General features: G+C 41.7%; 6 protein-coding genes across 10 annotated transcripts; 4 read left to right on the top strand and 2 right to left on the bottom strand.

Annotated features, from left to right (window-relative positions):
- Positions 1-483: 483 nt before the first annotated feature.
- On the bottom strand, positions 484-22,639 carry setd2 (SET domain containing 2, histone lysine methyltransferase). 2 transcript variants are annotated; one of them, XM_034127434.1, is made up of 22 exons: positions 22,240-22,639; positions 20,687-20,808; positions 18,500-18,521; positions 14,413-18,404; positions 14,162-14,293; positions 13,788-13,916; positions 13,581-13,704; positions 13,398-13,475; positions 12,851-12,948; positions 12,540-12,672; positions 11,942-12,076; positions 11,721-11,849; positions 10,399-11,598; positions 10,226-10,274; positions 9,818-10,148; positions 8,792-9,695; positions 7,092-7,220; positions 4,517-4,653; positions 4,308-4,419; positions 3,022-3,096; positions 2,761-2,862; positions 484-2,194 (listed from the first exon to the last, which is right to left on the bottom strand). In XM_034127434.1, exons 2-22 carry the CDS (start codon positions 20,713-20,715, stop codon positions 2,033-2,035), a joined length of 8,202 nt encoding a protein of 2,733 aa, XP_033983325.1. In that variant the 5' UTR covers positions 20,716-20,808; positions 22,240-22,639; the 3' UTR covers positions 484-2,032. The 2 variants fall into 2 exon arrangements, with proteins under 2 accessions (XP_033983325.1, XP_033983324.1); XM_034127433.1 differs by lacking the exon at positions 20,687-20,808.
- Positions 22,640-23,560: 921 nt separating this feature from the next.
- rbm12bb (RNA binding motif protein 12Bb) lies at positions 23,561-30,123 on the top strand. The gene is made up of 2 exons (XM_034127893.1): positions 23,561-23,694; positions 27,686-30,123. Exon 2 carries the CDS (start codon positions 27,708-27,710, stop codon positions 29,628-29,630), a length of 1,923 nt encoding a protein of 640 aa, XP_033983784.1. The 5' UTR covers positions 23,561-23,694; positions 27,686-27,707; the 3' UTR covers positions 29,631-30,123.
- Positions 30,124-31,618: 1,495 nt separating this feature from the next.
- Positions 31,619-34,627, top strand: gra (granulito). 4 transcript variants are annotated; one of them, XM_034127873.1, is made up of 7 exons: positions 31,619-31,725; positions 32,702-32,784; positions 32,900-32,958; positions 33,324-33,381; positions 33,939-34,048; positions 34,142-34,200; positions 34,300-34,627. In XM_034127873.1, exons 2-6 carry the CDS (start codon positions 32,703-32,705, stop codon positions 34,193-34,195), a joined length of 363 nt encoding a protein of 120 aa, XP_033983764.1. In that variant the 5' UTR covers positions 31,619-31,725; position 32,702; the 3' UTR covers positions 34,196-34,200; positions 34,300-34,627. The 4 variants fall into 4 exon arrangements, with proteins under 4 accessions (XP_033983764.1, XP_033983766.1, XP_033983763.1 ...); XM_034127875.1 differs by having other exon boundaries at positions 32,591-32,784; positions 33,942-34,048; XM_034127872.1 differs by having other exon boundaries at positions 32,591-32,784.
- A 901-nt stretch (positions 34,628-35,528) lies between these two features.
- Positions 35,529-41,073, top strand: upp1 (uridine phosphorylase 1). Its single transcript, XM_034128184.1, has 8 exons — positions 35,529-35,685; positions 36,004-36,048; positions 37,622-37,733; positions 37,831-37,989; positions 38,136-38,250; positions 39,488-39,697; positions 40,211-40,357; positions 40,475-41,073. Exons 2-8 carry the CDS (start codon positions 36,008-36,010, stop codon positions 40,642-40,644), a joined length of 954 nt encoding a protein of 317 aa, XP_033984075.1. The 5' UTR covers positions 35,529-35,685; positions 36,004-36,007; the 3' UTR covers positions 40,645-41,073.
- An 809-nt stretch (positions 41,074-41,882) lies between these two features.
- stmn2a (stathmin 2a) lies at positions 41,883-45,911 on the top strand. Its single transcript, XM_034128093.1, has 5 exons — positions 41,883-42,010; positions 43,693-43,788; positions 43,932-44,104; positions 44,219-44,410; positions 44,513-45,911. Exons 1-5 carry the CDS (start codon positions 41,992-41,994, stop codon positions 44,570-44,572), a joined length of 540 nt encoding a protein of 179 aa, XP_033983984.1. The 5' UTR covers positions 41,883-41,991; the 3' UTR covers positions 44,573-45,911.
- A 1,332-nt stretch (positions 45,912-47,243) lies between these two features.
- On the bottom strand, positions 47,244-49,244 carry LOC117480681 (hairy/enhancer-of-split related with YRPW motif protein 1-like). Its single transcript, XM_034128092.1, has 5 exons — positions 49,093-49,244; positions 48,854-48,926; positions 48,666-48,749; positions 48,457-48,538; positions 47,244-48,350 (listed from the first exon to the last, which is right to left on the bottom strand). The coding sequence occupies exons 1-5, from the start codon at positions 49,176-49,178 to the stop codon at positions 47,746-47,748; spliced, it is 930 nt and encodes a 309-aa protein (XP_033983983.1). The 5' UTR covers positions 49,179-49,244; the 3' UTR covers positions 47,244-47,745.
- Between the last annotated feature and the right edge of the window lie 7,811 nt (positions 49,245-57,055).

Below are 57,055 nucleotides of genomic sequence, written 5' to 3'. Positions count from 1 at the left end.
TCTCTCACTGAGGCACAATCTGCTTATCCTGCCCCCCCGCCTCTGCTCAAATCTGTTAATGATCTCTCTGCATTCAGCTCTAAGTGGGAGCAGGCATCTTGCATGGCCTGGGGCAGTGTTACATGCCGTCACACTCTCCAGACGGGACTGCTTAACTGCGGTCTGAAGCACACAGGCATGGGGCTGCGGAATGTGCATACACTGGGAGGGGGGTTGGGACCAGAAGAGACGGGAAGCACAGCAGCGCCTCTCTCCACTCATCAAGGGTTGCCATATTTAGAGCACACTGAAAGTCTCTAATGAAGGCAGTCGATTACTCAAGTTCCTTTCACTGGGTCCAAACATCTGGCTCAGCTGTGTGTACGCGCTGTAGTGGCATTCATGAGGGAACCAGTCTCAAATGGGATTGGTGCACGGAGCGGTTGAACATGCAACAGAGGTCACTCACATTCGCAGATACTAAAGTGAACTGTCCAGCAGGGATATCATTTTACAAAAAGTTTATTATCTCTTAAAATGTTTGTACACTCGTTATGACAATGTGCTTACACAATACTTACAGTAGAGTAGGGTGGAACTTACTTTGTACATAGAAAAATAATAAAAACTAAAAAAAGAAAAAAGGTGAAATCTCCCCCACCACTGGAATAAAACTCGTCAGCAGGGTTCCTTAGTTTGACAGAGCGGTGCGGAGCTGCATCAGGAGGCTGAGCTGCTGAGGAGGGGTGGGCTGACCCTACTCTCCTGCGTACAGCTTTGGTAAGTTTACACATTATTTACACTTTCAATCACGAAATGATAGTCATTTTACAAAGTGTCTGCTTATTTAAACATTCCCAAAACTATTATTCAATATATTCACATATAAAGCAATGTACATATGTTGGAACTTCGTTTAATGCAATGAGTTAGGCTGCGAACAGTCGGTGACCTAATGCTGATGAAACCACCTCGACAACCGTAAAAATCTTGGAAATTAATGAGTGACAGTTTGTGAAGCAGAGCCGGTCTAGGTGTCGTTAACAAGGACTAACGGTGATAAAAAAAAAGAAACAGAACACACAAGATGATAAGAAACTGTTAAAACTGCACTGTCAGTATTATTCCTGTAAGAAAGGGAAACAGAGGAAAACCTCTTTACGAAGAGGAGTGGACATGAAATGGCTAAACTGCACATCAAACAGCATTCAAACCCTGCTCCCGTTATTATACATAAAATCATAAAAGACTAATTGATCACCTTGCCAACCTGCTGGCTATTTGCTGAAGTGTATTGTGAGTAAAAGCTCAACCCAGTAAGGGCATGTTTCTTGAAACTAAAGGAATTTTCATAAGGATACCACTCTGACCTCAGCCTACATCATGCATTCATAAAACAACACAGGCTCCAAAGTCTTGTGGTTAAGAAGGCGGGGCTTGAGGAGTGGAAGCTTGGCCCTCCACAGCCCAGTTAAAAGCAGCACCAGTTAGTCAGTTAGTCAGTGGCAGGGGGATGAAGCGTGCACAGGAGCAAGGAAGTGGGAGGGGAAAAAGCACTGAACTGTTCTGTCATTGATCCATTTTTAACAGTGGAAAGTAACAGAAAATACCTTTGATATGACACCAAAGCTGATTCCGCTGAGAATTCATCATTCAGGGCTAGAAGAGTTTAGAAAGTGGAATCGAGGTGATCATCTCGGGAACATTTAAGAGCCACATATGAAAAAGAAAAAAATGCTTAAAATCAAACAGTCAGTGAAAACATTAGTCTCTGTAGCACCCCGCAGTATCGTCCTGGGAGAACACTGCACCTGGAGTCTTCGGGTCGTTCAGCGACACTCGAGTCTCCGTCAGTCTGTAGAGCGGGGATCCTCCATGATCCACGGGGCCTGGAGAGCTTCTTGGGCAGCAGTGCAATTCTTAGTTATAAATACGCATAAGAAACTACTTCAGGGCTCAGGCTGGCCAGTACGTACATGAAGGAGTGAATGGAAAGGCAAATCTGTGCTTCTCCTGTGTTGGCGCAGGAAAAGGGTAACAGTGGGCGCTGAGGCTAGTCCTCCTCTGTGTCCTCCTTGGGCCTGTACACAGTGCCAAATCTCTGCATGTACTTCTTGATGTACTCCTTGGTCTTGTGCTTCACATTCTCGTTACACTCAAGGTCCTCAGGATTATTGCAAGCTTTCAACTCCTTGTTCATAACTCCATGAGTAAGCTAGAAGAATGGGCAGAGAGGAGGAAAGAGTTGTCAACAGGGTACAGTTAATTATTTAATCATCATGAATGCAAGTTGTGGTAGAGGGGTGGGCTGGATATTCTTATTTAGTGACATTGCCCTTTATAATTTGAGACAATCAAATGCAATCTCTACACAAGCGAAGCCCAACTTGGCTAATTTTATTGTACCCATGCCCTCAGAGTCGTGGTATGTCTGAGTGCAAACCACTCCCTACATTCACAATCCAGGGAGACAACGAAAACCATGGAGGAGAAAAACAATGCTGTCCTTTGAAGAAATGTTTGGTGGAAAGAGCTTTTAAAAAAGGCACAAAGTAAAACAAAGAGAGGGGGCTAATGGTTTACATGTTCAATGTGTCTTTGGTCTCTTCAAGAGGAGTCGTGGGAGCTCAACTATTTAGTTTTGGTTTGGAGGAAAACTTTGACAACATTGCCTTTTAAGAGAAAGGCTGACCAATGCCGTCATTGTGGTCTGACCACACAGGGGTCAAGGAAAGGTTTACAGATTCTTCTGAGTTTTGAAAGCTGATTGTTTATTCTTACCTTTCTAGCCAGGTGTTTGAAATCTTCCGTGTTGATGATGCGTCCGAGTTTGCAGTCTGGCTTCCGATAAGGATTTAGACACTGGACTATGAACTGGGACATCTGAGTAATGTAGACAAACAGAAAGACTTGTTAAAAGAGAGATGAATATTTAAACAAGACTAAAACCTTGCATGGCTGGCTAGAAGAGGTTTGAATCATGGAAACATCTGGAGTTAAATAACATTACTGCAAACATTGTTTACAGATACTCTGGCTCACCTCTTTGCGAAATGTCTCTTTACTCTTTTTAGCCAGCTCACTGGAAGTGTCTGCTTCAGCTGTCTTTGTAGAGAACTGTAAAGACAGAAAAGAGGGATAAAACGATTAAAACACTTTGTGTGCAACACATCTGTTCCACATTAAACCCTTGGGTTTGCATGTTTAACTTGTCATAAACTAATCCCCACCTAATTCTACTTCTTTCATCACATTGTCAAACGTTTGCTTAGCTATAATGGCAGACAGTAATAGCATGGCATACTGACTAAACCAGGGAGAGTAATTTCCAACGATTAAAATCACAAGTGTGTGCCCACCTGTGCATGATATCAATCAAACATGGCAACTGGCTACTAAATTGTGGCTATCAAGGTCAGTGGCGCATCAAACAGCACCTGCTCGACACAAAGCAGGGATATCCTGCCAGGACGCCGTCTCTGTGGCCAGCCTTCAACAACAAAGACAGACAGGCAACAGCTGACTGCCTACACCGACAACTAAGTGGTGAGGATCAAAGCCAGCACCAAGGATTCACACAACCGTCATGCCAGGGCCATGAATCCAGAAACAGTGAAATCGGACGCTTTACAAGTGCAGAGACATGTGTCATAGCTTCAAGTGCTGGACGTGGACACATGCAGGGAAATCGTCCGTGACCTTCGAACTGTTCTTGGTGGGAAGTGAAAAACATGAGTCTTTCCATCTTAGTTTTCAATGCTTTTTTTCAACTGTAATATTTTTTTATGAAGAGAGAAAAATGGGACACTTTTGTAGTTAAACTATAACACAAGAAACCGCAACTAAATGAAGGCTAGGTCTTACAGATGGTCTCTATTATCCTCAAAGTCAGGAGAGAAATGAGGAGGAAAAACAAACGAGACAAAGGAAGAAAAGATGAGCCGCAACCCCTCCCCTAACGGCCTTGAGGCGAAGGGACAGCTGAGCAGGGGGTGGAGTGAGTCAAATCTCTCTCCAAATCTGTGTCACCATGCAGATTCTGATGACGCCATTTTGCGAGGAAGAGCCATCGGGAGGACACAGCGCTCGCTGAACGTAATGTCGTGCTGAGGGTTGTTCTGTCTTCCCCCTTGAGACACAGCTGAAAGTAATCACTCGTGCTGCATCTTCAATTACCTCAAGGAACAAACACTATAATCATGTTCAAGCACACTTTCTGCAAACCAGATCAAAATGTGAACAGAGAGATTCTGTGTTTCCCTATGTGACAAAAACAAGTTATTTTCTCTGTGCTTCATGTAGCTCTATACAAAAACACTCCAGCATACCTTGGAAGGATTCTCATCGTAGGTGGGTGTCCCCAGGTCCATCTCAGATTCATGGTCCACACTTGCATTGTCGCTAAATCCATCGCATGTTGGAGGGTCCCACTGTGTTTGCCTGGTGCACAGAGGAAAGTAATGTCAGATAGAAACACAATGCAGGGGAGTTCCAGAGGCACAAACACACACACCAACAGAAACACAGCAGTACCAACCTTGTGCCGATGTGGTAGTAGTAGATCTTGCCTTCAGGGTCCCGGGCCACTTTCCAGAGCGGAGGTAGGACTATTGTTTTGGGTTTGGGAGGAGAGGGAGGAGGCAGGTCTATCACGTTGTTGGGTACAATCATTTCCTGAACAAAAGGAAATGGAAAATATGTATTAGCAACAAATCTTCATAGCTTCCCTTTGAAGAACCTCTTTTGAAATGATGCTAGGAGAAAGAATCTGATTCATTAAAGCTGAATCTTTGATGACAACAGTTGTTTAAAGTTACATATGACTGCAGTTAGATTTTTTTATTTAGAAATTAAGCCCATTGAGCTACTTCCTTAATTTGTTCCATCTTACACACATCTTAAAAAAGCACTATTATTTGTGACATGATCCACATGCTGAAGCTCTCAAGAGATGCACACATCTTAGATATATACTTCCCCCTTGTGGCCACACTGAGAAACAAGCTCCTCAAAAGGCCTGAAATGCCTAATAAACTGTCACATTGTTCAAATCAAATCAAGTTTTATTTATAAAGCACATTTAAAAGCGATTTTTGGTCGAGCCAAAGTGCTGTACATGTAATAAAAACACATTACTACAATCACAATAAAAGACAATAAATTACAACAAATATATATAAAAAATAAAAATAAAACACAGGGAAATGTCAGGAGTCGTGCTCCGCTCTGACTAGAAGGCCAGAGAGAAGAAGTGTGTTTTTAGTGTAGATTTAAAAACCCCTAGGGTCTGGGCCGACCTCACATGGAGGGGCAGAGTGTTCCAGAGCCTAGGGCCAGCTGCTGCGAAGGCCCTCTGGTTTTGAGGCTGGTCTTGGGCACTACCAGCAGCAGCTGGTCAGCCGACCTTAAAGCTCTGGCTGGGGTGTAGCGCTGGAGGAGTTCAGCTATATAGGCCGGAGCCAGCCCATTTAGTGCTTTAAAAACAAATAAAAGGACTTTAAAATCAATTCTGAACCGAACTGGAAGCCAGTGTAGTGAGGCCAGAATTGGGGTGATGTGGTCACGCTTTTTGTGGCCAGTCAGCAAACGTGCAGCTGCGTTTTGGACTAGCTGCAGGCGTTTAATTGAGGCCTGGTCCATACCCACATACAGAGCGTTGCAATAGTCCAGTCTTGAGGTAACAAAGGCGTTAATAACCCTTTCTAAGTCATTAAAAGATAAATACGACTTGGTTTTGGCCAATAGTCTTATTTAAAAAAAGCAGGATTTGACTACAGTGCTGACCTGCTTGTCGAATTTAAAAGTGCTAGTGAAGGTCACTCCAAGGTTCATGACCGAGGGGAGGATGTTTTTTTTGAGAGAGCCCAGAATATCAACCGGAGAGGCTGGAGGTTGGGGTCCAAAAAAGATGACCTCAGTCTTGCTCTCGTTGAGGTTGAGAACGTTTTTGCTCAGCCAGGATTTTATCTCTGTTAAGCAGTCCATCAGCTGCTGTAGTGAGTGTTTGACATTTGCTTTGAGAGGCAGATATATCTGTACATCGTCGGCGTAGCAGTGGAAGGGAATATTATGTTTTGTGAGAATTGAACCTAGGGGCAGTATGTACAATAGAAAAAGGATGGGGCCCAGAATCGAGCCTTGGGGAACCCCACAGGTAAGAGGGGCTTTGGCAGAGGAGAAGGCACCTAGCTGTACCGAGAAGCTACGGTCTGTCAGGTAGGACCTGAACCATGCAAGGGCAGAGCCTGTGATGCCAGCGGACTGTTCAAGCCGTGACAGCAGGATGCTATGGTCCACAGTGTCAAAGGCAGCCGTCAGGTCTAACAGCACCAAGACAGCGGAGCTACCTGAGTCGGCGGCTAGGAGCAGATCATTAAAAACTCTTAAAAGGGCTGTTTCAGTGCTGTGCATGGGTTTGAAGCCAGACTGAAACTTTTCATGGATTCAATGCATGGTTAAAAAAGACTGCAGCTGGGCGTAGACTACTCGCTCCAGGGCTTTTGATAAAAAAGGTAGCTGGGAGATGGGCCTAAAATTTGCGAGAATGGAGGGGTCGAGATTTTTCTTTTTAAGTAGTGGCTTAACCACGGCGTGTTTGAAGGCAGCTGGGACACATCCTGAGGTAAGAGAGGTGTTTAAAAGTAATAAAATACTTGCTCCAACTGAATCAAAAACATCTCTGAGAAGGCGAGAGGGAATGCTGTCTGAGGTGCAGTTTGTCGGCCGCAGGTGCTTGACTACATCCGAGAGAGAAGAGAGGGATACAGGCTCAAAGTGGTCGAGGACAGCAGGGCACAGAAAAGGAGCAGGATCTGGGGTAGCACTAGTGTGGGCTAGCCTAAGAGCAGATACTTTTTCAATAAAAATCAGTATCTCCATCATGTGGCTTATGCTGCCAAACAATATAGATGTATCCTGTGTCCCCTCTGCGTTAAGAGATTCTGAAAGTTTCAGGAAAAAAGATTCGCTCACTTTTTGTATGAAAAACAGTATAATAGGGGACCTTTAACCAATATTCATTGGCTTTACAGATGTGCATTATCAGTCAATGTGTTACACTATGCCCTGTTTCAAGTATAATCAGCATTTAAGACAGAGTGAGTATGAGTTACCTGTTGGACAGTTTGGGATGTGACAATGGTGGTGACGGTGCCCCCCTGCTGCTGCACCACCACTCCCTGCTGATGGCCGGGATACACAGGCTGACCGTGCAGGTAGCTGGCTGTGGGTTCAGTGTACGCCTTCAGAAACACAAACATTTCAATCAGAGTTAGACAGTCACTACGGGCATTCTGACGTCTTGGGCATGTTGAGCATGTGCTGCTGTGTTCTATAATAGTTTATCACACGTGATGGATTTGCAACAATCCCCAAGCAAAGGACATCTCCGATTGTTGAGCTTTGATAAGTACTTTTTTTCCCAACGTATTTTATTATTTTTGCTAAAGATTGCTTAAAAAACACTAGATGGGTAAGTCAAATTACGACTACTGGAACATCAATGTACAAATAGTGAAAATTGGAATTATAGAACAGAAATACAATTTAGAAATACATATTTTAAAAAGGGGACCTATCATGCAAAATGCACTTTTGTACATCTTTTATACATGAATATGTGTCCCCGGTGTTTCAGGGAACTCACCAAGTGTCAGAAAACACAACCCTCTCTATTTTCCTCCATACCCAATTCTCTAAAAACGGGGCTGCAACGGATCTGATAAAAACTGATCCAGATTTGAACACGTTACTGACGTCAGGACGGTGGCGCTACGGCTATTGGGCCAACTCTCCACCTATCAGGGGAATGTGGGGTTGGGCCACGGCCGGCCATTGCCGCTCGAAAGCACTGGAGACGCTGTAGTACATATGCCAGGCCTGTAAGTGGCGCTGTAGTCTGCCACAAAAGCAGCGAAGAAGACTTCCCGCGCATGGTTGCCATGGTTTCCCTTCTGATTATTCTCCGCTGTGGCTTTTTTTCTCCCTCCCCGAGGCAAGCGTTTGCTCCTGCTGCTGTAATTCAATGCAATCCCTCCCCGTCGAGGCAAGCACTGTAATTCTCTCCGGTTAGTCCACCAGCAGATGACAAACACCCACCTCTCCGCCTCTTCCAAGGAACGAGGGGACCGTGCGGCAGTGTTTCAGTTAGGTTTTCTTTCGCCGGTCAAGATGTCCGTTAAAGTTTAAATCTTCCGGACAAAATTAGAAAAGTGCCGGTCAAAGGTCTTCTTTGTTATTTATTGAGCTTTAAAACAAATGAATAACGACTATATAATAATATAATAAAACACGGAGGACGGAGATCTCTTTTTCTCCCCCTCTTCTGACTTGATCAGTGCGCGCTCCCCTCTCCTGCAGGGGGGCGTGGTCAACTGCAGCTCACAGAATCAGCCCCCTGCAAAAACAGGGCTGGAGAACAGCAAATAGAGCGAAATGAGGCATAGCTAAAATGCATGATCTGTTTGGTATTTTGAAAACAGAAACGTATAAATATACCTTATATAGGTATGGCCCTACAATATATCATTTAAATATAGCATGATGGGTGTCCTTTAATATAAAGAACAATATACTTGCAATTGCATTAGTTGGACACAGTGGATTCTAACGCAATTGAAACAATTATTTCATTGGTTTGATATTTTGCCATTATTTTGTATGTAAAGTAGAAATAATAAGAAATAAGCACATTATTTACGAATTCATATAAATTATTTGAATTTCATTGGATACAGCTAAGTTAAAATACAGCATTTCTGATGTGCCAAATGATATTAGTCCTTGATTATGATGACTGCAGAGAGCCCCCTACCTGTATGACGGGGGTGTTGGCCTGTGGGTAGGCGGTGGGGATGCTGTAGATGGTTTGGCACGGCTGCCCCTGGTAATAGATGGCTGTCTGTGTCTGAGGCGGTGGTGGGGCTGTGGTGTACTGCTGCGCCGGCTGGGTCTGCACCGTCACTGCCTGCTGAGTAGTGGGGTCCCACAGAGTAGTGTAGCTCTGCTGGCCCTGTATGGGAGGGGGCGCGGGTACTGAGAGGACCGCCACACCTGGGTCCTGAGCTGCTACAGTTGGCTGGGCATACTGTGGAGGGTTGCCAGGGGCGAGGTCAGTGGTGTGCTGAGGAAGATTAGAGACCGGAGCGGCCTGGGAAGTGGAGGATGGAGAGGACAATCCCAGAGGCGTCTCTTCATAGTTCAGGGCGGGATCAACCGGGGGGGTGGGTAGCAGTATTTTGCCTACATTGGGGTTTGTGGGATCAACATAGGCCTGGAGTGGATATCCAGGAGGGTAGGTGATGAAGCCAGGGTCGGAGATATAGGCCAGAGAAGGGTCATAACCCATTGTTTGAAGCTGCTGCTGCTGCTGCTGCTGCTGCTGCTGCTGCTGCTGTTGTTGTTGTTGTTGTTGCTGCTGTTGCTGCTGTTGCTGCTGTTGTTGCTGCTGTTGTTGTTGTTGCTGTTGTTGTTGCTGCTGTTGTTGCTGTTGTTGCTGTTGTTGCTGTTGTTGCTGTTGTTGCTGTTGCTGTTGTTGCTGTTGTTGCTGTTGTTGCTGTTGTTCTTGCTGCTGCTGTTGTTGTTGAAGCTGCTGTTGTTTCTGGGCTTCCCGCTGAGCAACTTCCTGCTCAAACAGCTTTCTGCGCTCATCTGTAGACAGCTTGGTGCGCTCCTTGCCAGCAACTCCCCGAGCCTTGCTGCTGTTAGGCGTGTCAAACCTTAACAATTCAGAGAACAAGACCAGAGTTTGTCAAAACGCCACCATGGTGCACAGCTGTTCCAATTACAATCTGCTTGGAAGACACACTGCACAATGTTACCCTATCACAAGAAATCTTACCGTTCCTCAGTGCGCCGGCTGCTCCTTTCGTAGGAGGACGGTGGTGAAGCGGAGCGTCTCCTCCGTCTCTCTGTGCTGCGTTGAGGAGTTTTGTCAGAGCCTCGATCCCGATCTCTCTCTCTGTCCCGATCCCTCTCCCTCTCTCTGTCCCTCTCTCTGTCCCGATCTCTGTCTCTGTCCCTGTCCCTGTCCCTCTCTCGATCCCTGTCTCTTTCAAAATCTCGGTCTCTCTCCCTGTCGCGTTCCCTCTCCTTTTCTCGCTCCCTCTCACGTTCTCGGCTACCAGAAGTGGTGCGTGGCGTCAAAGTTGTGTCTCTATCCCGGCTACGATCTGTGAGAAAGCTCAAGTTAGCAAAAATGACACAGAGAAAAATTCATAGCCAATTAAACGCATTGTTCTAAACTTACCATTTGCCTCCTTTTCCACCTGAATCTTCTTTGGTATTCTGTACACCTCCTGAAAGAGAAACACCATTTTGACTTTAAACTTCAGAATACTGTAGTATCCAAGCAGATTACAAAATTATTTGTAACTGTGTTTCACAATGTATGTCTTTTAAATTAAATCTGTTTGCGCCCACCTTCAGATCTTTCCAGCTGTCCAGAAGCCTGGCAGCCATGCCACAAATGTCCAAAGAACTGAGTTGGGGCTCCTGACTCCTTTCGCTCTCCACATCTGAGACACCTTCCTCTTCATCTTGAGAAGGAGTTCCTATCGCTGATGGCTCCACGGGGGTTGCTATGACTTCAGAGGGCAGACTGGCCTCCGGGGTCTCAGAGTTGCAGGAAGCATCAGTGGTAGATTCTCTAGGTTGTGTCTCGATGACAGGAAGTGGTTTCTCAGCTTCCTGTGTCTCTGCCTGGGCCTCCATATTCTCGGAAGGCTGCTCAGGCAGAAGATCAGCAACATCTGTTTGCATGGGCTGCATTTCTGGCTCCAGAACTTCTACGCTGGGCTGGTCTCCTTCAGGTTCAGCCTTTTCCGTCACAGCCTGATGCGTGTTCTCCTCCCCACTCTGCTGTTCTTTACTAGGCTCTTTCGGCTCTTCAAGTTCATCCGTAGGAACCTCACTTGTGTCCTCTTCCGTCTTAATCTCAATATCTTTCTCCAAAGTCAACTCAATTTTTTCTTCTACCTCTTCAGTTTGAGGTTGTTGTTGTTGACCACTGGCACTCATCCCTGTCTCCTCCTCTTTCTCCTCTTGGACCAGGACCTCCTCTTGGACCTGGACCTCCTCTTGGACCTGGACCTCCTCTGTGACCTGGACCTCCTCTGTGACCTGGACCTCCTCTGTGACCTGGACCTCCTCTGTGACCTGGACCTCCTCTTTCATCGGCTCTTCCGTCGTTTCTTTTAGTGGATCTGCAGCCTCACACACCTGCTCTGCCTCCAACTGTTTGTCGTCAGGAAGTCCTGCATGTAAGGATTCTTCTTCTTCCTCGTCATCATCGTCCTCCTCCTCTTCTTCCTTGCAATCAGATGCTTTGCTGGCGTCAGAGAGTGCACTGTCCAGACTGTTTTCACTGATGATTTTAAGGCGGCGGTACACAGCGGGTTTTGCCGATTCACCGTCCAATTCTGGTCCCACCTTGGTGGAGGAACCATCAGGAGTGTTGAGGGGGGTTTGAGCACGGGAGGTGTTCTCACTAGAGTAGTCATCCATCTCAGCAGGGTGATGGAGTGATTTTGTCTGTGCCCATCTCTGGATAAAGGTAAGGATCCTGCTCTCCTCCAACATGTTCTTAGTGGAGATAGGGAGCACAGCCAAGGTCTTCAAAATCTGTAAACAGAATCATAGATAGTCAGATTAAATGTGGAAAAGCTGCATATATGAGTGTACACATTCTGAAGAATTAAAAAATGTGCTTAATGTTTAAGTGCAAAGTCTATGAAATATGTCACCTCTAACTGCAGTTTGACGTTATTGGCACTGTTGCCTTTAGCTTCAGAAATCTCCACCATGAAGATCCATAGCAAAGACAATCCATGATGGTCCAGGAACTGCTTCAGGCATGAAGGGCTTTGAGTATCCTGTGCAACACAAACATGTAATATTAGGTACCGTAAATGAAAATAAAGAAGTACTAATGGTATTTAAAAAAAAGCATCAATACTCATCATACTTGTATGAGCTTGAGACACAGGAGTTTCTGCTCCATGGTTTCCACTCGGACCATTAGTCTGCAGAGAGACACCACCTGTTTCTCATCATACAGGCCTTCTCCATTTTCCAGTAACGCCTCCAGCTCTTCATCAACCTGAGGAAGGACAAAGTGGTGTCATCAGAAATAGAACTTTTTAGATGAAGAAATTGGCCTTTAGAAATGTTAGCTTGTTTGCATACAAGTGCTAACATCACTTTAGTGAAAACTCAATTATTTTATTATTTGTATTAGTCCATTTATTGAACATGTCGGAAACAATAATTATAACAAAGAGATGCAAAACTAAAACACAAACATTCAAGGTACAAAACAATTAAAATAAATACATTCTCAAATAGTCTCTGTCATGTTCAACAGGGGCAAGAAGAAGCTTAAAAAAACTTTTCTGGGCCTACCCCCTCTAGCGTACATTTTTCTAGAAAATAAATTCAATAAAGGATGCCAATTTCAGCAGAAGATGTTGAGGTTGTGATTGTGTAGAAGTGTGACCTGTTTACATTACTGGCAGCTTGTTGTAAACCAATAACAGGACACACTCAAATATGACAGAACTGACCGTGGTGAGAGCGCTCTTTCTGCTGCGGTCTTTCTTCATCTTCCCTCCAGCTGCCCGAACACTGACTCTGTTCTCCCCGCCGAGGAAGCCTCTGCAGCTGGGCGCTCCACAGAAGCATTTCTGTGCTTCTTTGCTGTAGGAGGAAATAAAACAATAAGGTGAATCCCCAGTGCAAAACCAGTTAAACAGTCAAAATAGATATGAATAAATGAACAAAGAGCCACTCTTTCTTAACATATCACATATGATAGACTGGCAACACAAACATCACAAAATACAAGCATGGAAAAAATGAACTAGAGGAACATTACCCGTATCTCTGGAACTGGTAATCAAATGTCAGTTCAGTTCCTGCAGGGACCGCCCTGGAGGTGAAGAATCCGACTCTAAGCTGGCCATTGACAGTCCACTGGAATGGGACAAAAAGAATCATCAGATAAGTACATTAGGAAATTAACAACATGCATTACTAAAGGAAAGCTGGCAGTTTTTGAAAATATCCAGGGAAGCTTCATGGAGTTTTTGAAAAAGAATGTTGGTAATGATCAATAAAACCAAAGACAGGGGCGGGGAGGGGGGCAACGGGAATACGATTATAAAGTGTAGTAGCCCACGTCATATTCCTTCAGATTTCTTGAAGATCTCTGTACTTTTTTTATCCCTGTATCATCTGTATACTGACCTGTGTTTATTTACATGCCTATTCATTTGACCGTACACTGTATCTGCCACCTAGACTGACCGTTTTATGTATGTGTAATGTTCGTTATATTTGAAAACTTCAATAAAAATGTTGTTTAAAGAAAAAAAACATTAGGAAATTAACCGTAAAAAGCGTCATTTATTTTGCCACTATACCTTTTGGGTCTCACAGTTGGGTTCACAGCTATGGTTCATAAAACGGGAGCAGTTCCCTTTCAGCGTTGCATCAATGATCTAAATGGAAAATAAACAATGTCACTTATTTATACAGCTTCACCTGATACATTTAGACAGATTGCAGTTAAATACCATTATTTATTGAAATGTGTAATCACCAACCTCATTATTCTTTAGAGCCATGAAGTAGTAGTGGATGTTCTTATTGCGAGCATATTCTTTCACCCTAGTTTTGAACTCCTTGTGGTCCAATACCTCCCCGCAGTATTCCAGCACAAAGGTGTTTCTGAGATTGCAATAAAATATTTAATATTACAATCTAAAAGAGTCTGTGTGCCAACAATGACAAATAATTTTGTAAATACTTACTCAATCAAGTCCTTAGCTGCCCGTAGACCCCAGCCCTTATCTTCTGTGAGGATGACCTCGAAGTCTGCATGTTGTTTCATCTGAAAGCGTCTATTAGAGCAGTAGTGTCCATTCAGACACCGTGAGGAGCTGGAAAAAAAATGTTCAGACTTATATACTGTACGTTAACAGGCTCCTACACATTTTGAAATTGCAAATGTTTACAGAATCTGCCCTTTATTTAACTTTCCCGGGTTTGAATGTTAAAGAGCATGATTAATACATACAATTAACAGACTCATGTTATTACTAATTCAAACTTTCCCTGCAAAATGTTTTATATGGAAACATTGTGTCACATGATGTCACAGCATTAACAGTAATTATCAACTTACCACTCAATCATGAGCAGCCGATTCAAACAGTCTTCCCCGCATGCCAATACTCCTCTGGAGCGCTCCTCTCTGGGCAGCACTGGGCACTCGCATTGCATTCTCTTGATATCTCGATGGGATTTGCTTTTCTTTCTGCAAAAAGAAAAATTACAAAAAATATCAAAGCTCCAGCCTAAAACCACTTATATTTAGGTCAATCTTTGTACAAACAAAATAATAGCTATTGTTAAGCAGACCAAACAACAACCTACCTTTCTGTCAGGTACAGGTTCTCCTCAATCAAGTCAAAGTAGGGGGGCATCTTCTTAGACCTGGAAAACTCTCTCCATTTACTGGAGTCTTGAAAGTCTCGCAAATTGAGCAATGGACGCTGCACCTCAGCTCTGACATGAGTTTCTTTAGAGACGTCAGCACTTTCTGGACGCTCCCTCTTGCCTGCAGGCCCAGCTTCTGCTTCATTGTCTGAATCAGACTCGATCTCTGGCCGCCTTTTCTTGGGAGGGCCCCTTCCTCTGTGGGGTCTAAAATGGTCTTCTCTAGGGGCGTCCGGCAAAGCAGAGCCCCTGCTGTTGCTGCTTATTTCGTGCCCTTGTAGTCCAGCACATTCAACAGCTGTTTTGCCAAGGTTAGACAGTTTATCCTCACTGAAGTCGTCCTGGTCATTAGTTAGGGAATCAGGATGGATTTCACCTGCAGGGTCCGGATAATGCTCATGCACATGGAGGTAGGGTTGTCTGATAGTCTGTGTGTTTGGGGATTGATGATTCCAGGTGGCATTACTCTGCTTCTGCTCCTGTCCCATGGCAGAGGTTTCAGCCAGTTTAGTGTTTGCTAGGTGTGGCCCATGACTGCTATCAGGCAGCTGGTATGTAGTACTAGGCTGTTCTGGATGTGAAAATTCCCAACCCAGGCTGAGTCCATTCTTATCATTGATATTGTCAGCATCAGGTTGGAAATGAGACTGCATCCTTTCACCTCTGCTGCTTACATTATGCTGTGTGTGCCCTTGCTCACGCTGCCTGGAATTATCAAGGCTGTGGGCAGGGACTGTGGCACTTCCATGGGCAACAATTTGACCCGCCATGTAACGCTGTGCACTGATGGAGCTGGAACCCTCTGAGTGACTGGTGCTATCAATCATATTACTCTGGGATTGACACAACATGCTACTTTGGGATGAATCATTTAGACCATCACAAGGACCAGTTGGTGCCAGGATCGAGAAAGCAGCCCCCTGCCTTTGTTGTGTACCTTGAATCGGGACTTCGTTGATATTTGCGTTCTGTAGTTGGGAATTGTTCAATAGATTGCTTGGAGAAGCTCCCGTATCCTGTGCATCTCCTATTAGCGAAGAATTCTTTGGCACTACCACCACAGAGTGCAATCGTTTTATAGCCTCGCCGCAATCGGAGTCATACTCGGAGTTGTCACTATCACTGACCTCACTCTGTCCTCCTAATCCGTCCTGATTAAGTAATGTTCTATTACTGTTCTTGGGGGTGCTGCCCCTGGATTTTTCATCATGATCATCGCCATTCCAACTCTGCATCTTTGCAGCTTTGTCGACCTGTGATGCATTATTTACATGCATAGGCTCATCTGTTTGTATTTTTTGACAAACTCTCAGCTTTAAGTCACAGTGGTCAATGCTGGTGCTTGCCTGTGAAGTCTCACTTTGGTCTTTGTATTTATCGGATATCGGTGGGCTGTCTGAGCCAACTTCCTGCCTAGAGTTCTTAGTCTGCTTATCCAGTTTGGAATGTGTTTCAGCTCCTTGCTGAGTATTTTTGTTAATATCAGAGTCTTGTTGGTTATTGTCTTTAGAAACTTCAATTTGTTTGACAGAAATCACTTTTTTAACAGTAGGCGTACTCTCTGCACAAAGTGACCACTCTAAATTATCACTTTCTGAGGTGTTCTGCCCAACTATATCCCATCGGGACCTTTTTGACATACTGCTGTTCTTTTGAACAGTATCCATATTTTGCTGTTCAATGGTCAGCTGATCCTCAGATTCAAGACACGATAATTCAGATTTGAGCAACAAATTTGTGTCAGGCAGCTTGCCGGCTGTCAAATCTTTAACGATCACTGGTTTAGTGTTCTGCTGGACATCATGGGTGACGGGTACATCTGATGTTTCTAAGGACTTTGGCCCTGGTAAACAGTCAACAATGTTCTTGTCCTGGTTGCACAGTATGCTATCATTACTACTACATGAATTTAAGACAGCTGCATCAGAGTTCAAATGTGGTCGATTATTAGAAGAAGGGCTATCCTTCACATTGGTCACATTTTCCAGGGCGGCATGCTTTAGGTTTTCACTCGGGGTTATAGCCGAGGGCTCTACATCAAGACTTGATTTTGTTTCTTTTGATCTCTTCGATGAGGATTCTTGCGATTTTTCATCGGGGCATGAGACCATCTCCTTAACATTCTGACCACTACATTCATTACCACCTTTTAGGGAATCGTTTTTTTCTTTCTCACTCCGAGAAAAAGCCTCTGTGGTGTTTGTGTTTGACAGTGCTTTGCCAGGGCTGTGAAATATGTAATCTGATTGTTTATCGTGTCCACTGGTTTTCCCAGAAAATCTAGAAGGGGTCATCTGCTTTGAGTCTGGCCTACTGGTTTTCTTCGGGTAGTTTTTACATTTGTCTTCCCGACCAGACATTTTTTCAGATGCCTTTGATTTTCCCTTATGATCTGCTTCAGAGTCATTGGAGCTGCTTTTTTGCCGTTTTTCACATGTTTGAGAGTTTGTATGCATGCTGGAAGAAGAGGATTTGCTGTTGGTCTCTGATTTGTGATGGGTGCTAGATTTACGGTAACTAGAGTCCAGATCCGGGGAGCACTTGCGCTGGGAATCAGAGTCCGATAGTCGCTTTGAGGTCCTTTCAGACTTCGACGATTTTGTTCTTTTATCATATTCTGAAGACTGAGGAAAATCTGAAGATTTAGAAACCTTCTCAGACTTTGAGTAGGAAGATGATTTTGAGTCTTTATGTGAGGTTGAATGGCTGGACAATCTACTGGAGTCACTAGTCCTAGTTCTCGTCTTCCTGTGGTCATCCTCAGAGTCAGAACTGTCCCGAGTTCTGTCAGTGCGAGAGCGAGAACGTCTTCTCTCTCTGCGTGGAGAATTCCGGTGTGATCTCCGATCAGAGTCATGGTAGTATGACCTTTCGGAGCGTGACCCTCTGTCGCCTCTGGATCTCTCTGACCTGGAGTGAGATGAACTTGTCCGGGACCCTTTTGATTTAGAACGTGATCTAGACCTGGACCTTTTGCGATCTTTATCGGATCGAGATGAGCGTGAGGATGTGTGTCTTGGATCACGTTCTGATTTGGAGTAACTAGAAGACCTTTCATTATTCTCTGACCGCCTAGAATAACTTTTATCTTTTTCCTCCACATGTGAACTTGAGGAAGACTTTTTTATCTCTTTGCTTCTGCTGTCAGAGTTTGCTTTAATTTTGGAGTCAACTGATTTGCGACTAGAAGACATCTGGCCTGAATCTCCATCAGATTCAGAGCCAGGGTGAGCACTATCAGAGTGGGACCTGGTTTTTGTTTTCTCTACCTTAATAACCTGCTCAGCACTGCTGGAACTCTCTCCATCTTTTCCTGAGGAGGCAGCTGGCTTCTTGAGGGTAGGTGTAACCCTTTTATCAGGGGCCTCAATGGGATCATTTTCAGACGGGCAGACACTGATGACATTCTGAGGCTGAGGCGTTGGAAATTCAGGTTCACTTGTTGGTTTTTGCAGAACCTGCAATTCAGGAGAGTTTGGCTCCTCTGGCACAACAGTTGTTAGATTCTCTTCAGTCACAGAGACACTGAGAATTTGCTTCTTGAAATGCATCTTCGGCAGGTCCGTTTTCAGTTTAGTGGCCGCAGCGACTGGTGTTGGAGAATGTATCTCCGCTATTGATTGTTGCACCGTGGGGGTCTGGTTCTGCTCAGTTTGCTCAATGTCTGTATTTTGCCCTTCTACTTCTGAAGTTGACTGTGACAAGGCAGCGTTAGGCTCAGCAACAGACTTGTCAGGACTGGCAGGGAGGAAGAATGGGCTCTGCAGTGGCTTCTTGGTCGGCGCGAAGCCGAAGGACACTTTCTGACGACCCTGATCCTCCAGGTTGACCTTCATCTTGGTCCCTTTAGGCAAGAGATGGTTGGATAGCATGACTCTGGGAGACAGGCTCTTGATTAGAGCTGCCTTGGATAGGCCCTCCACCTTCACCTATAATAAAAGAGAAAATGCTTTTCAATTGAGTTAAATAATTAATTGTGGTATTGGACATCGGGATCATACTTTGTTTAGTTGATGAGACTTACCGAGGCATTACTCCCCTCCTCTCTGAGGTTACACAAGAGCATCACAGGAACATAAAAAGAGAGGGAAGACAGAAATGAGTTTACACAGTTCATGCATCTCATCAAATTCAAGCTCAGGTGGAATATAAGGCTCCAAAATTGTCAATGTAGCCTTGTTGGATGTGAACATGTGCCTGAACATATTGTGTGCTCTCCTAAAAGGTAAGGACTTGGAAGCACCACATCTGCTGCCATATCTACAACAGTGTCAGGTGGAATTTCCTACCACCTGCTCCTGTAACTCTGTTTTCCTAAAAAGTGCAAGCCTGATATATTATTAATAAGAAAACTGGAGATTTGTCTCAAAGTTTAAGTAAAGAATATTGATATAATACTTTTTTGAATTTCATCTTAGCCACCTTTGTCACTTAAAAATAAATGAGTCTGACAGCATATATGATAAACCGCTGACTTGTGACAAATGTCTTAGGGTGCTATTCAGGGCAGTCATATCACAGTATGTGAACAATTTGTTGAAATAGGTGAAAGAAGACATAGGTAGCCATAGTAATGTATATATAAGATCTAAAATTAGTTATTTATAAACAGAGGAGAAAAATAACATCAGGAATGTTTTCTGTTGTCTGGTAATGCTGGTAAACAAAACTCTGTATTCCCCATTAGAATGTACCAGTACAGAATTGGGGTGATTATTGCTCATCAGCACATATATATTGCATGATGAACATTGACTTAAATATATCATCCTCCAAACCACAAGGTCAAATGCTTAACTGCTTTGTTCTGCGGACAGGAACATACAACACCATAGTTTAATATAAAGTTAGTTATCAGACACCACACTGGATATTAGAAAAAGTGTTTATACTGATTTGTATAGAGACATATCCTGACTGAATTTGAAGCATCCTAACCATTTTAGAGATGGGGTTTCCAATGCCTAAGAACAACTTACAATTGTAAAGCCAGTGCCAATAACAGGAGCATGACACTGTGTAGAGGAAAACTGATGCACCCGTTGGAAACCCATGCAACTTAAAAAAGATTACCATGAAAATCATGATTAATTGTGATGCTACAGATCTAAACAATGAGCCACCATGCAAAATATATGTCCGATTGAGGTATCCACTACAGTAATAGCTTAGCTTGCAAAACATACTTTTAAGGTCTCATTTTATTCATAGCCAACTTAATTAAGAAAACCATTCATGTTAGACAGGAATAAAGCTACGGTTAGGCTAATTAAACCTGACCGAAAATTATACATCATTCATTTTTTCTACATAATACAACACCTCTGAGAAAACAAACACATCCGCTGTTGCTGCTATGTCCTAAAAGAGCTACAATACCTGGATTGCGTAGAGCTGTAAAGGCCATATGAAACAAAAAGTATTTGTAGGACAGGAAGGACAGTCTGTAATTAATCTTACTATTGCTATGTCCAGGCAATTTAGTTTTTCAACAGACATGTTTTATGTTACATCATTGAAAAAACAGTAGTGGCCAAAAGAATACAGGAAAAGGTTTTTTGTTTGTCCTTTTGTCCTATTAAAGCTAGTGTGGTTTCTTTGGGGTATGTTCATCGGTGCTGGGCAACAATTGGGTCATTTAATCCTTGGGGATTTTATTATTTTCCTTTTTTTCTCTGTAACCTTCAAAAGGAGACACTTATGCAGTGACATTCTGTTAAAGGGATATCACAAGAAGCTTTCAGTCAAATTATTAATGGACTGGGCCTACTTCACCAACTTGATGTGGTAGATATTAGACAACAAATCTTCAAAACGTATATTATTGTCAGGGGTACTCCTGTATCTGTTGCCACACTGATCGAAACAATAGTAACCAGTAATCTATTCACTTGGTCAAAAATAACAACATCAATTGATAAAAGCATGTGAAGACAGCATGTCATATCACATCAGACATCTATGTTAAAAGAAGAGCCCAAAAATATTCAGCAGAGGAAAGTGCTTTGGATGTTAAATAGCAAAATAAAGACAATGCCTTGGCCTTAGGATGACCTTGATAGCCAAATGTTTCAACAGTAAACAGGTGCCAGAAATATTTTCATTGTCTACACCTAAAAGAAAAGAAAACTTAGAAACCACACTAAAACAATTTAATGTCAAACTACTCTGAAAAGACATATACTGTAAGTTGCATTTTGCAGTCTAATACCTGATCTCAGACTTGAGAAGAGTGTCCATTGAGAAACTCGTCTAGGATTAGTAGGCCCGAAGAGGCTGCTGGCCAACAATAATCCAAATCAGAGAAATGTGCCCTCCAAATTGACGCCACACCTGGCAAAAAGAAAGACAGAGAAGCAATGAACTGAGTTTGTTCACAACAGCTTACAGCTACTCTGTCAGGAACTTAAAATAATTTTGACATGTGCATAGAGAAAAAACGAGTTTTTGGTTTAACCATGAATATGGATTGAGCAAAACACACTCTATACTTTATGTACATCATGTCAAATATGTTGTGTTTGTCACATGCTTTCAACCGTTGAGTTCTAACGACTTCTGCAGCCTCCCTTCCTGAGTGTCATGTTATCTATCGTGGAATATGTGGCAGAGATGCTATATGCACGTTTTAATATTATTGTTTGCTAAGGGACAAACTTAAATTTAAATGACGGTAAAAACAAAAGTAAAAGGTTATATGTATCTATGGGTTATAAATAGCACCATTATGTTCGAAGATATATGAAAAACATGGATGCTCGGCGAGCAGAGACCAAGCATCTCATTACTGGACATTTAGAGCGAAAGAAAATGGCATACTTAAAACAAAGGCTTTACTGTACAACAAGGATGTATGTGAAGGAACACATGGACGCTGTTGTGAAAACAAACGGTGAATGGTTCGAAGCAATTAAGAAAGTAACTAAAGCATGGCCTGTGCAGGAGAATTGAATGCAGCCAAAACATGGCCTTTAAAAGGATAGTAACAACTATAAAAACGAGTAGAGGATGTGTAGCAAACCTATTCATTTAATAAACTAATTTACCACGTTTTGCAAACTAGTCATACTACATCATATATATAATTAGTAAGCCGGTAGGTAAGGTTGCAAGAACTAAGCTGTTCGACTTTGAAACTGGTTTATACAAAATATCAAAACCAGCTAAGCTAACTTGGGTGAGCTAACATGAACAGGGAGCTTTCGTGTGCCATCTTTAAAGATAGCGTTAGCCCGTGTTCTGTTATCTATAATTCATGTTGTTAATGTTGACTGGCAAACCTTTAAATCATTCACAACACAATAAGTTAGTCGATTGATCGGGTTTTCGGTTGCGTATTAAAAGGTAAACAAACATTTGTTCCTGGAAACGAACACAGCTAGCCAAGAAACTGTACTAGCATCAGCAGCTAACGCTAGCAAGGTTAGCACTGTACTAGCAGCCACTATGCTAACGTTACTGTTGTTAACTTGTGTTTTACTTATCGATCTGTGATCCGTGCCGAATGTGTAAACTCAAATTAAAACATTTTTCGACTAGCAGGGAGCTCGTTTATTTTCTAATTGAATTAATGAGCAGGAAGGGTTTGATTCGTTTCCGTTTAGGGGTATAATGGACCCGTACACTCGAGTCTCTGCACCCGGCGTTACTAGCATGCTAGCTGGTGATGTTTTGTCTTACTTGTGTGTAGTAAGATGGCTAAAGCACACTGCCGCAATTTACATAACGGGAAGAAAAAATGTGTTTTTTTTACAAGGTACTCACTTTACGAAGTGCTTGAGGTCACAAGGTTCCTCCATCTTCGAAAATCACCGGTAGTCGACCCTTTGTAAAACATCAAGCAACAATGTATGCCGACGTCAAATCCATACGAAGCTGTCGGAAATGATCGTCGGCTAGTGGCTGTGCTGCTGCTGCGCCCCAGCTTCAGCCTGGGTGAGTGTCGGTACTATGGAGCTAACATGAGCTCACAGTTAGCCTTAAGAGTGCAGATCTAGAAGACACATGACGCCGAAAACCAAGCCCTAGAGTGTCTCGATTTGACCAACCTGTGTATTACAATAAGACTGACAACCCGATCTGCTTGAAGGGTTATGGACATTTATTTTGAATACTTTTTATTCCACACATTGATCCTCACTATGCCTCTGTGGCTGCCTGCTGCCTGCTGCCTGCTGCTTCCAACAACATCACATGATGTGTGAACATAGCTGGCGCGAACCCTGGTGCGCACTGGGGTACCAAACCATCAAGTCATTTAACAACTTGCAAAATAAATCATATACAAATACACTCAAAACCCTCATCACTATCTTTAAAGAATCGCGATCGTATAGGGGAGGGGGCCAATGTAAGAACAATTGTATTGTTCTGTATTTTATTGTGGCTAATTCTCAATTTAAACTGTTCTTGACTATGTTTTAAAATAATATAAAGAGATGTGTCGAGCGTCCACTGACCGCTTTTGCATGTTGTGGAGTGAGAAATAAGACAAATGTTTGATAGGAACCAATACAACATAATGTCTACAACAGTTAAAATAACTAACATTTCTCTTATGGATCATTTCAACTCATCTATTTCTGAAAATATTAATATGATCATTAATACGTTTTTTTTTCATGTTCACTGTAGCCATCTTAGAGAGATATTAATATGTGTTTCCTAACTACAAAAAGTGTACTGTAAAATAACTCAAACAATGTGTGGGAATATGTTCTTTGTTATTGTTTTGACTGACGCCACTTATTATTCAAATATTAGCATCTCCTTCCGTCTATGCCTAGAGATTAGGAAATTACTTTTTGTTTTAAAATGTACGCATCATGTTATAATAATCCACTTTATTTTATAATTTGCATTTATTGTCATAACGTTTTTAATCTAATAGGCTATGTTTGATCTGTGTGATCTGGTATGTTCTTCAATGTCTTATATGATTATGAATAAAAGTAAAAAGCTTACAGGTATGAATGGCTTATTTACATATAGCCATCAAACAGGTTTCAAATCCAAATATTTGATGGTATTGCAACATCACAAGCACCCCGATACAGTAGGTGGCGGCCGCGGCACACACATTATATGTCGGTTGGACAGTCATTATATGTAATAAAGAAAATTCTCCACAACACATCTAGAAGAGCGACGAGAAGCCAAACCGATCTGAATCTAACAATTTTTCTTGATCCAGCACGAACATTTTTGCTTTTCAATTGTGTAAGTTTAGATAGTTATCATGTTGAGTTTTTCCCGAAGATTACATTGTCATTGATGCACGTCCGTGAAGGCTTTCAAAAGCTAACGCTAACGCATGGGGCCTTGTTGGCTACAGAGCTAGAGCTAGCTCAGCTCGACGTTTTGCTGAGCTTTTGTTTGGACAGCAAGGGTTTTTGCAATGTTGGCTAATCTTATCTAACGATGTGATCAAAGTGAAATTGCACACGACATTAGAATATTTTTATAATCTGCATTTAACACACATTGTATTTGAAATGAAGTGCTGGTGTTATTAATGGCGACGAGCTAACAATGTGTGCCTGGTGGAGGTTGTGTGTGCAAGTAAATGTTCTTCGGGTAACGTTTGCTAAGTGGGTTGGCACTTTTAATCAGTGAATGTGTAATTGAATGCCCGTATGGTAGATTAAACTACGTTGTTGGCCAACTCAAGAGCGTTGATTTGCTAAATTGCCATTGATCGTTTCTTCTGCGACGTATGACGCGAATTAGCGGTAAGCTAACCATAGCTTTGAGAGCTAACGCCAGCTACCGTGACTTTTCGTTGCCGTGTTTCATTGATTGACGTTGGTTTTGGGTCTGTTCATGCTGCACTTTTTGTTCAAGGCTTTGGTGCAATATGTTGTTGTTTCTGATGGCTATCTGTAGCCATTTTATGGCCTGATGGTAAGCTGATTTGCTATTTCATTCAACATACTTTATTGTGGGCTATTGTTCAGATATCACATGAATGCTTATCATGTTGCAGTATATCTTAAAGAACAGTGCAGTAGCTTTGCACAGTCTGCTTCCTGGTGGTGCATTTACGTACTGTTATGTAGGTCTGACTATAAAACTTGGTAATACTTTCATTAGTTGTGATGTTATGACATTCAATAGAGATTACCAATGATAGTGAAACATTAAAGGTAGGGTAGGTAAGAATGGAGAAACCAGCTCGAGTGCGCTAGAATTTGAAAGTACACAACCGGAAAAAATCTGCCACTTCCTTACAGAGCCCCTCCTCCAACACACACGAACGCGCACATGACCAATAGCCGCGTTCACACCGCAGTACTTTTCCTACTTTATTTTCGAAATGTCGCGTTCGCAAAAAGAGCCGGAACTAAAATTAGTTCATCAGAACCTTTTTTACCCCCTTTTCCGTCCCTGCTAGAGAGCAGGTACTTTCGTGGGAGAAAAAGGTTCCTATGTCTGATTGGCTGGGCGGAATGCAAACCACGCCCCGTAAAACTCAAAAAAAGTCCCAGCAGCTTCTACTGAAGCCTGTCCCCAACTCTGGGGACTTCCGGCCGGGGACTTCGGGTGGCAGTATAGAGAGGCGAAGTCCCTCCCCTTCCGGTTGAGCTCCATGGGACCTTATTTCGGAAAAGTTATGCATTGAAGTCAATGGAGAGAGAAAGATTATCTTTCGATCCTGTTTGAATTGTGCCACGAATTACACATATGATGTTTGTCAATTTAAAAGATAATTTTACAAGTCAAAAAAATAAAAATGTGTCGTAAAACTGTGAAGTAACACTTTTTTTGTGTGAAACCGCTCAATGAACTACATCTCCCGTCTCGCACCACACACCAAGACGGCCGTCACGTTGGCACATTTCACTTTCTTTCAGAATGAGGCAAAAAGTATTAAAAGAGGTGAAAATCACTACAAGTCTGGGCATGTTGAGAGCTGTACATACACACAAGTTAGTCGGTTCCTTAAGAGTCAGCATGCAGGTCTGGGATTTGTAGTCTTTCTAGTTGCGTATTTTTCATAGTCTTATATTTCAACAGTTTTACGACAAACTGACTTTTTTGACATGGAAATTATTATTTAAGATTGACAAACATCATATGTGTAATTCGTGGCACAATTCAAACGGGATCGAAAGATAATCTTTCTCTCTCCATTGACTTCAATACAAACTTTTTCCAAATAAGGTCCTATGAGTCCCACCGGAAGGGGAGGGACTTCGCCTCTCTACGCCGTGAAGTTGTTTGCGGCCTGCCAGTAAACCCAAAGCAGAAGAAGAAGTGACGTCAGCGGCTTCATTTGCCTAATCCTTCCCCAGGAACTTATTCCGGTGTGAACGCGATCTGTACTTAGTTCATGAGAACTAAAGAGTTCTCATGAACTAAGTTCTCATGAACCTTTGTGGGAAAAGTACTGCGGTGTGAATGCGCCTAATGAGGGCACGAGATACGTTTGTGCACAAGATGGAAGGCTGACAGGCAGGTAGGTCATCCAGTTATTTTAGCCGGGCCGGCTAAAATGATTGGTCGTGCTTTTTACAGTACTACGGCTTCCACAGATGACATTTTTGTATGGATTTTTTGTCAAAGCACTTAAGATATTCATTGCTATCGGGATGTTAAGAGCATTCCATGGAATATAACAAAAAGTGTATCTCCAGCCGGTTTCTCAAACTTACCTACTTTAATGTAGTAAAATAAGTATGACTTTTTGAATGGTCTATGTAAATAGGTTTGCTGTGGAAATTTGGGCTACATGATGGCTAAAAATGGATAAAAGCTCCCAAATATCACGATAAGGACCTTGGACAAGAAGACCATTACACATCTTTGCGGATCAACTATTGTACTCTGTTTGCACCAGAATATACTGAGGAGGAAATGTTGATGGTTTCAAGTACCATCCTGATGTTATTGATCACTTTTTGGCAATCATTTGTAATACTTGGTGGTGAACTCATCAATTTCGGACCCATAATTGTGATTTGAAACAACTGGATACAACATTAACGTTGGGAAGGGTCTTAAAGGTGAAACGATGGCTGAGGTGAGCAAACATGACAGGGAAAAGGCAAGGAGAGGGCACACTGCTGCTATTGGATTACCAGAAGGCCAGTTTCTGGAAAAAACGGGCTATAGCAATGGTGTAGATTGCCAAACAATGCAAGCGACAACAAGGTTTTTTTTCTTTTTCTGCCATGAATGGGATTTTTTTGGACCGCTGTCAGAAAAGTTGGAGAAAGGTGACAATGCAGTGGGGCAACATTTATGAGTGACAAGACATCCTGATTTAGTGCTCTCCTGCAAACATGCAGTTGACGGAGTTGTGCTTCCTTTGTAACTAGTATGTTTAAGCCGTGGATTTGCTGAATAGAGAAGAGAATGTCAAGACAAAACTACATTTAGGTGGTAAATCTGTCAATCTTATCAATATAAAAAGTATGTTGTATGGGTTTAGTTGTCTCTTTCTGTATTTATTGGCTTTTGGTGCTGTTAAGTGACATTTGGTTGGATTGTAGTCGGTTCTGATGAAGCAAATTGCAAAGGCTTTATAGATATTATGCATTGACAGTATTCATATTGTCCTTGCTGTCTCGCAGTGGTTGAACTGGCTTTTTCAAAGTCTGCATTTCAAAAATAATTGATGACGGATCATCAATGCTGTTCCATTCTGAATTGCCAATGCAATGGAAAAGTACTTGTACCCCATCCTTGGTGTTATGGATCACTTTGCTGGCTGAATAAGTGAAAATACTTGATTTTAGACATACAATTGTGTTAGTGTGTCAATGTTGGGGAAAAGTAATAGATTTTACATAATGGCTATGGTGATTCTCCTGATTACTGATGCATTCTGAGAGGTGATGCATTTTCAGTATATTAGCCTTCAGCATTCTGAGGGCAACAACCTTATTAGCTATGTTGTTTTAACAAGTGGAATATTTAGAAACCAGTTAGACTAGTTGTGGTTATCAGTTGAACAAAAATGTAACTGCTTTACTTGAATCTTGAATTTGAATAAATCAAATGCGTACATTAGATATTTTGGTATCGGATTTTTCACTCTCAAGCGACTGTGGTGGACAATAATCATACTGGTGTCCCTCTTTCTATGGTGTCCTTTGTCTCATTGGTGATTTTGTTCAGTAGTGTTATATTCGAATGCCAGGAAATTGAGGCGGAGCTAGAGAAGTTCTGTTGGCAATAATGCTGTTCTATACCCTTCTGTCTACAGGTGCTGTTGTTTGTACTTCAGCATGGCGGTCGTCATCCGTTTACAGGGACTAAGAGTCTCTGCAGGTTCCGAGGATATTCGCAAGTTCTTCACTGGCCTCAAAATTCCAGATGGAGGAGTGCATATCATTGGTGGGGAGCAAGAGGAAGCTTTTGTTATCTTTGCTTCGGATGAGGATGCAAGAAGAGCCATGATACGATCAGGAGGTTGCATTAAGGGTTCACCTGTTGCATTGCTACTAAGTAGTAAATCAGAGATGCAGAACCTACTTGAAAGAAGTACAAGAGATGTAGAGCTAGATCAAAAGAGACGACTCGAGGAGAAAGCAAGACACACTCGAAGACCTTTGGATCCAGAGGGGGGCAGGAGATCAGCTAGCAGATCAGACTATAACCCTCCACCCCAGCACCAGAGGGCTTCCAACACTAATGATGACTTGCATGTGTTTCTCAAAGGGATGCCCTTCTCTGTGACTGAAGGAGAAGTCCGTGATTTCTTCTGTGATCTACTTATTGATGAAATATTCTTATTGAAAAATGCAAATGGTTCAAAAAATGGGAAAGGTTTCGTAAAATTTGCAGCAAGAGAGGATGCAAACGAAGCTCTGAAGAGAGATAGGCAATACATTGGGTCAAGGTACGTCGAAGTTTCCTCAACAACAGAAGATGATTGGCGTCGGGCTACTGGTAAAGTGTCAATGGCTGTCAACAAGCATGACAACTTTGAAAGGGAGAGATCCCCTATTCGCCATCAAAGGAATCCACATTATGTGAGGTCAGAGTCCCCTTTGGCTCAGAGGCCAGTTGCTCCTTCCGATGAGGAGTACTGTGTTTTGATTGAAAATCTGTCCTATTCGGTGGAAAAAGAAGACATAAAAAAGCTTTTTCGCAATGCAAAGCTTGAGGATGACCAGATCCTACACTTAATTGGCAGTGATGGAAAAAGAACAAGATCTGCATTTGTGCTGTTCAAGAATCTGCATGACTATTGTGATGCCTTGACTAATGAAAAAAGGTCCCTTTGGAACCGATTTATTCATACCCGACCAATCTCAAGAGAAAAAATGATCAGCCTTCTGCAGTCTCAGAGCATGGATGGCGGACCACCTGGAAACTCTGCAACGTTTCAGGACAGTCCTCCATCTTTCCCCAGCGATCCCTATGACTCAGAGAAAATGTGTCTTTTTGTGCGGAACCTACCATTTGATGTACGGAAAGTTGAGATCATGGACTTTTTCCTTGGGTTTAATATCACAGAGGACATGGCGTTTGTGCTGCGTGACCATACTGGTGCAGGAGTTGGGAAGGCTTTGGTTCTCTTTCGGTCCGAGGCAGAGGCTATGAATGCACTCTCTCTCAATGGACAAAGGTTTCTTGGGTCAGAAGTCATCCTGAAATGCATTTCACGCTCTCAGATGCGTCAGTTGGGTGTTGAGCCACCAATGTTTCAAGAGACAATGGTGGAAGAGCTACAGCCAAGAAACGAGCGATATTCAGGCAGGAGAAACGAGGAATCCTTTCGACCTGGTGACGCAGGCTACCCTGACTTAGGAATTCCTCCTGATGGTAACATACCAATGATTCATGCACATGCTCCCATCTATGGGGGCAGTGATTATGAGCCCTATGCAGTAGGCCGTTCTGCTTCACAAGGCAGAGGTAATGGTGTACGTGGTAGCTTTGGTTCCTCTGTGCAGCATTTTGATGGCCCCACCTGTGTTAAGCTTCTTAACTTGCCATTTCAAATACGAAGTGAAGAAATCTATGACTTTTGCTACGGATATCGGATTATCCCTGGATCTGTTTCAGTGCAGTATGACCAGAGTGGGAAATCTAAAGGCTCAGCGACTGCAGTGTTTGAGTCCCATAGGGAAGCATTAACAGCAGTTGAGGAACTGAGTGGAAGACCAATAGGTCAAAGAAAAATACAGCTAGTACTAGCTTGAGTGACATTGCTTTTCACTGCCCCTATCATGCCCTAGTACTGTTGGACATGTAGACAAAACTGATTTAAGTAAAGCAATAGCCTTTTTTTTCTTCTTTATGATCGTGTTTTTGACTAAATATTTTTCATGGTTTATATTGCTGGGAGTACAGTAAATCTGGCTATCCTTTTTTTGTTATTGTGATAAGATTGAGAAATCCCATTGACTGACTCTGAGACGGGGGAACCAGTAGTGGTACAATGCTAACTAATTTCCGGGTTTTAGGACTCGTCACTGCACCACTCTATTGTGACGAGGCAATGTAGTCTATTGACTACTTAAGGTTTTTGTATGAAATGTTCATCTTAAAGTTAAACACTCAATTTTTGTTTTTCCTTCGAATGTGTTTGTTAAATGTAACTTACAACACAGTGTTTGACAATGTTTGTAAATTTAATTTTGCTATGTAGTTGTTGATAAAAGTGTTATCATTAAAACGCATACCTTTTTGAAATGTCTGTTTTTCTTCACAGATCTTATATTTAAAGTTAAATGACTTATGCTTGCCAAATAGGCCTTATGTGTTTAAAGAGCCGTTTAATCTCCATTTTAAAATGAATACCTTACTGATAGCTTTAAAATTTAGGATAAATGGGAAAATCTGTTTTGTTGTCTTTGGTGGCACCTATAAGCAGTAATAGGTGTGTTTTTGTATCTCACTTCCTAGTGATGCGTTACTCCAGTCATTTGGCACTCGCTCTCACAAATGAGTTAAAGAGCAAGACAGCTGCTCTGCTCACCCACTCTGACGGCCCGTCCACACAGCAGCGTTAAAATCTTCCAACGCTTCTGCCCATTCACTTTGAATGGGGTGACATCACTTTGCCTCACTTTTCGCCGAACTGCATTGTGGTACGACCACACAGCAGCGTTAAAAAAAGCTTGGAGGTGGGCGTATCTGAAGCTTGGGGATTTTTTGCAACCAACAACCAATCACATGAATCTCCCGCCCCCGACATACAAAGCAAAAAATCCCGAAGTAAACTGGATATAAACTCCCCAAACAGGCGAAAACCTACCACTGTCTCTGCCACCTCCCTCCATGCCAGGCTCCTCCGGTTTGTATCCCGGTAGGTAAATAGGGACTGGTCATAAAGCACCGGGTGATTCCCTACCGCTATAATTAATTTCTCCTCCATTTTTTGGAATATGAGGAAATGACCTGCGGTATGTCACTCCCAGCATACACGCGGTTTGATTGGCTAGCGCTTGTACTGTCAGATTTGCATAAACGGGATTTGATTGGCTGATGCTTCCACCTCAGCTTCAAAAGTTGAACATTGCTCAACTTTTGAAGCCTGACAGATCAATCACTGCTAGAAGACACATCACAACTGTACAACTGACGCATATTCTTTTTTAAATAAGTTGCTCATACACAAATTGTGGAGGCTTTTATTTCTGTGCCATAGTCTATAACTTTTGTGATAACGTATCTAAAATACATTACATTACTTGTTAGATGCTTTTATCCAAAGCGACTTACATACTCAATACTGTGGGCAATCCCCACAGGAGCAATTTAGGGTGAAGTGTCTTGCCCAGGGACACAACGACATGCTGACTGCAGTGGGGTTTGAGCCTGTGACCATCTGATCGCCAGACCAAGGCTCTATCCACTGCGCCACACGCCCCACAAGGCCCCATATATGGCCTTATAAGAGTTTTTCTTTTAACTGAAGGTCTTCAAATATATAACTTAAAAGCTGTCTGTAAGATATACTACAGCCTTTTTATAAATATCAATTGTTCCAAGACTTAACATGAGATAATAGGATGAATAACCATGCAATTCAAAAAATCATACAGAATTATTTATATTTATTACAATTTGCAATATTAATTACAGGGCGCGGTCAGCAAGTGGCATAATATGCCACTTGCTGATCGCGCATATGCAATGTTGTCTGATGATATTGACATGGTTTTGAAACAAAACATATTTTAATTTGAAAATCCCTTACCGGAAGTCATGGTTTTCTCTTGACCACCATGCCACCTGTGATGTGAGCAGGAAAACGTCCACGCCGAGGGAACTTTTTTGAACTGCAGCCAGGTGAATAATTTAGCACGAAATGTATTCTCTTTAAAGTAAAATGACTATGTCAAGAACTTTTGACTTTTCCGTACGATTGTTCGGCCAATGATACTATCTAGAGTAAGGGTTTTGCAGAGTTTAAATGTATGACTTGTTTAGATGTTGCATTTGTCATCACTTAATGAACTTATTTTAAGTCTTATTTAGTTAGGTTGATGTAAAAATGCGAGATCATGTAGAATCGGAGACAGTCCCGTCCGGTAAATAAGCAGATATTCGTAAATGTTAAACAAACCCGCTAATGGTAGCCGCCTGTCGTTCTCATGCAGACGGGGTGTCTGCCATGAAACAGTGATGGGTAACAAGGTCCCACCTGTTTTTAGCTGCTTCTCTCAAACAAAATTAACCTAGAAAGAGTTTTAAGAAGACTCTAGGTCGAGTTTTAGTTCAAAGATACTTATATACATCAAGTTAGTTTACAGTTAACACAATAATGTAAAGCCAATTAAAGTTGTTTCTGTTGAATTGCTCTCGTAAAAGTTAGCTGTTATGCTACTCTCAATCTGCGAGATCCCTGGTCAATGCCAAATGATTATTTCATAGTATTTTTTTCTTGTCTAAATAACTTCATATGAATAAGCTTCATGATATTGTCAAAATGTGCAGGACACTTTTGATCTGGAAAATGTATATAGCTAAACTACACAAATAACAACCTGTGGGTCCCCTTTACATTTCTCAGCCTCTTTTTAAGTAAAAGAGAGGAAATTAATCCAATCAGGACCCATTATCCCACTTCACAAAGTACTCATTTGTATTCTCTTGAACAAAAATAGCTGGTAAAATATGAAGGTGGCTTTTAGATTTGCTTTTTTTTCACCAGAAAAAAACACAATGGTAACATTGAGTGGCTGGAAAAGGTGAAATATCACTAGCTTTTTAGCAAGTGGACAAAAATGAAAAATTGCCTCTGGTAACAACTCAGTGACAACAGGATGGAGGTTTCCAGGAGAAGAATCCTCCAGAAGCATCTGGAGCCAGCCAGACCACTGCGCCGCTGCGTCCCTGCTGACACCGGTAAGTAGTTTGCATCAGTAGTAGGTCAAACTTATAGGAATATATCAAATGTTTGAAATGTAAGATTATTCATATTAATGGCATGCTCATTTGAGAATTGTATCACTTCATTTAGAGCCCAACATAAATGCTGCTACGTGTGCACAGGCACTGAGGGCTGAGGAGGAGCATGAGGTAAGAAACCCCAAAGAACAAAATATCTGAGGATAGCAAATTACAATTATGGATCATTCTGTTTACTTTTTTTCCATGAATCATCTAAAAATTGTTTTTAAAAAAGCAGCAAATGACATTTGAGACTTTGAAGCCACACAGTAGCTGTGTTTTTGCTTTAAAATGACTTCCACGATCATGGATAATCAAATTCTTTCCAATTTTTGTTTTCTTTCAATCGATAAGAATTTCAGCACTTCAATATTAGCATTTTTCTCCTCATTAAAATCAATTTAATAAATGTAACGTCTGTTAAGAAGTGGATTACGACAACATAGACTGTTTTTAAAACTATTTTAATGTTCTTCTAATGTTGTGCTTGATAGACTCCTATTGGAATTGAGCAGTTCTGCAAGATTGTTAACCTCCACAAAAAGAAAGAAGGTAAGGAACACCATGGTCTTGAGTCAGTTATACATGTGCCAAGTGCTAGGACTGTTTTAGGTACTAAAGCTTTTATGTGCGCTGCTCCTCTAGCTTGGAACACTATGCAAAACAAATTGAAACTGAGCATTTTGGTTCCCTTGCATCATTTTAAAGCGCGGCTGGATGAAATGTTATTAGATACCTGTCATTGTGAATAGGTTGCTAATTTATACCCCTGTAATTATGTTGTATGATGTCCTTTTTGTTTTCTGTTGTTTTTATGTGTAACCAATGTACTGCAGGTCTCCCTTGAAAGAGATCGTTGATCTCCATGGGATTTTTCACCTGGTTAAATAAAGGCTACAAACAATGTTTTCATGACTATTGAAAAGCAGGTTAATATACACAATAGCAATGTTTAATATGCATGTCTGTTCATTTGGAAGCTGGAGGCTAACCAGGGGAGGGAGGTAATTTACAGTAGTGGTTTGGCAAAATGCAAAACAAATAACAACCTGCTTTTGTCTGTCTTTTTATTTGCCTGATTTGATCTCATTTGGTCTTCTTTTTTTTAGTAGCTAGAATATCTTACAGCAGAGATGTTCTACTTGGTCTTTCAAGTTGTCCTGAAGCCAAGAAGAAGCCGCCATTCTTGCCAGAGCATCCCATAGTCCTAATGGAAGCTGTAAGTTTGGTGTCCATATTCAATTCATGGCGGTACCCTCTTTAGATATGAAATGTGCTGTTTGGATTGAATAATGTTTGTATATCTTAACAGAGAGATTTTGGGCCCCTAACGCATCATGAAATGAGGTGGAATGGAGGAAATTAAGACATGTAAGTCGGAAGTATATTGTTTTGAAATTCCAGCAAATGAGACAAGTTTAAACATTATAGTATTACAAATAATTTTTCAATATTCTTTTTTGTTTCTAGGGTGGCAGAAAGGCTTCACTCACCTTAACACATTTGCACAGGGGTTGAAAACCCAAAAACTGTTATTTTTCTTTTTTCTTATTGTTCTGGGTGAATTTAATTTAACATTTCTTATCTATTACATGTTTGTTCTTTTTGGAATGAGACAGTTTGAAGTGAAATTGTACCAAGATATATGACTAAATGCCACTTTATTTGCCTAAGTATAAGTACTTCATCGTATTTACCGTGAGATTTTGACTAGAGTGAAGTATTTACATTTTGTAAAAATGTTTTAAAAATATATGAATGGCTACTAGACCGCTGAATAAAATATTGTTTGGCGAAACCGTTTTGTGTGATGGCATTTCTTTTTGCATGTAATTAAATGTAAAGCTGGATATATATATATATATATATATATATATATATATATATATATATAGATATATATATATATATATATATATATATATATATATATATATATATATATATATATATATATATATATATATATATATATATATATATATATATATATGATATTCTTTTCATATGTACAGTATTACGGGCAGTTGCACTGTCTAATGAAATTCTTACGCTCAGCTCTCCACACCTAAATATTTAGAAACTATACATACAAACAAACATATAAGATAAAAACTACCATTAGACATTTTAAAAATATATAATCATACATTAAAAAAAACTCCTATCTCAGAATAAAGTGCATGATGTGCGGCATGATAAAACAAAAAATATATATGAATCTTTCAAATAACTGTCATGTATAATGTTTTGTTCTACAAACAAACACCACACAACTGTCGAGTAAACTCTTCAGTTTTATGTATTTTTACGGGTCTTTTAGATGATTATTGTTGGATTTCTGGTCCTCAAATCTTCTAAGGAATCGTTTTTGCAACAATGGAATGTCAGGTTTTTATTTTTCAACTTTAACATTGAGCATTTGAATAAAAAATTAATTGCATGTTAGTACCATAGACTGTATATATAAAGGTTAGTACTCAATGTAATGGCAACGAGAAACAAGAACTGACATTTACTCTTTTATTAATGTCCAAAGGTTACCTGAATGGAAACAATGGTAAAATAAATGTGTTCTGTACAAAATTAGAGTTTGGATAATGTGTAAAATGTTGATGTGTACTTTTTTTAATGTTATTTTGTATACAAATTCCTGTGGTGGGCCATGCCCTCTGAGGCAGACCCATGTGAACAGTAGTCAACATCCGGTCGGTGGGGTCGTGACGACGCTCGGGACGTGATGGACGTCACGTCATTGATTGTGGGCAGGATGCTCGTGGTGTCGACGTCAGTACAGAAAGCGAAATTAACTGTCAGGGAAAGAGGAATCGGCAGTCGAACAGCAACATACTAAAGGTACATTTCTATCTGGTGTTTATATTGTAGCTTTGTTTGTTCTATTGGCTTATATCAAGGGTAAAGATGGACCCATATGATGTGGCTGTCTCTATCCCCCCGCTGAGATCAAGTACTGTGCGCTGCATTGAATCTACGCCGGGTTGTTCATAATTTCAAAAATATGTCTTAATTGTTTTTAAAGTTAGTGTGACTCCTCACCTCATGTAAGATAATACCGTGTGTAATTGTAACGATCAGTGTTGTTAGAGGTTGGGTTTGTTCTCGGTTACTGAATAGTTTTGTTGGGACATCGCTTCATTTTTTCGGCTTTTCCAGGAAGATGAACCCAGAGGAAGAGAAACGGGCCACGCCATGCAGCAGGTGAGCAGTTTCACAAGTTAACCCCTACTGTAGGTCAAAGTATTGTTTTAAAGGTTATGTGTTGAAACACTATATATTTACTCTATGGAACCAAAGTTTATTTTGAATGGTGAAAATAGGTTGACAGGATGTTATTTAATTGTCCTATAACGCCACCCTATTAGTATACTATCAAGCACATACGATGTTGGTACTGGATAAGTTATTTTACAACATCATTTAAATGTACTCCATTCATAGGCTACCTTGTTTACAATGAAAAAAGCGTAAATTCTCCTTAAAGGGTAATTTCACCTAATTATCATTTGTTCCCTTATTACATTCTTGTGTTAGGTTCACCTTGCTTAAATGAATGTATTCCATTCTGTGTAGAATATAATACAGTTCAACAGCACCAGGGTTTCAAAATAACCCACAGGGAGAAAGGATGTATTGCAGGAGTGCAGTAGTTTTATCTAAGTGTACTTTATAATACTTATTGGCATCTCAGTGTATGTATAGTATGTGAATATCCTTTTTTCGTAGTGAGATTTTGCTCACTTGTGATTTGAAATGTGGCAGCCCTGACAAAATATAGAAACATTTTTGTATGTTCTATTCAAAGCATTGAAATGTCTAATTTGATAATAGTGCACAACCTAAAATCAGTCATACTTACTGTTAGGGAATAATTCTTCTAGATATCTAACCTTTTGCTCTGTGACGTTTTATGATCTACTCTGACCTCTGTTATCTCCTTTAAGGAAAGGCATTGGTGCCATATGTGTTGTTGTCACCAGTTTGTGACCGGTCAACTTGTCTGGCACGAATGGTAATTGTTGTGAGAACACTGAGGCACTTCTTTATCGGTGTTTGTGGACTCTAAGATGTGAAATCTTCGAGGCCATGAGTGTCGGACGCAGGTGGTTCAGTGTTCCCAGCTGTTTAGTCTACTCCTTCAGAGATGTTGATTACTCTCTGTGAACCAGTTAAAAGGTCTAGCATAGAGAGAGGCTCTTCAGAATTGACGTGGCAACTCTACCGTGTAGTCAGAACCTCTGACTCTTTGATTTGTGATGTGAATCCTCCGGCCGAATACTCTGAATAAACCCATCAGTGTTTGACATCAAAGCTCCAACTCTCACCGTGTCTCCTTCCTGAGTCGGTGACTCCATGCATTGCTACACAGAAGTTTCCTCCACACTTACATACACTCTCCTCTGTTATATTATATTGGACACCATTTTTGACATCCTGAATACTTTTAAAATTGGAGTGTTTACATGATGTACATGTGTTCTTATTCACACATTTAACATATTTATTGGTAATATTTACATTGTTTACATCACATGTTTTTTAGATGTTATATATTAATGGTCATGGGTACTTTTTATATATTTTTATCAATATACAATGTTACATCTGGCTAGATAATAAAGGTTTAAGTAGGAAAATAAGTCTTGATTGAAGTGACCTTCCTTGGAGAAGCCCAAATCACAGAATTGTTTTCCCAGTTATTAAAGGAAGTGAAACCTAATTGCAATCATTCTTATAATCAGACCCTTTTCAATTATTTTATTCCCCCTTTAAGCCCTGTTTTTGTTCACAACCCACACCTGGATGTAATGAAAGATGACGTCCTCTACCACTTCGGGTTGGGGACAGCAACTCACAACCTACCTGCCATGTTTGGTGATGTCAAAGTAAAGATTCTTATTACATTCATTTGTTTAAAAAATGACCTCTGTAATTGTCTTCATTGTGCTAAAATGTGTGTTTTTTGTGTTTGCTATCTTTCAGTTTGTGTGTGTCGGAGGCAGTCCATGGAGAATGAAATCATTCACTGAGTATATTGCTGCTGAGATCCGTATGGAAGACCCCGAGTCAGAGTACCCAAACATCTGTGCTGGAACGGACCGCTATGCTATGTACAAAGTTGGCCCTGTGCTGTCTGTCAGTGTATGTAAGACCTACGATTACTTTGAAATAGTAGTATTCTTAATAAGCAATGTACATAGTATGGACTATAAAGTACTTTGATATTCTAATTTCAACTACATATATTTGAAAAATTGTGTTTGACTTGTCTGTGCTTTATTTTGCAGCATGGGATGGGCATTCCATCTATTGCCATAATGTTGCATGAGCTAATAAAGCTCCTCCATCACGCTCATTGTGAAGATGTTACAATTGTACGTATTGGAACATCGGGAGGAATAGGTAAGCAAATTATTAGAAATATATTTTCTGTTACCTGAATGCCTGAAAATAGCTCTGGTAATCAATGAATGAATATCATTGTTACGATCATAAAAGTGATGCAAGTTTTCCAGTCAATCTGTACATTAATTTAATGAAGAAATTACTTGACTAAGATTCTGTGTGTGGTCAAATGTATTTGCCCTAATATGGGTTACTTTGGTGATATAGTTGATGACATTGAGGTAGCCGTTATTGTCCACAAAGACATGTTTATTTGGTTTTACCACGAGAGGGAGCCAAAGTCTCTTCGATTTTAGATCGGTTGCTATCAGGCCTGATGGTATTTCTCCAGTTTTTAGATAACTGGAATTTCTGTCTTTATTTTTTAAAGTGAGTTATTCATATTTAGTCTGAAATGTTCCTTTTCTTTATTTGTTTGTGTCACGAACCATTGGATTTGATCATGTGGCTTATATTTGAAGTCCACATATATAATTAAAGGTCCCATGTCATGCTTTTCTGGTTATTACCCGTCCCCTTGTGTGTTATGTAGCTTTTTATGCATGTACACGGTCTGCAGAGTCACAAACCCTCAAAGTACACCCTGTAGCGAGTAAAACTCTAACACAGAAAAGACCTGTCTATGCTGCCCCAGAACGCCTCGTTGGGGATTTATCTTTTTCGTCCTGGGTACAGTGACGTATTTGGGTATAGTGACATAACGGCAAAATGGACCAATCAGGCGGAGCCGTTACATTACGTCCGCGGAGCCGTTACGTTACGTCCGCGGAGTCGTTACGTTTGGACCAATCCGCGGACTTCCTCACACACACACACACTCCGCGGGACGTTGCGAGGCTCGCTGCTGCAAGGAGCGGACACTGTGAGCTGGCTCACTGGTGTGGGGTCGGCGAGACAGCAAGACACCGCGGAACTCAGCCTGAGCACACACACAAACTCCCAGCCAGGCTGCGGGTGTGTGTATGTTTCGGGCTGAGTTTCGCTGTGTCTCGCTGTCTTGCAGACTGCCATTGACCTAAAGACATGCAGTATATTACTTGAAATCAAGCTTTAAAAATGTCTTCGGATTTGTTTCATTTTTTAATGAACGTGAACAATGATGCTTATTTGACTTAATATAGAATGTGTCAGTCCGTGTTTCATACATATATTAAACTCACTTCTTTGTTGCAGCTTTTTGTACTTTCTGATTATAAATGTATAGCTTATCTCCGTTCACATTTTTGGTGTTCAGGGCTTGAGCCTGGCACAGTTGTTGTCACCAAGAAGTCTATGGATGCCACCTTCCTGCCCAAGTTTGAGCAGGTGATCCTGGGGAAGACCGTGGAGCGTAATACTGATCTGGACCAATGCCTGGCTGAGGAGCTGTTGCAGTGCAGCAAGGAGCTCAACCAGTTTGAGACAGTGATAGGCAACACCATGTGTACACTGGATTTCTATGAAGGTATGACCTTTGATGCATTGATTTGTTGATTACCACTATGTACATTATTTCAGCTATAACCAGCACGGCCCCTAGTAGACCCCCCCCCCCCCCCACACACACACACACACACACACACACACACACACACACACACACACACACAACAACACAGACTATAACACCCCTTGCTGTTAAATACCAACCAACTATGTGTTATATGTGCAATATATATATATATATATATGCCGTTAATAACTGCAATATATACCTGGCTGCTAAATCCTAAGAACTGTTACACAATGTGTATTTTGTAAATTGTGTAACTTTTTATTTTTATTCAATTATTTATTATATTATAATAATTATTTTTATTTTTACTTTAATACTTTTTAATGCATGGTTCTACGCAACATTAAGCTGTCTTTGGCTCTTTTTATGCTGTAACAATGTACATTTCCCCTCTGTGGGACTAATAAAGGTATTCTGATTCTGTAATGTTCATCTTTTCTGTCTGACCAATCACCCACGCAGGGCAAGCCCGTCTGGATGGGGCATTCTGCTCCTACACTGAGAAGGATAAACAGGACTACCTCAAAAAAGCCAGTGAAGCAGGAATCTGCAATATAGAAATGGAGTCATCAGTTTTTGCTGCCATGTGCAAACTGAGTGGTCTACGAGGTGAGCAAATATAACAGCATTACTGAATATTATAGCTGACAATTGTCACTATATTGAAACACAGAAAGTTGTCTTTGCCTCGTTGAGTTTCTAACATGTATTTCTTGTTGTGTAAAGCGGCTGTGGTTTGTGTCACGTTACTGGATCGTCTGAAGGGGGATCAGATGAACAGCTCTCATGAAGTTCTTCAGAGTTACCAACTACGTCCTCAGATACTGGTCGGAAACTACATTAAGAAGCTGTTAAAGGCCAAAGCAGGACGTAGCTGCAACAGTGCAACAGTATAAGCATACATCGTCTCACAATGCAATGATTCAGTTTAAAAAATGTATTGTATGTTATCCTGCTCTCACCAATAGCCATACACTACCTTTATTACCTCCAGAATAATGACTTAAGAAGTAATGCCTATTTATTTATCCTTGGCAAATATTAAGTTGGTCTATTTCACTGTTTTTAATAAATTCCATTACACTATATCACTTTTGATTCCTATTCATTTTGACTTAAATGTTGTGGAGCAGCTTAATTAGTCCTAATTAGTACTGCCTATTTATTTTGTTGATATATATGATATGATAAATATAATAATATTTCCTGAATCATTTTAGTTAAACAAAACGACCTCAAACGGTAATTAGAGACATGTGCATGAAAACTACACAGCAACTAAATGTAACTTATTAATGCGAAATAAAGTGAATGTCACATCATTATTTAATTCTAATAGAGTCTGAAGTTGTCTGTCTCATCAGATTTTACATTTCCTGTTGCTTTTTCTCAGTGCAAGGAGACCTTTGCTGAAGGTTCGTTGCATAGCATCATGAACACTGCAGACTATTTCAAATTACAGTGAAGTTCTTGAAGATGATCTCTCTTGAAACATTAATTTTCATCATCCTTTCCCCTAAACCTATGCAAACATATCAAGAACATTTTCCTCCTATATTTTGCTAAACCAGCTTACCATTTGAACCTCCTAAACCGTTTTGCTACATCCATTGAGGACCATGAAGATAATTACTTTTAAAACTGGTCTCTATTGGTTCAACTTGAATTTGTATCTTCTATAATAAACAATTTCAGAATTTTGTGGAACATTTTTCCAAGTAAAAGCCTAACTACTCCACACTTTTACAGCAAAACTTACATAAGGTTACGTTTAAGTTCACATTTGATGGTCTGACTAAAAACAAGAGTCACATTTAATATTAGTTGGCGAAATAGTCATTCAAAAAATTATGTTCAGATCTGTTGTTCCTTCTTAATGCCATGAACCCATTTCAATCAGAATTGGCTGGATTGCTGTGGACATAATTCGTATGCATGTGGAGCAAATTATACTCAAGTAGGCTATCAAGTATCCGGTGTGGAGAACATATTTATCGACCTCCTTGTGTCTGCGCTGTTACCGCCATGCTTTAAGGATGCTAGGATATATGGTCACATATATGCTTGAAACCGCTTTGCGCGTCAGAGCAAGAGAGGAGGGGCTGTTGCGCGCTCCCGTGCGTGCGTGCCCACCCTTTCCCATCCGATCCTACTCAGATCTATTCGCTGACTCAGTGCCTTAAGCAGCATCACCGTTCACCTGAAGAGAGCTACAGCCTGCTCTGCGGAGAAATACATCAGCCATGGCCAAAACAGCAACCGGTAAGCGTGTTTCAGCTGCTCTCGTTAGAAATGATGCATGCATGGATGGATGATGGATGGATGGATTGATGGACTTGTGACATATTATTTCTGTTTGAGCGCGGGTCGGCCCGGTATTGTCTACGTGGTCGTGCTTTTGTAATGGCTCCACTCAGACATTTTATATATTGAATATTTAAAACTAAAATCACCCACCTTGATATAGGCCTATGTATCAAGGGTAAGCCTATTGTCCCATCTAAAGAGTCAATGACAGAAAGGATAAAGGTTTACAAGCCAAACATCTTCGTCATTACAAAAATGTGTCCTCCATTATCTTCATCTGCGTCAATGCGACTTTATTTGCTTTGATCGTATATTGTGTAACAGTTTGTAATTAGATGACACGGATTGGCCTTTGACAGCTTTATTTACTACGCCGTATACCTGCGGTTCATGCTACAGCGGCCCCAACATGCAGCATAATGCAGACGGACCCCACCCAAGATGCTGTGCTGCCGACCTTTTAGCAGACAACGAAGCTGAGAGGAATCCATCCCTCTGATGTTTATACCACTTATATTTTGTTATTCAAAACGTGTTTTTAAGACCCTAAACCTCTCCTGAAAGGTTGTTTCATCCGATTATTCATTTAGGATTGCTCCTCATCTCAGTGCCTTTCTTCCCTTATGTCTTGCTTGCCTAGGATGCATCACAAGCTGTGACGGATGGGCTGCCATGTATTTTACACACAAAAAAAATACCCTACTGGCATTTGAATAAAGAAAAATGTGGCGTAGGAGTTAGCATTTGTATTAACCACAGATAAGACTGTAGCCTGCATTAGTCATCTCCACTGATGGACAGTTATTGTTAGGCCTTGGGTTTAGCATATTTGTTTTCAGGGATTTGTTTAGTGTCTTGTATAAATATATTTAGCATTAGTAAGCCATAAGCCATAAGCAATCATTTGGTTTCCCTTAAGTACAGCAGGGTGTGCAGGCTGGCTTTATTATGGTATGTGTGGTGGGGTGGAGGAGGAGGCAGGTGCATGGCAGGGTGGGAGGCAGGCCAGCCCTGCAGCAAGGGGCCGCTGCACACACCGGCCTTTGCAGCAGAAGGCATAGCAGCACTGACAATCTGTAGTCCTCCATGACAAGCCATGTGGGCACTTTGTCAAATACTGTGGGGACCATGGAAAAAGTGACATAAATTGCACATGAAATTTAAAATAGCTTGAAAGGAACTGATGAAATCAAATCAACCCAGATGTATGAAAGACCTAACCATTTATCAGCTGTTTTTGACAGCTATGCAGCAACATCAATAAGGAGAAGATGAGACAGAACAAACACAAGCTTCTTATTATTGTGATCATAAACTGTGAGTTCACCCGGAAATTAATAACTTGACGCAGAAGCCTTTCATCACCCAGATTGCAAGAGGATTCAAGACAGAGCATTCCTGTGTCATGATTCAAATTAATCAGACATTGTTTAACGAGAATATCAAAAAAAGATAATCATAGACCCCATGATAATCAATCGGAGTTATCATATGATGCTAAACGTTTCATTGTGTCTTTATCTGGATATCTGTCAAGCATATTTATCAATTTGATGTTTTTCAGGCTGTCTGTTTCTGTTTTTACAAGTAACATAGAGAGTCTCACCAGAATGCTATGGTGTCTTTTCTTCTCACAGCATATAAAGAGAAGATGAAGGAGCTGTCCGTCCTCTCCCTCATCTGCTCCTGCTTCTACCCAGAGACACGCAAGACACTTGTGTGTGAGTTTGAAGGTACGTATCAGCTCAATAATTTATTATGTTCTGGATCAAAAAGTCTCCCCCCAATGGATGTTTTATCTTTCCTGAAAATACAGATGATTGTAATAATGACATAATGTTGGACTTATAAATTGTCATAATTGTCTTATTTACAGACATGGAGGTGAAAGCTTTGAACAAGCGAGCTTCTGGCCAGGCCTTTGAGGTGATTCTCAAGCCTCTGTCTCCAGTGTCAGATGTGGCTCACAACCTCCCCTCACCCCCAAAGAGGGCTATTTCTTTGGAGGACATTGAGAAGAAACTGGAGGCTGCTGAGGACAGGAGGAAGGTAAGCATTTAACCTGTTTTGAAATAGCTTTAGGTTTTTGAAATGGAAAGATGAAGCACAGATTGGATGTCAAACCAGTCAAAATCAATCAATTGGTCTTGTTTTTGTTTTTAGTATCAGGAGGCCCAGGTGATGAGGGCTTTGGCAGAGAAGCGCGACCATGAGAGGGATGTGTTGCTAAAGGCCATGGAGGAGAACAGCAACTTCAGCAAGATGGCTGAGGAGAAGCTCCAGTATAAGATGGAGCAGATCAAGGAGAACCGTGAGGCCCATTTGGCATGCATGCTCGAGCGTCTACAGGAGAGGGTGAGAAATACAGAGATATCAGTTTTTTTATTTTTATAGTATAATCAGGTTTGGGGCACCATCTGATGACTAATGTTGTACTTTCTGTTGCGGTGTGTTTAGGAGAAACATGCAGCTCTGGTGCGCAAGAACAAAGAGCTGAGGGAAGAGCTGACAGCATGAGCCTCACACAGTCCTGACTTCCTTGATCCATCACGTCCCGTCATCAAACCCCTCCCTCTTCCTTGCCCTGCCCTCTCTCTCCTCAGAAAAGACCCAACTCTGGAGGCTGAGAGGTCTGAAGATCTTACCACCACATCACACCACACCTCACCACCAGTACTCACCACTATCAGTATTATCAATGGATACAAACATCAATAACAACCATCTAGAGAGTTGAATGGAGTTGTTGATTTAACAGAAAATGTGAGATTATGGCTTTTATTTTGTAAATACTTTTCCTTAAAAAGTCTTTCTTTCTTTCTTTCTTTCTTTCTTTCTTTCTTTCTTTCTTTCTTTCTTTCTTTCTATCTATCTGTCTATCTGTCTATCTTTGATGGTAGGTAAAGTAGGCTACATGCAAAGATTGTACTGTACTGCACTGTACAATTTCAAACATTTTGTTTGTGATTGATTAACGTTTCAGTTCTTGAAATTTGACTATACAACCATTTTCTTGTGAAAGCCGTTGGTGTTGTGAGTTGGCTGTAGACTGGCATTTGCAGTGTTTTCTGATGATGTCATGATGATGATGTTTCTGTGTCTTTGTGAAGAATGACGGACGGTGTAGCTACACCACAGGCTCCTTTTGAGATATCAACGTATCCTATCTGTATCTTCCTCACGCACACCCACTCATTCTCAACACGCACGCTTTGAACTTAACAATACGCCACAGATCCATAAAGTGTCCACCTCCTCTGAAATGAGCTTGATAACGAACTAGAGAGGGCCTTTTTTGTTATTAAGAATATCTTTGCCCAATGGGAGTTTACACACTTGCAGACTCCCAGTTACCCTAAAAACAACATTTCTCAATGAATCCATCTTCAGCTAAGTACTTAGCTCTGTTATATACACAGTATTTGGGCACTACGCTCTTGAATGTTTTGACACCAGACTGGTACCATGCAAATTGTCTTGGACAGTGGAATGTGCTGTTGCTCCCACCTTGATATTGATAGTGTGAACATACGAATGTCTGTGTGGGTGTGTATGAATGCTAATTTACCACAATGCACCATTAGCCTCTGCTCTCTTTAGGGGATTAGATGGAGAATGGATGCAGAATGCTTTACATTCAGCACCTGAACTAGTATCTTTTTAATATCAATGCCACTGATATCTGCCTGCATCCTCTGCTGCTTGTGTTTCTCCCTTCATATATTTCTCTGTGAAAGCTTTGCTGAATAAAGGTTTGAGGTTCTGTGAACATGGCATGCACCATCTAATAGTTTTCTGTGCTAAAAGGAGAGGGAAAATGTAAACTGCCAAATAAAGTAACCAGTTATCTACACATCATGAGCATCACCGTCTTCCCTAGTTGATTTTTTATTAATACGTTCGGTATACTGTAGACTCTTTTTGGCATAGTTAAAACATATAGTCCTATTCCTTGAGGGTTATACTTACATTAAACATATAAAATAATTATCAGGTATGCATAAGACAAGTTGTTCCACTAGGTGGCAGTGACACCAAAGACACCAAGCTGAAGCCCATACCAATCGAAAAGTAGGCCAAAAAAACAAATATGCCCAATCCTTATATTGAAGAAATACACCTTTAAAAAAAAAAACACAGATACAAATTCCAGATAATGTGTGTTTGATATTTTATGAAAGTAATGATTTGTAATTTAAATAACACCCTCATCCAGAAGGAGGAGGGTTTGTGTCATTCATCAGCACTCAGAACATCTAATGCAGACACTTTTATACATGTACATGTTTTAAATTGACTTATATTTCAAAGGAAGACTATATACAGTTTTGTAAGAGACCACTCCACATGTTTCTTAAATCTCAATCTCTACATGTATGGCAGCCATTCCATTACAGTGTCTGTTGAATTCCCACACAGAGAAATGTTGTCAGTAGTTTATAGAATAACATTTAATTGAATTTAACTCAAACACATTACTTTAAATAGTAAAACCAGAGAAACTGATAATGCTGCAGTGGTCTTTTCATTTTTTCCAGAGCTGTATATAAATATACATATTTCATAAATAGCGTGTGGCCCAAGCCTTGAGAAACAAATGACAGCCTGCCCCTCCTGGAAGCCCGAGGTATTGCATGGATGCATAAAACTGAGTTACTAATAAACACTAACACCTAAATAAATCAGTGATTCTCAGATTGTCCCAAAAACAACATCAAGCTGGACAGTGATTTATAGCTCCAGCTGTCTGGTGTATTGTTGTTACTTTTTAACCTCTTTCTTACAATGTCCCCATCCTGTTCACACTATTGTCTCCGTTTCAGACCAACCCAGGCTGGTGAGGTCAGGGCAACATTGTAAAGGATTTCCTCTGACTCTTAATGATTTCCTGGGTATTCATAGGGGCAACAATGCTCTCAGATTCGGTTACTTACCTGGCACACAGTAAAGGAATGCCTTTCAGTCAATAACTGGGACCTTATTATCTCATGATTAACTTCCACTGGACTGAAACAAAAATGCACCTGCAGATTATATGTCATTAGGGAAGATAAATTCATAATCACTCGGAAGGCTGTAAATCTGCATATATAAGGAACAAATATCAACCTATTATACATTAGGCAATCAGACTGTAAAGGAGCAAATGCAACATGTTTTCAACTTTTTACACAATTTATTGGTACAAAAATATTACAAATAGATACAAGAAGGCAAGTTTCAAATGTTCAAGTGGTTAGTTTTCCAATAATGGCACATATTAAATGTTTGTTTAACGCCACGAGTTCTCATACCACTAAAGATGAAGACCAAATTAAGTGACATTATGTTACAAACAGACATCCGCCTTGACAAATGTAGAAGGTTCAGTGTGTGGTCTACAAAACACTCTACATCTGTGCTTACAGTAAATCTATTCATGGCCCATATGTCACGTCATGATTTCAGTTCTCAGCCCGTGGACAGTGCATGTTAACAAATTTAGTGAAACATAGACTAACATAAAATCATTTATAATTCCTTTCTTTAGAGTAATGACATACTGAGGACGATCTCTCCAACTTATTCTGTATATTTAATAAAATTAATTCAGCTTGCTTTGTTCCCCTGTGTTTTATTGCTATGAGGCAGGTTGTCCGCCTAGTCTATGGTGGTGGGCACAGCTCAGCTGTTGCCTTCAGTCCAGTTGTTCAGAAGGCCCCAATTTCCGTACCCCACGGCCTGTAGGGCTTTGAGAGGGTGGAGGAGGGGCTCACTGTGCCGAGGGCTGTCGGGGACACCAGGGGGAAAGCACCGAAGGAGAGGGGGAAGGCTGACAGCGAGGAGAGGGATGAAAGGAGTGGGGGCGAAAGCTTGGATGTTGGCACAGACAGACTGAGGGGCAGCGACCCGTTCGGGGGCACCCTGAGGTTCTCTGTGTGGGGCATGACACCCAGTCTGGAAGTCCTAGATGCCTCGCTGGAGGGGGAGGAAGATGTGGAAGAAGAAGAGGAGGAGGGTGGGCTACTTTTGCTTCTGGATGCAGGTGTCCTGCCCAGAGGGTGTTGTAGGAGTAGTGGGTGGTGGAGATGGGCATGGGCAGTCCCGTAAGCTGAGCCCCAGGCTAAGTGTTCCAGTCCAGTGTGCACCTCCCTCTGAGAGGCGTAGTTGCTGAGGTGGGACACCAAACGTACACGCAGGGGGTCTGTCCCGTCCCGGCCTTCGATAATGCTCAGGTAGCGAGCTGTCTCTGCCAGGCACTCCCTGAAGCCAAGAGAGCGGTAATCCTTAGCGAGTGCATGAGCCTCAAAGAAACCTGTCAGGAGAGGATCAGAGGGGTTAGACATGTGATTCATAGCAGACGCATTTTCCATTAGGGAATCATAGCATTCATTTGGACAGCCAAAGAAAGGGTACGTTACCTTTGCCACCAGATGCATGAAGCATCTTTAAATGGTCCACAGTCATTTGTAAAATTTCAGCTTTTTCCAATTTAGCTGATCCCTATAAAAAGATGGAAAAGACATTGTCACTTTTACAATACTGATATTTCCTATGCTGTGTTCATAGAAGAAACATACATTGGCAAATATGAGCCTTCTCATAAGGAAAGAATGCAAGTACCGTTTACCTGTTTCTCAAAAGCACTTGGCACCAATCTTCTCAACTCTGACAGACTGCTATTGATTCTGTCACGTCTTCGTTTCTCAATAATCTGTCAATTGGAAAAAGACACAATGTAATGTAGGTCACAGGTGGCAGGGACACATTGGGATCAGCAGTGCGTAACTTGGCACCAAAAATAATGAGTTCTCGTACCCCTCTGCGCCTTTTTCTAGCTTGAACTTGGGTGGTTGTGGAGGGTGACATCGAGCCGTGAGAATCAAGTTGACTGAAAGGTAAAACAGCAAAAGTTATTATTGTGTTGAAACAAGACATAGCCCAGTTTCTCTGAATTTATCAACAATTCCAAGATAACTAATTCAACTTCACATAAAACCAAATAGAAATATTGCATACGAATCTGCGTTTTTGGCAAAAAAAATAAGTGAACTTACCCATTTTCGTCACCACTATCCTTCTCCACCTCAATATTGTCGTCCAGGTCGCTCTCCGAAGAGCTGTAATTGTGGCTTCGCTTCATTTTGCTTCCAAGTAGACAGAGATCCAAAGTGTTGCTTTCAGGGACAGCTCCGTTGGTGCACTGACAGCAGAGGGTCTCAGCAACAGTTTAAACATCGGACCTGCTCTGATCATTTTCACACCGCGCACAGGGGGGCGGGACCCCAGAGGGATGTAGGCGGTGCATGAAAAGATTTCAGCCTGTTAAAATCGAGCTGGCATTTGAATGACACATGCTTTACCAGAAATATAATTTAGAAAAATCAATGAGAGCTAGATATCAGAATCAGAATCAGAATCAGAAACAGGTTTATTACCAGGTAGGTTAACACACACGAGGAAATTTACTTGGTGTTGTGGTGCATACATAAAATAAAACCCAGATAGAAAACTATTTGAAGAAAACTATAATAACATACAAATATATAGTCAAAAAATAACAGTATTTACATTGAATATGGTTGTAATCCTAGAAATATAATTGAATAAAATATGTGCAGTAATAAAAAATCAAAGATATTGTATACATTGTGTGCATTAATGTAATGCATAGGGTCTATGATGTGGCTGAGGTACAGTGTCAGTGGGGGGGCAAATGAATATTTAAAGTTTAATAATAAAAGCAGGATTTTTGTATAGAGAGTATGAGTCTGAGGCCTAGCAGCCTCCCGGCCCCCCCAGGTCCCCAGCCTCCCTGCTGAGACCCCAGTTCATGAGCAACAGGCCCCATTATAGCAGGAGCCCTCTTCTTCATTGGTGTTGTGGAGGACACACGGCCTATTAGCAGAGTGTGTTGTTCATTGTCTGCTGTCAGCTGTGTGGTTCCACAACAGCATTGATCAGCCGGGAGGCCCAACATTAGTCAGTCGGCGTTGCCAGGCTCTCCTAGGAAACCCCCTCACCCAGTCACTGCAAACAGGTCAACTGACTGGCGCAGACAGACCTTCCCAGGGAAGCATTCATCCGCCGTGGGTGAAAACAGGGGGAAAAAAAGACTTTTTTTTTAGAAAAAACATGCAACTTTTAATCAACTTTTTGTGAGCTCTGTTTAACCCTTGTGTGGTGTTCATATTTTTGTTACTCAGCCAGTGTTCTTGGGTCTGGTGGACCCGCTGCCTTTTTGGGCTTCAATTCAACACAATCAAACTATTTTATGTTAAAATACTCAACAGATGTTTACTTCATCTCAATTACAAGCAATATAAACAGCATACATGGTTAATATTTGTCCTTTTACATTTGTTAGATCGCATTAATTAATTAAAGTGCTACTTGTTTTTTTGCCCACTGATTTTTTTTGTAACTAGATCAATCTCATCCTCTTCTTCAAAGTCACTGTCAGACTCAGAATTCTCAGAAATGTGATCCTCACATTCTGAAACCTCTTCCTCTTCCTCTACATAGTCATCAAATGGTTCTCTCTCTTCTAGAATCATTTGCAAGGCCCTCTGAGCAGAGAATCGTTTGGCCATCTAGATCAGTTGTGATAAGGACCCAAACTGGCGAAGCTTTATTTATTGTGTCTTGCCCCAAATTTGCAGCTTGGATAGAGTGTGAAAAAAATAAAGATTGGTTCACGCAAAACATAATGCGGGAATGTGAGAGAAGACAGGTGTCGATGCTTGAATTTATCAACAATGTTGCAACCTTGTGCAGGAATGGCAGGGGCAGAAACACAAAAGTCTCACACATACACACGCATGCACGCACGCCCGCACGCACGCACAGAAGGCCCAGACAGGTGCACAGGACCTACAATTTCCACACTTTTGCTAGCCCCGGGTAACACCCTGTATGTAATGCAAATGTGTAGGGGGGGGGGTACAGTGGGTGGTCATTGAAAATGTGATCTGATATATGTTCTTCACAGAAAATGAGCCAAGGCCATTGAGTGTGGGTTTGAAAAAATAATTTATCATATCATTTTTCTTTAGCTAAATAGTGAAACGGGTCCCACAGACCCGAATACCATACAAGGGTTAAAAAAAAAATACAAACCTACTTAGGCATAAACGGCAAAGCATAAGTGCTTCAATCTAAACGGGGTGGTCTGCAGAAGGTGTGAATATTTTGACCTCACTAATATGCTCAGGTCAGAGGACAAACTCTACAAAACACGGGTTTTCAATGTTTATGTTCTACTGTGTAACTGATCCCTTCTTGCTGTTTGTTTACTAGTGTCTGTCAAGGAGAAAGAGACATGGGTTACTGATATGTCTGCCTATATGTACATATATTTATAAAAGCAGATAAATGTTGAATGATCTAAAAAAAACACACACTTTTACATATGCTTTAATGAGTTAATACTAAGTTAATATTATGTTGTATATGTAACCATCATACATTGGTGGAAAGTACCCTTTTTACATTTACTCAAGTACTGGAATTCAGTACTATTTCACAACACAAAAGTACTTTTTACATTATGATGCAAAATATAATGGTCAAATTCTACAATGATAACATTCCCAGAGGCCATTCGGGATTATGGCTATGTGGCTATGTGGCTATTATGGACCTTTTGTTACTAACACTTATGTACCTTTCACCAAGAAATAAGTTTAACGCAGGACATTTACTTGTAATGTTTTATAGTGAGGTATCGCTTCTTTAACTTAACACTGCCATCATATGAGTAGACATAAAATACCTAATAAAAACAGCAGTCAAATGTCAAGCCTGGGAAACGACAGCGCTTGCGGCTGGTATAATTCCTGCTTCCTGAGTCTGACGTGTCTGTTAAGGCCATCAGTGGGAGTGTGACCCCCCCCGCTCCCCTCCGTTCCAGTACCTTGTAGCAGCTGTTTCTCTGCTCTGTCCATCAGGTCAGTTGTTAACTCGGTGCGTTGGTGAGCTAGACAAGTGTGGATGAGAGCTTGATTCCAGGGAGCAACTGCAGGCCAACACGCTGTTCCCAGAATGTCAAAGGGCTTTTTGGTGGTGACAGACACAATGTGCAAGCTTCAGTCATTTAGAGTGTGGATGAGCTTTCACACTATCCCTGACACTCCCCCTCCCTCCCTGTCAGCACACACTTTCGCTTAAAATCATGCGTACCTTCACCCATTTCAAGCATTTCTCTGTGCCATACTCCCGCATGGTCGATTTATCGACCTTAACATGTGCATAATCCCGCGCTGAAAACCTCCTGAGGCCTGTACACTCCCTATCTGGGGGGTGTTTCTCATGTTGGCATTTATATCGTTTTTACAAAGATTGGGTATATGTGGGGACAGATTCCTATACAGAACCTTAGCCAATTTAAGTGTTGGCCCTCTCCTTGCACTGCTCCCCAGACTCAACCATACATGGCCTTCCTATGACTCTCAGCCGATAGGAAGCTTGATTATATTTGGGATCACATCAGTATTGTTTATAATGCTATTATGGTAAAGGGAAAGGGCTCTATAGGACAGGCAGGTTCATGTGGTTTCCATTAAGCAGACACAAAACACTCTCCTCACACCTGACTGCCAAGGCCCTTCACATTAGCCTTGACATTCCTGTGAACCATTACACACAATTATGTTTTTTTTCCACAAAAACCTTGACTTTTTGAATGAGGTACCACAACATTTTCTCAGCCTCGGCACTCTAGTTGACTTATGGATGAGAAATAAGTGTGTTTGGTTTGAGTTATTTTACCTGTGCGCCATGTTCTTCTAAATTGTCTACGTATTTAACTTGAACATGCCATTCTGCCGTTGACCGTGGGCCTACCTTGGCACCAGTTTGAAGAAACCACTCTCAAACCAGTGCCAGGAAGCTAAGAGGTATAAGCAAGCATTTGTTTGAAACTGGCGTGTGCCCAGCTGCCTTCCTCAATCTTCCCTCAGGTTTCCCTTGGTGACTCTTTGTGTGCAAGAGTGCGGCCTGAGTGTGTGCTGGTGTGTCTGCATGTGTTTATGTGTGTGTGACCGAGAGTGTGCGAGGTGCTGTTTCCCACAGCCCTGATCTAATTCCGTGGTAACTCAATCTCCGTGTGAGCGCTTCCCGGCGAGTGTTCTCCCACCCGTCGACAGTCTCTCTCTGGCTGGCTGAGTGGCTGAGTGTGTCTGACAGAGGCCGGCTCAGTCCCATTGGACTCCCCCCCCTCCCCCCTCCCCCCCTCCGCCTCCGTCCTACCCACCCTCCCATCAGGATTGATTTACTATGTCAACCGTTGGGGCTGTCGGCAGCAGCGACGCTCGCAGCCGTGCCTGCATCCTGTGTGCACACCATCCTGACATCTTATACCTGTCATTCAACAACTGCTGCAGTGGAGTTTGCATTTGTGTGTGTGTGTATGTGTGAGGATCAGGGGGATATTTCTGTGTGTGGGAAATCCATAGGCTCTAGTTGAGATCATGCCTTCTCTATGCTATACATTCAAATGGACTGAAATTTGGAATACACTTTGCTGCATATATACCTGAAGTATATGACATAATATGAAAAAGAAAATGCCACCCATGCTGGTCGTAAATAGCTTGTCTGACTGAGGGAAATGTCTCCGAGACAACTTCCATGCAACAATGTTATCCTATGGACCACAGCTTCCTGTCTGTCCCCTCTGGTTCCAGTCAGCACCCAGGCGCTATATTGGGCAGGGACCAGACCAGGCCTGAGACCCATTCCCACTGTTTGATTGTAATACACCCGCCTTCTCATTCTTTACTTTCCTGCCTTTGTTGGCATCCATTCTCCCTGTGCTTTTGGATAGGTAAAGCCAGGGAGGATATGTTGACTTCCTTGTTTCTTTGTTTAGCAAGAGCTTTACAAATCTTTTCTACTGAGGACAGCTCCCCAGGTCACAATACTGACACCAAGATCTCAGCACCGGCTGACAATTACAGGGCTTAGAGTCAATTACAGGACATGGGGAGGAATTAGAAAAGACTCAAACCAAACTTTTAAATCTAATATAGAAAACCTTAAATGCTGGCTTGAAATAAATGTGGATTTCCTGAGTCACTCCTGCATAAACAAACATCGATTTCATGAGTTTTTCCACAATGGCACACACTCCTTCACAATGGCCCCTGACAATTATATTGTTCATAGGTTTTACCAGCATGTTGCCCATTACTAGGTAACTTATGCAAGTACACAATAGTGGGAAGGCAGATCACAAGACTGGTTTCCCGAATAAGCGCAACAGGAGACAGCACGTGATGTCCACACAGAGAAAAGAAGGGCTGCGGAGCAAGCTACTTTTAAGGACACACATTGTGTTGCCACAGGAAAAACATTGTTTGCATATCAATAGATCATGTGTGTGTGTGTGTGTGTGTGTGTGCATGTGTTTGTGGGTGTTTGTGTGTGTGAGACAAAGGGGGGAAAGGGGGTTTGGGACTCTGATTGAAATGTATCTCTTGGTTTACATCACGCAATGGGAACTTCACAGGCACTGGTCATATCAATTATTAGTCAAGTCAAGCTGAAGGGAATTCTCTGTGCTTTGTCAGTGTGTGTGTGTGTGTGTGTGTGTGTGTGTGTGTGTGTGTGTGTGTGTGTGTGTGTGTGTGTGTGTGTGTGTGTGTGTGTGTGTGTGTGTGTGTGCACAACACATGATTGGTCACTGCAGTGGAAGTCTATGTTTGAGAGTAAGCCTGCCTCTGAATGTCATCTATCATGATATGAGTTATTCCTGGTTGTTCCTTTACATTACCTCAAACATGTTAGCCACTGTATTTTTAAGGAGGGCTTGTGTGCAGTTTATAATTTACCATATGACATTTAGGAATACAAACTGATTATCTTACTTTAACAACTGATATTATATAATTTAACAACCTATGGTGTGTCACAAGTTTATAAAAAAAAAAGGCTGCCCTTTTTGCGAGCCAGCTTCTTTCCCAGTGGATGTTCAGTGCCAGCTGTCTGTGCTGCAGTAAAGTACTGCTTTCCCAAGCTCCGACCTGTGGGAAAATCTGTTGTGGCCAGTAATTGATTCCGCCCTGCCAGCCCCATTACTCTCCACTGCAGTCAAACTGCCAGTGATCTGCAGAAAGCCTGTTAGCACAGCCCCTTTACTCTTTCTTTCTGTCTCTCCCACTCACACAAACATGCATCAGAATCCCACCAAGTCCTACTGTTAATTCCATCGCTACTTTTGTCTGTCCCCGTGCATTGTTTTTATTCCATAATCCACATGCTTTTGTGCAGTTGTTCAGCTTTACCCCACATGTGTCCAGTTTATCGGTCCATATGGAGTTATACTTTCCTAGTAGTTAGTTAGAATTTCCCCTACAACGTCTACTGTTTTCTTAACACAAGCTTATTTTCACAAACAAATGTAACTTTTGCTCCAAAAATAAAGTTTTTTCCACTGGCATCATGAATTACTGCTATGTAGTCCACTCCAGTCACATATTCATGTGACAGGAAAGGTTAGAGAGCACTTGCCCGTTTGGGAGATGCCAAAGATATTTATGATCCTTGGAATCATCATGAAAGGGATGAGCCTTGGGTATTTGGCAACCCCTTGAACCCCCCCCCGCCCCCTCAAATTGTGTCATGAAATATTAAGTGCAATCATCTGTCGAGATGGTTGACTTAATTGTCACAGCCTAACACTTACCACATGTCTAAATAAAGGTAAGTGCCCCCCCTCCCAATTAATCTTCAATTAGGGGTTCTGCTCTGCACCTCTGCTTTTGTGTTTCCCAGTCTCAGCTCAGCAGGTGGGGTATAGGGGGGCAGTACGTGTGTGTTTGTGTATGTGTGTGTGTGTGTGTGTGTGTGGGGGGGGGGGGGGGGGTGTCAGTGTGAGGGGTTATATGGGGATTACCAGGCTCTGGAAGTACACAGGGCTATAGGATAAAATGAGGATTTCTGACACATATTCATATGACGACTGTGTCACTGTCCCACAACTATGACTTGCCACATTGATTACATAAAACCACTTTGATCACAACCTATAAAAGAGTTTCGGCGGAAGGCATATTTCATTGACCCAGAGAAAATAATTGTTCCATGTGAGATGCAGAGAGATGAGGCCTCAGGCCAAGTGATTTATCATGGATTCTCATGACTCCAGAAGGCTTTATATAACTACCAGCTGAGGGGTGCACTTTCCCATGTTGTAAGGGGTCAGGAGGCTGCCCTCCAAGCACTGTGGCAGTTGTTTTTCACACAAGAATTCCAGCCCACTGTTGGGGGATCTGAGAGAGTATAAAAGAGCAGCAGAGAGTTGTACAGTATGCATCACTTTAGCTCCTGGTGAACCCTCCGCCCACTGCCCTCTGCTCCCGGTGGCTATGCCCCATGGGCAGCTCTCCCTGCACCACCTCTCACTGTAACGACAGAACAAGCAGTGTCTCTGTGAGCGGCAGCCCCCCGCCCCCCCCCTTCATGCCCTTTCAGCCCCAACGTCGGTGTGCTGCAAACCAGAAGCCTGAGGCGTAGGGAGCGTGTGGGATGAAGGGATGAGAGAGAAGATCAAAGCAGGAAGGATGAAACAGCTCAAAGCACACAAGCAAAATGCACCTCCCTGACCTCTCCACACACACACACACACACACACACACACACACACACACACACACACACACACACACACACACACACACACACACACACACACACACACACACACACACACACACACACACACACACACACACACACACACACACACACACACACACACACACACACACACACACACACACACACACACACACACACACACACACACACACACACACACACACACACACACACACACACACACACACACACACACACACACACACACACACACCGATTGGCGCCCACCATGGCCTCTGGTTCCCCCCATCCAGCAGCCGTGTAAAAAGGCCCAGAGGAGGGGCCACGTCGCTCAGGTCGTGTGAGCCTCTCAGCAGATGGTTGGGACCTGCTGGGAACCAGTCCTGAGCTCACACCTGT

This window comes from Trematomus bernacchii, unplaced genomic scaffold (genome assembly GCF_902827165.1).
Source record: "Trematomus bernacchii unplaced genomic scaffold, fTreBer1.1, whole genome shotgun sequence".
NCBI lineage: Eukaryota > Metazoa > Chordata > Actinopteri > Perciformes > Nototheniidae > Trematomus > Trematomus bernacchii.
Note: the sequence above shows the minus strand (reverse complement) of the source record. Positions and strands in the feature narration are given on the sequence as shown.

What these genes read in the sequence shown, in the direction of transcription:
- upp1 (XM_034128184.1), top strand. Translation starts at nt 36,008, where the DNA reads ATGAACCCAGAGGAAGAGAAACGGGCCACGCCATGCAGCAG. An exon ending in CCATGTTTGGTGATGTCAAA is followed by an intron (nt 37,734 to 37,830) that starts GTAAAGATTCTT and finishes GCTATCTTTCAG; the next exon opens with TTTGTGTGTGTCGGAGGCAG. An exon ending in TACACTGGATTTCTATGAAG is followed by an intron (nt 39,698 to 40,210) that starts GTATGACCTTTG and finishes TCACCCACGCAG; the next exon opens with GGCAAGCCCGTCTGGATGGG.
- gra (XM_034127873.1), top strand. Translation starts at nt 32,703, where the DNA reads ATGGAGGTTTCCAGGAGAAGAATCCTCCAGAAGCATCTGGAGCCAGCC. An exon ending in CTGCGTCCCTGCTGACACCG is followed by an intron (nt 32,785 to 32,899) that starts GTAAGTAGTTTG and finishes CACTTCATTTAG; the next exon opens with AGCCCAACATAAATGCTGCT. An exon ending in CCATAGTCCTAATGGAAGCT is followed by an intron (nt 34,049 to 34,141) that starts GTAAGTTTGGTG and finishes ATATCTTAACAG; the next exon opens with AGAGATTTTGGGCCCCTAAC.
- stmn2a (XM_034128093.1), top strand. An exon ending in CTGCTGAGGACAGGAGGAAG is followed by an intron (nt 44,105 to 44,218) that starts GTAAGCATTTAA and finishes TTTTGTTTTTAG; the next exon opens with TATCAGGAGGCCCAGGTGAT. An exon ending in TCGAGCGTCTACAGGAGAGG is followed by an intron (nt 44,411 to 44,512) that starts GTGAGAAATACA and finishes CGGTGTGTTTAG; the next exon opens with GAGAAACATGCAGCTCTGGT.
- LOC117480681 (XM_034128092.1), bottom strand. Translation starts at nt 49,178, where the DNA reads ATGAAGCGAAGCCACAATTACAGCTCTTCGGAGAGCGACCTGGACGAC. An exon ending in CAAGTGCTTTTGAGAAACAG is followed by an intron (nt 48,539 to 48,665) that starts GTAAACGGTACT and finishes ATCTTTTTATAG; the next exon opens with GGATCAGCTAAATTGGAAAA. An exon ending in TCATGCATCTGGTGGCAAAG is followed by an intron (nt 48,351 to 48,456) that starts GTAACGTACCCT and finishes CTCTCCTGACAG; the next exon opens with GTTTCTTTGAGGCTCATGCA.
- rbm12bb (XM_034127893.1), top strand. Translation starts at nt 27,708, where the DNA reads ATGGCGGTCGTCATCCGTTTACAGGGACTAAGAGTCTCTGCAGGTTCC.
- setd2 (XM_034127433.1), bottom strand. Translation starts at nt 22,274, where the DNA reads ATGGAGGAACCTTGTGACCTCAAGCACTTCGTAAA. An exon ending in GACCTCAAGCACTTCGTAAA is followed by an intron (nt 18,522 to 22,239) that starts GTGAGTACCTTG and finishes GTGTAACCTCAG; the next exon opens with AGAGGAGGGGAGTAATGCCT. An exon ending in TACTACCACATCGGCACAAG is followed by an intron (nt 4,420 to 4,516) that starts GTTGGTACTGCT and finishes TCTGTGCACCAG; the next exon opens with GCAAACACAGTGGGACCCTC.